At 32.0% G+C, this 53270-nt stretch overlaps 6 protein-coding genes and 1 pseudogene across 13 annotated transcripts; 2 read left to right on the forward strand and 5 right to left on the reverse strand.

Annotated features, from left to right (window-relative positions):
• Nucleotides 1–163: 163 nt before the first annotated feature.
• EXPB3 (expansin B3) lies at nucleotides 164–2783 on the forward strand. Its single transcript, XM_028073015.2, has 4 exons — nucleotides 164–493; nucleotides 638–938; nucleotides 1603–1732; nucleotides 2231–2783. The coding sequence occupies exons 1-4, from the start codon at nucleotides 343–345 to the stop codon at nucleotides 2423–2425; spliced, it is 777 nt and encodes a 258-aa protein (XP_027928816.1). The 5' UTR covers nucleotides 164–342; the 3' UTR covers nucleotides 2426–2783.
• A 6394-nt stretch (nucleotides 2784–9177) lies between these two features.
• Nucleotides 9178–10529, reverse strand: LOC114185347 (large ribosomal subunit protein P1y-like). The gene is made up of 4 exons (XM_028073016.2): nucleotides 10390–10529; nucleotides 10201–10276; nucleotides 9487–9702; nucleotides 9178–9395 (listed from the first exon to the last, which is right to left on the reverse strand). Exons 2-4 carry the CDS (start codon nucleotides 10267–10269, stop codon nucleotides 9342–9344), a joined length of 339 nt encoding a protein of 112 aa, XP_027928817.1. The 5' UTR covers nucleotides 10270–10276; nucleotides 10390–10529; the 3' UTR covers nucleotides 9178–9341.
• Nucleotides 10530–11726: 1197 nt separating this feature from the next.
• LOC114185862 (Clathrin light chain protein) lies at nucleotides 11727–13562 on the reverse strand. The gene is made up of 3 exons (XM_028073804.2): nucleotides 13087–13562; nucleotides 12602–12755; nucleotides 11727–12422 (listed from the first exon to the last, which is right to left on the reverse strand). Exons 1-3 carry the CDS (start codon nucleotides 13422–13424, stop codon nucleotides 11937–11939), a joined length of 978 nt encoding a protein of 325 aa, XP_027929605.1. The 5' UTR covers nucleotides 13425–13562; the 3' UTR covers nucleotides 11727–11936.
• An 11031-nt stretch (nucleotides 13563–24593) lies between these two features.
• On the forward strand, nucleotides 24594–31368 carry EMB2770 (pre-mRNA splicing factor-like protein). 8 transcript variants are annotated; one of them, XR_003604685.2, is made up of 4 exons: nucleotides 24594–27889; nucleotides 28150–28264; nucleotides 28348–28393; nucleotides 30858–31368. XR_003604685.2 is itself a non-coding variant. In XM_028072313.2 (2 exons), the coding sequence occupies exon 1, from the start codon at nucleotides 24721–24723 to the stop codon at nucleotides 27844–27846; it is 3126 nt and encodes a 1041-aa protein (XP_027928114.1). In that variant the 5' UTR covers nucleotides 24594–24720; the 3' UTR covers nucleotides 27847–27889; nucleotides 30861–31368. The 8 variants fall into 8 exon arrangements, 3 of the variants coding, with proteins under 3 accessions (XP_027928114.1, XP_027928117.1, XP_027928113.1); XR_003604684.2 differs by having other exon boundaries at nucleotides 28150–28393; XR_014995431.1 differs by having other exon boundaries at nucleotides 28150–28393; nucleotides 30861–31368.
• On the reverse strand, nucleotides 29809–31102 carry LOC114184720 (epoxide hydrolase 3-like; annotated as a pseudogene).
• A 653-nt stretch (nucleotides 31369–32021) lies between the features above and the next one.
• On the reverse strand, nucleotides 32022–34320 carry LOC114184917 (putative polyol transporter 4). Its single transcript, XM_028072317.2, has 2 exons — nucleotides 33947–34320; nucleotides 32022–33662 (listed from the first exon to the last, which is right to left on the reverse strand). Exons 1-2 carry the CDS (start codon nucleotides 34149–34151, stop codon nucleotides 32278–32280), a joined length of 1590 nt encoding a protein of 529 aa, XP_027928118.1. The 5' UTR covers nucleotides 34152–34320; the 3' UTR covers nucleotides 32022–32277.
• A 12675-nt stretch (nucleotides 34321–46995) lies between these two features.
• On the reverse strand, nucleotides 46996–49041 carry LOC114183678 (ethylene-responsive transcription factor ERF053-like). The gene has a single exon (XM_028070783.2). It carries the CDS (start codon nucleotides 48665–48667, stop codon nucleotides 47417–47419), a length of 1251 nt encoding a protein of 416 aa, XP_027926584.1. The 5' UTR covers nucleotides 48668–49041; the 3' UTR covers nucleotides 46996–47416.
• Between the last annotated feature and the right edge of the window lie 4229 nt (nucleotides 49042–53270).

A 53270-nucleotide genomic window follows, 5' to 3' on the forward strand; every position in this document is an offset into this window, starting at 1 on the left:
CTATAGGGCACGCACATGCGGAGTTAACGCCTCAACCGCCGGTGGGACCCAACACAGTGGCACCTCTAGTAAATAAATACCAAACAAATGGATAATAAGGTCAGGCAATTATTCCGTTGAGTAGACCCCACTGTGTCCAACTATAAAACCCCAAAAGCCATAACGGTCTCATACAACCAAAACACACCAAAAAAAAAACTCCGCCGCCATCAATCAATAACTGTCGGCAACACAGCAATCCCACGTTTCCATTAACTGCTTTCTCGGGCTCCGAGCTCGCCGGAGCCGACATTCGCAGCGGCGCGTTACCCCATTTTTTCACCTTCATTCTCTCAAAACAAAATGCAGCGCCACCGTGTCTCCGCCGTGTTTATTCTAAGCTTGTGCTTTAACATTGCGCTAGGACAGACTCCTACTCACAGTGTCTTGGACCAACATTGGTACCCGGGAACCGCCACGTGGTACGGCGAACCCGAAGGAGACGGTAGCACCGGTAAGGACTAAAACTGACCCGCGGGTTGACTCAACAATGCAAAATGCAAATCAAGCTTATAAGTTTGATAATTAACATCGTTAACTCGCTTTCTAACACGTTTTAAGATGATTGTAACTGAATTTGATGAATGAATTGGATCAGGAGGGGCATGTGGGTATGGTACATTGGTGGACGTGAAGCCGTTGAAGGCAAGGGTGGGTGCAGTGGGGTCAATGCTGTTCAAGAAAGGAGAAGGTTGCGGGGCTTGTTATAAGGTGAAGTGTTTGGACCATAGCATATGTTCCAAGCGGGCAGTGACGGTTATAGTAACCGATGAGTGCCCGGGCTGCCCGTCTGACCGGACGCACTTCGACCTCAGTGGCTCCGCCTTCGGCCGCATGGCGTTCGCCGGTGAAAACGGTCAGCTCCGAAACCGAGGGGAAATCCCAGTCGTTTACCGAAGGTATGGATCACATGTACATTCACATTTACACACACCATTTTATGTTTTTTTTTCTTTTCTTAATCTTGTTGGACTAGAATACTATGATAGATAGAGCCGTTGATTGAACATTCTTGGGTGAAAAACTGAAGTGAAATGTGAAGTAGAATTTCATCGAGAATGTCGTCAATTTTAGTCGATCTGTGCAGTGGAAGTGTTGAACACAGTACAAAAAAGATAAAACCGTTATAATGTTGAGAAAGCTGCCTCATTTTGTCTTCTGGTTCTGTTCTTCCATGTGTTTTTTAGTTTTTGAAAGCGACGTCGGGTTCAGTAAATTGTGATTTTAGTTTATAATCGAATTGTGCTAAAGAATGGTACACAAATTGTTGTAACAATATTATGTATATAATAAAATAATATGACTTTATGATAAATTCATGTGACTCCTTCAAAAGTGGTTCATTTATAGAGAAATAAAATAGTGACATGTTAAAGAAAATCAATATAGTTGACATTTTTGAATTGAGAATTTTTGGTATTTGCTGGTGAGCATTGACTATTCTTCTCTTGCTACTTACTTTCATGTTCTATATGTGGATTCAAAAAGATGTTGAGACTAGCCTTTTGTCGTGTGGATTAAAAGGGAAAATTTATAGTGATAATGTTATTATATTTTTTACAGAACACCATGCAAGTATGCTGGGAAAAACATTGCCTTCCATGTGAACGAAGGTTCAACACCTTACTGGCTATCACTTCTTGTGGAGTTTGAAGATGGAGATGGTGACATAGGCTCCATGTATATACAAGAGGTACATTTCTATCATCTTTCTTTCCCATCAATAATTATATAATATCTAACTCATGAGCTGTTAAATTACGCATGAACTTAAAAATTTTAAAAGTTAGAGAAGAAAAATAATAAGAAAAAGCATGGACAAGGACATGATTAGATGGAGAATTCCACTTCCAAGTGTTGTGGGATCACGTGGCGATGCTATGCAGTTCCACCTTTTGTACTTTACACTGGAATCATTGTATGATCTGGTGAAGATTGCTGTAATCCATTTCTACCCAATTAAAAATAGTACTACATATCCAGAGTGTTATCTTTTGAACCAGAAGCATGTGACAGGGGACCTCTAAAAAAAATTCCTTTTTGCATTTCACCCCCCACAAAAAACAATATCTGCTGGGTAGGTCACAGGTGCATGTGTGAGATGAACCCTTAAGTTAGGAAAAAAGAATGAGTTTGGGAAATGTTTTTTGTCTTGATCTGTGTGTTAAATGTGTGTTATTGGTGATGGCAGGGAGGGTCAAGTGAGTGGGTGGAGATGAGTCATGTGTGGGGTGCAAATTGGTGCATTGTGAGAGGGCCTTTGAGAGGACCTTTCTCTGTTAAGGTAAGCACATCCACAGGGAAAACCCTCACTGCCAAAGATGTTATTCCAAGCAATTGGACTCCCAAAGCAACTTATACATCACGCTTGAATTTCCTTTCTTGAACAACCATTTTTTCAAGCCACAGGGAACAGACAGCAATTAAGGAACCATTTTCTTGACCTTAGTGTCTGTTGTGTTTTTAAATAAGAAACAAAAGTAGAAGTTGAGTGCACAAGGTTATCCGATGGTGTTTTCGTTTCTTAGTTTTACTCTTTTTTTTCATTTGTATAGCTGTAAGTTTCTGATTTCTGTGGTGTTCAACTGTTGCAACCGTAAGTTTGTACTTTGTATTCTAAGTCATCATGGGTTGCCCTCTCCGAAGTGGAGGGAGAGCGTGTAGTGTAGTGTAGTATATATTTAGTAAAATGTGTGTATTATTCCAATGTACTTTAAATGATAAATGTATGAGTTTTAGAACAAGAGATCATAGATTATTGGATGATGATATTTTGACTATTAAATTTTGATAACTTTCTTTTTCAACATGAGGTGTTAATTATCTTTTAAGTGATTTTGAAATATTGAAAATGAAAAAATATAAAGATCAAAAATCACTTAAAAAATAACACTTAAAATCATAAGAGAAAGTTATCAAAATTTAATAGAAAAAAATCGTTTCCTATTATATTTTACTTCCATCTTAATAATGATGAACCACACATTGTGGTCTTTATTATAGTTTTTTTTTTTTTTTTGACTTTTACTTCTATACTGTTTTTAATCGTCTAGATTGAAGTATCTTGAATAGTGATTAGAATGTTCACTATAGAAACTTGAAAAACCTAAGAAAAAGAAATTAAGTGTGTATGTATGTACTACAGCCTAAATCTTATATTTTCATAGAGTTTATATGTTATATTTTAACTATTAGATTTATTAATTATGTAATATATAAATATAATATTTCTAATTTTATGTATAACATGTATATTTAAATAAACTATAAAAAATAATTACAAAATTCAATATAATTCTTTTTTTATAAATATTTATAGAAATATGTAATCAAAAATTTTTAAAAAATAATAAAAAAACAAAATAATATATTGAAATCTATCTAAAGATTTATAACTTGACATCTATTTAAATTATTATTATGTTGATAACACGTCTCATTTTAAGGATAATCTAATATTTAACCAAAAATCAAATTAGAAATTTAGAACTTTTTACTATGGGTGGCAAAACGGGCCAGCCCGACCCGTTTTGGTCCGGCCCACCTGTGGCCCGTCAAAAACGGGCCGGGTCAGGCTGGCTCGTCACCCAAAAATGGGCTGGATATTGTAACCTGTCCTGTTTTTATAAATTTTTATTTATAAATCTATTATATATATATATATATATATTTATATTTATATAATATAAAAAATATTATTTCTTAACTTTTTAATTACTTTTAATTTTAAACATAAAAAAAAAACGGGTTGGCGAACTGGCGGGCTGAAAATTTCAACCTAGCCCGCCCTTTCTTTGGCGGGCTGGCAGGCCGGTCCGGCAAGCCTGACCCATTTTGACATCTCTACTTTTTATTTATTAAAATTGTTATATGTATAGAATTGAGGTTATAAATTAGAGAAAGAATAGTCTGATTTAAAGTTAATAGTTCTTTAAGTCAGAAAATTTAAGTGTCTACCTGGTCTAACTTACTATCTGTATTCTTAAAGACTTCAAATCTTATATCCATACGCGGCGGACCTTGGTATGGACTAAGCAGGCTATTGGACCCCATTTTTTCTTTATACTTATATAATTTTAAATATATTTTTTCAATATTTAATATTTTTAATATATTTAATATATTTGATATTCTAATAAATTTTATACATTTTATATCTATTTATGAGGATACAGTTCTTTTTATCACATTTATTTTTCAATTCTACCTTTTAAAATTTTTTAAATAAAATAATTATTTTATTAATATTATCTTCTAAGTGATTATTTGTTTAATTTAATTATTTAACTATTTTTTAAAATTAATCATTATAAATGAAAATTAATTATAGTAAAATAAAAGTTATTATATTTAATTTTATAACTATAATAATAACAATAATTATAATTTTTTTATTTTTTATTATCATAAAAAAATTAAAATACAATGTTTTTAATAATTTATATAAAAGTTTTGGAATTAATCTTTGGTTCCTATTTTTGTTAAAAAATATCAAGTTGGTCCTCCAGTTTTTATAGTTTTAATTTGGTCTCGATTAAAAAATTGATGCAAATTGAGATTTAAAAACATTATAAGACTAACTTAACATTTTTGGACAAAACAATGGACCAAAAAATATAATTTCCTTTATCTTTTTCTAAAATATCGTCTAGATTATGAGGAATGAATCAAAATCACTTCTTAAAAGCTTATGCCCAACTCCTGAATCCAAATTTATTCCATAACCTTTGTGGTCAGGTCGACCCAAAGTTTATGATTGGCCTTGGGTAGTTAGGCTATACAATTTTATGAGGACTTGGTCCAATTTCATAGCCTTAGTCTAATAACTTCAACATGTATGCTTGGATTGACTTTAACAAAATCATCTTTTCAAAGCCTTAAGTTGGTCCTAAAAAAACAAGGACAGTATACAGTCCTCCAACCTTGAGCAGTTCTGAGACGTAAATGTTGAATAATTCGTCAGAAACTTCTTTATCAACCCCTTAAGTATCACTTCAACACTTTATTAATCTAATTTCCATGTTTATCATTTTTAGTAGGCTACTTTCTTTGAATCCAACATATATCATTTGCACACTTGCGTTTGTTACCGACACGTGATTCTTCATACCTTTATGTTTTCATATGCATCACATGATTTTTCAAATATCTTCAAACCTCTTCAATTTTTTTTGACCTTGTAGTTTTCACATATCGCCATCTTCAACTGCCTAGGTACATTCACTTTTTCCTTTATTCTCATTCCTCTCTTGATCCTCCTTTATTCAACATTAGTTGCTCTATCTTTACATAGCTTCATTACTCTCTTCACATTGTATAACTTTACTTCCTCATTATGCTATTTCTGCTATTTTAAGACTTTCTACGTTTCACTCTTTTGGGGGTTTTCTATGTGTGTATTTTTTTAGTATTGGGTTTAAGTTTATGGGTTTGTGGTTAGGGTCTGAGTTTTTGGGTTTTCGTTTTCTAGATGTTGAGTTTATATTTTTGGGTTTGTGTCTAGGGTTTACATTTAGAGTTTGAGTTTTTCAATTTTCATTTTGTGATGTTGGGTTCAAGTTTCTAGATTTGTGGGTTTATGGGTTATTTATCGAATATAACTTCATATAATGTTTTTTACTCTTCGACTAAATAGGAACTTAGAAGATAAACTTCGAAACACATCGAATTAAAAAACAAGAGTTTTATGCTCTCAATTAAGCCATTAGTAAGAATGACGAAAAAGATGTTTTAATTTGCGCATGTGAGTTAGATGAACCCGTTTGTAGGGATGACTTTGTAAATTTCGTAGAGAAGTTCTACTCTTTTTATGAGACCATGTTCACTAGGCTTGGAGTTTGACTTCCTCTAGGCTTTTTGAAAACGAAATTCTCACCATCCTAAAGTTTCTCACTCATCTTTAATGTTGAATTATTTCATACCAACTTCTAATCTCAAATCTTCTTACAGATAATCAAATGATTGTATCTAAGGCAATGGCGAGTCATTTTAAGCAAATGAAAGCTACTAAAGAAGTTAAGGTCGCAAGTACTACTCTAGAGTAAAACCTTAAAACATGATTGTACACTATGATAAGGAGACCATGCCTTCTAACAACCGCTTAAAGAAGAGAAAGTTTTCAAAAAAAAAAAACGTTGCAACTACTCCTTCTATATCTAATGGTCGGGAAAACAAGCTTTTGGGATTATGACTTTTTCCACTCAGCTCATGGTTGTGCCCATTTTTTATATTGATGTTGAAATATTAAGGACTCACGACTTAATTTCCTTCCATGAGAACCTCTAAAGATCTGATTTTGGTAGAAGAACAAGAGATCGATCGCTTGCAATCCAAAGCAACTCATTACAACTCAATAAGAGATCAATTCCGTACGATCCAAATTAGCTGGAATGGCTTGTCTTCAGCAACAACTTAAAGAAAGGGACAACAAGAACCTTTAAGTTGAAAAAGAAAGAACTTAAAGATATTCACTCTTCCTAAGATATGAAGATGAAGACTTGGAAATAGATGGAAGAAAACTTGAAGATCAAAATTTCCTCATCCTTCGGGCTTGGGTTTGAAACAACAATAGAATAAGTGTAAATGTGTATTCTTTTCTGAAGATGGATTTGAAGGAAAGTGAATGGATGTATTTGATGATAATGTTTTTGTGTTTCTTTTAAAGGATTTGGAGGCAAAGTCAATGAATTTGAAAGTGAAGTGTGAAAATTTTCTGAGTAATTTAAGTGATGAGATAGATAAAAAAAATTAATAAATAGTAAATAAATATTACCAAATTGCTCTGAATTTTAAAATAATATAAAATTATTTTTTGATGAGTTATTTTTTCTAAAACTATAATTCAATAATTTCAAAAAAAAAAATAGTTATTTGTAAAAAATACATCTCATTTTTTGTATACAAAAATGAAAAAAAAAACAAAGAATTCCAGATTTACATAGTGTAAAAAAACAAAAAGTTCCATTCATCATATTCATAATCTCTATTGGGGCCAAATTCAGACCATTATCACGTCTTCGGAGAATTCCAGAGCCACGATGCTTGCCGCCAAAAAGACTGAGAAGACCCATGACAATATCATTACCAACAATTGTGCACCATTGAGGAAGTCTTCAATTGAGTACTATGCTATGTTGGTGAAGGTTGGAGTTCACCATTACAACGAGAACAATATTGATTTGGCAAATATTACAAAGATTGTTGGTGATTCAAATATCATCAAGACAATGCTCACCAAACAGTAGAGTTGTATTAACTCCTTTTTTTTTGTCTTTAAAATTGTTGATTATTTGATATTTGTTCTTGTTTATCCATACTTATATGTTTAGAACTCACACACATGCACGTTGATGGAATCAATTCCACAAGCTCCAAAACTGATTCTCTTGTGTTTTATCCCTCATGGAATCGGTTCCACTATACCCTAATTGATTCCACTATTACATAGCTGACCATGAAATGTGTTCCATGACCACCTTCTCATTGCTACTGTGTTACAATAATCACATCACGTGGCTTCCTATTAAACTCACCTCAAACGTTTTGAAGCCGAATACCACACTATCTACATCAACACACAAAAAATCTACAAAACAAAGTTTCCCACCATTCACATTATTGTGAAACAACTATTATCACTCTCAAATCTGTTCAACTCACGCAAGGACGACATGATCCCGCTAACTCACGCTCTATATCGCTAGAGACAAACACAATTAATCACAAATCTGCGCCTCTACTTGAATACTAAATGAGTGCATACCGACATTCTGCTACCGATCCCATCAAATCAGTGGTTGATGGAGCACTGGTGGAAGATTAGAAATTTACCTCACTTCTGATGCAGCCCTTTTCTTATGAACATTATGATCTTGACTACTTGTATAACAATTTTTGCCTTTATGGGTTATCCTATATCCTTATGTACGGGTTCGTTTTCTTTTCCTGTCAATTCTACCAATATTGCTACGATTCAGTTACTCAAAGTAGGTATGATAAACTTGTTAAGTACTTGAAAATAATTCTATGTTTAAATGAAACTCTACTCGGGACTTGTCCGAATGTAACGCTCATTCTTTAAAACCTGCTAGAATCTGGTTCTTTGAGCTAGGATGTCAAAAATATGAACTGGCTGCTAAGTCAATTCCCAGCCAATGTTAGGGTGTCGAAAATATAAACTAGTTGCTAGGCCAAACGAGCTAGGGTGTCAAAAATTTAAACTAACTGATAGACCAACACCAACAGAGACGTTTCTGTCAATTTTGATCACAATCTAAAATACTAAATTTTGCCATCCTTTAAAACTAAATCATCATTTAAATCCAATTACATGGTTTGTAATAAAGAAACATTGGCCAAACGGGCCACACTTCAGCCATAGGAAATAAGGATTGTTCTTGGAAAAGGCTCAAGCTTTTCATATTTCAAAACCATGAATATAATTTTTCCTTTTGCTTATTTTCAGGATTTAATTACTGTTGAAAACTCCGAAATAACCACAAGATAAATGTTCAGTATTCTGCAGCAACTTGGATCCCAAGCTGTTTGGACAATTAAGATAACTAGCAATTCTACATGGTAGGTAACCTGTGAACTATCACCAGATTTCTAAAGGAGGTAGTGGAACAGAGAACCTGATCTGTGTATGGAACCCACAATACAATCTGAATCTAAATTGTGCATAGGTTGCCAATTCTCCCTCAGAACCATAGTGGTAGGGAAGTAGATTGGTTATACAAGTCCATGATATCTTGAAAAGATTCAATACTTATACCCCCCTCAATAGGAATATAACTCCCTCAATAGTGTATAACTAGATCAAAAGTATTGAAAAGATTCAATACTAAGACCCCCTCAATAGGTATATAACTCCCTCAATAGTGTAAAACTAGATCAAAAGTATGGACCAAATTTAGATTTACCAAGCATATTAAATTTGTAAATGAAGTCATCTCAACGATTCACAGGTGTTGTTTGAAAAATCAGAACTAAGTTTTAATACCTCTAACGTGAACCAAAACAACGTACAAACAAATCCAATGTGGAAATTTTGGGGTCAGGCACAAAAAAAAATTAAGGGACAATGAGAGGTAAAACAAGAAAACAATGGAGGCAAAAATAATAGGCAAGAAAAAAATGTAACGTAAACACTTCTACCATCAGATTTCTCTAATGAACATAAACCCACATTCGAAAGTTCATAGTACTACAAAATCAAGTCGTACAAAGATAAATAACCAGCACAAAAAACAAAACCTAAAATATCCGTAAGGTAACCACAAAATTGACATTTGAAAAAGTCGCTAATCGAACAAGCCGAATCCCATATCATCATCACTCTCTTCTTCAGGTTCTTCCTATAAAATTTTAACAGATACAAATTAGTTGACCACAAGCTGACAAAAGGATGAACAAAAGTTGCAGGAACAAGAATTTCAAAAGGGTTACCTTCTTTTTCTCCTCAGCAGCAGGGGCGGCTGCGGCAGCACCTCCCCCAGCAGCAGCAACTGGGGCAGCTGCAACGGCAACCGGTGCCCCACCGCCTGCGGCATTTGCTATCAAATCGCCAAGATTTTTCTTCTCGGCAAGTTTAGCAAACAATGCGGGCCAAAAAGAATCGACTTGAACCTTCGCAGTTTTCAACAAGGTGGCGATACTGTCCGCCTATTCATTACTTAAGGAAAAAACAACATAGCCAAACAAATTCATTTGTGATTAAACGCTAAAACCCAGTATTTATGTCCCAACACATACGTAATTGATTAGACTCACTTAGCCAGACAACAATTATTAAATTAAAATGAAATAACGTCATAGGAACCACTCTCTACCGTCAAAAATCTTCTGTTCACACCATAACTGCAACATGGCCTAATCCAACGCCACTTCCATCAGTGTATAAATTGTTTCTAAAGGATTCTAAACTATAAAACACCGGTCAAATCAGACCTACATTACTCAACATAAAAACAATAACAGAATCAAAAGATTTGAACTTTCTTATTCCGAAAGATCAACCTCTGCTTTGCTTTAATCCCAATTTTATGTACTTCAATTATCAAAAAATCCAATACAACAATAAAAAAATGAAACAATATACATTGTTTCAAACATCCACTTACAATTCATCAACTGTGAACCTATGGAAACACAAAAGGATACAGTGACGGCGATTCCTTCATCATGAAGGATGAGTGATGCGTATGAACAAGCAGTCTCGCCGATCGACATTTTCACACTGCAGGACACCATACAAACCAGAATGACACAGTCAATAACGATATTCATTTGAAAAAGCGAAACATTGAAACGAAATCAAATCGTTGAAGATGAAACATCGAAAGGGTTTACCTTCAGCAATAACAGATCGGAGATGCGCAGCGAACGACGAACGGAGACGCGCAACCAACCGGAATGGAAAGCCTCCCTAGGGTTTGAGATTTAAGAACTGATAAACCGGTTAATGGGCCTGGTGGTCTCGAGCCCATTTTATTAACCCTTGGCCACTCTGAGTCTAAACTAATAACGCCTAATCATTAAATTTTAAAATAACATATTATTAATTTATACTTTTATACTATTATATAAATTATATATATATATGATAAGTATTTTTTAAATTAAAATAATTAATTTATAAATTTTATCTTTTAAATAACTGTTTTTTAAATTAAATATTTTTTATTTGTCATTTTTTTAATAATTGTTTAATAATATAATTTTAAGTCCACTTTGATCCTAATTCTAAGTTCTAACCCATTTTAAGGAGATTATACGAATTAATAAAAAGGGAGGTACATTAAAATGTGTTCGGAATGATCGGTGTGACTTGACAAATTAACATATAGCCTTTGCATTATTTTTAACAGAAAAAACTCAAAATTATAAACATTATAAGCTTAGGCTACTTAAATTGTAAAGTATATGATGACGACTTCACTTGATATTCAATGAACATAATGACATCATTCAATTTCAACTAGTTGATCTTGCTCAGTAAAACAACTTGTTATTATTGTTGTAAATGTGATTTTTGTTGTAAACACTATTTTATATTTGCTTTATGAATCATGAGTTTATGATCAAACCTGACTTAGTTGTATACATAACAAACTTAGTAAATTCCATAAATGAATTCATAAAATTTCAAAATGGGACTAACTTAAAGATAATGTTATCATTACGGAAATAACTCATTTACTATTATTAATTATGTAAGTGAGGCTATTGTATCTCGTGTTCCCTTCTAACTAATCTTAATTAGCTTACCAAATGTTACCAGATTGCTCATAAAGTAGAGTTAAATAAGAAGATTAAAATATATTATAATTTCTAATCCCACTAAATATATATGTTGAGTGATATTATTTGGTAATTTGATAAAAATAGATTATAATGGGAAGTGAAAAACAATTATGAACCTACATAAACACCTTCCAATAATTATTGAATCTCTATCTTGCAACAATGTTTTATATAGTTTGAGCTATAGCGGAGCTATTATATATAACGAGTCAAGCAACTTCTACACTTGGGAAGTTCAATTATATAATGCAAGGTTGATATGAACGAAGCAAAACCCTTAGAATTAACAAAAACAAAGTTAAGCTCTTGTTGTTCAGAAGATAATCATAAGAAATGAAAAGAAAATTCTTGAAAAAAATGTACTGTAATAAGAAGTTCCAGAGTGAGATGGCACCAAAAGATTTTCTTTGAAAACCTATAAATGTAGGATAATAATTTAGATTAATGCTCTCTGTTGGCTTATTGCAAAGCCTAAAGTATCTTCAACTAGCCAACATTTATTCTCCATTAATATAGCAACAAAATTTAGCAAGATAAGAAAAATGCAGAGTATATTAAAAAAGAATTGCTATAAAAAAAAATAGTCTTCGTCATTAAGCAGTCGTTGATTCAGATCTAGCTACTTGCTCACCTTCAACTATACCAGAATCTTGTGGTTCACCATTAGCAGCAACACCTTTTGCAGGAGAAGTAGGTTTATTTCCAGCAACACTTGTTGAGTTTTTCCCACCTTTATTTTCCTTCCCCTCCTTTCCATCTTTCTTATCTTTGTCATCTTTTGCATCTTTCTTATCTTTGTCCTCTTTTCCATCCTTTTCTTCTTTGGGTGGAGGAGGCATCATATGAGAAGGAGGGTTTTGTTTAAGCTTCAAAATCATTTGGCGCATTCTTGCTAGATCAGTAGGTTTCCCTGGCTTTGGACCTTGAATAACATGAACTGAAGGCTTATTATTCTCAGGTTCCTTCTTTCCCCTTCTCTTCTCAATATTAGGAACCTCTCGAGGAATTATCTCAGCTATTGCTTTCCAGTAATGTTGGTGAGCTTCTTTGTGAAATTTTTCTTGATTGGACAAGTATATCTGCACACACTCATTCTCTTCATTTGCATACAAACAACCAAGTATCACAATGCTACATGAATGCATATGGTTTCCCAAAAGAACAGAGAAAGAAAAAGGAAGTATCATCATGAACAATGAATGCATGATTCACACAAAATTACAAGAACTAAACTATAGCATTGGAATGTTATTTCTACCTTTTCTCTTTCCCTATTGGTTTTTTTGTTGGACTCACAGTTGAGTTTTCTTTTCTCGTAAAAAGCTTCTTTAAACTCTTCAGCTTCCTTTATAATCTGATTTCGCATCTCCTTCTCTTTTGTCTCTTTTTCCTCCAGATGGATCGCATTCAAACTGCATTACAAAATGTCAAGAAGAAAAACAAAACACACCATCAGGAAAACAAATTCTAATTCATGAATAACTAATACAAAAACACATTCATAAGCCGAATAATAACCACCACAAAGAGTGATTTCTGTTTATAAAATTGAGATACATAATGACAACATTCATCACTACAAAACATTACCAAATCTAAACAAAATTAAACGTTACCAAATCTAAACTCGTTCAACTAGTTTATCCCAATCCAATTCACACAAATTCTCTTGCATAGCAAAACGAAATCATGGAGATGTTGTTGCAGAATAATAAAAAGGTTTGAAATGAAAATAAATGTCACCGTCGCCATTCACGTCTTGCATGTCCTTCCTCTTGCATTTGAGATGGTTCTGGGAGGATTGGTCCGTCGGAGGTGAAGGTGGTGTCATCGGCGGGAGCGGATTCGAAGGGGGAAACAAAGTCGGGGTTGGGGGTGGAAGCTCCAAAACCAAAACCAGGAGGAGATTGTGGGTTATTGTTGAAATCATTGTTATTTGGATCTGCATTAGGCTGAGGTTGTTGATCATCGTAATCGTAATGCTGAGACTCGTATTCCATGCCCATGCCTGAGTAATTGTTGTCATCTTCGTAGCGTTCCCTTGTTGGTGATTGATCTTCAAAAGAGTCGAACGATGCCATCTCCGATGCTTGATGCTTGATGCTGATACCTCTCCAACGTTGCGTTCGGATCACAAATCACTATCAATCTTCGATGATCTTCAAATTCCACTTCTGTTTATGTTTCATCACAGGCACAAAAATACCTATTACCATTCACACTCATCACAATTACTTTATTTTATTATATTATGATATTATTATTATTATTATTATCATTGTTTTCAAATATTATATATTTACACTTTTTTACTCGATCTTTTTTTTCGGTGAAAGTTTTTTCTTCTACCACTATTTTTTAAATTTTATTTTAGTTATACATAATTATTTATTCAATCTAGCACTTCCTCTTTTATTTCACATGTCATTCTATCTCACCTTATGTTGTCACACGACCAGAAACTACATTAAACTATATATATAAAATGAACAATGTAAAATATGTTCTAAAGTATATTAAAACACATCATTTTGTCACTAAACATGACAGTTTTGCATGTGGTATTTTTAATATAATGTAAACTTATTATAACAAATTTCCTTTTTTTCATGTTGATACATTATCTATGATACTAATTTAATATCATGATTCAAGACTATATCTTCTTTATTACTAAATTATGGAACACTTTGTTTGTGCTTGTTTTCAAAGAAAAAATTATTTGATAAAAATAAGTAGATTTTTTCATGTATTTGTCCAATTTATGTATTTTAAAAATAATCAAATTTCATTGCTTGTTTTAATAAGTAAATCACGTATTTTTCTTAATAAGTGATTATTTTAAAATGTCTATTTTATATTTAAATGAACCCGACCTATTTCTTATAAAAGATTTATTCATTAGAAGATTTAATAAATGAACGAACAATTGTTTTCATATATGAGTTGACATATTTTAAAGTCTTCCACAACATGAGTTTTTTAGTATCTATAATTTTAATCTGTATTATTACTGTTGAAATTTTGCTTGAATTTTATTTGGATTGGTGTAACTGATTTGTCTTAAATTTTTGCCAACAAACAAATATTAGAAAAATTGTGAGACATAAAATCACAGTTTCAAAAAATATATAGTCATGCAAGAATAACAATTTATAAATGTTAGACCAAAGATAATTTGTATGCTTACAAAATAAAGACTATCTTTGGGGAAGAATATATGTGATTTGTTTCAAACATATATAACTAATACTTGAACGCGAAATAAATTTTTCTTTTAAAATTTTTGATACGTTATGATATTTGTGAATGTATATAATTTTTTTAACATAATATTTTAATTTATGTTGTTACATGTCATAGAGTTTTAATTTGACATTTGAATTATTTATATTATTTGAAACATTTTATCTTAAATGTTCAAGATAGTTTAACAATATTTACAATTTTAATTTATTTTTAGAGCTTAAAAACTAAATTATATTAAAATTTTAAAAATGAATTAATCTCAATTTTATCTTAAAGTTGATGGACTAAAAATTTATTTAACTCATAATATAATATCAAAACAGTTGTTTGAAATATTTTAATTAATTAATCTTTGTACAAGTAAATGATAATTATACAATTTAACTGATTCACATCATAGTATCATAAATTATCACACCATTATTAACTCAAAATTTAAAAAAAATTAGAAATATTTTTTTAATATATTACTCAACTTCTATTACTTATTACAAATATTTTATATATATATATATATATATATATATATATATATATTACGTAGGTTTTTAATGTTAGATATATTTTAAACCTGTGCATAATGAAATTTGTGTAGTTAATTAAGGATGCGAACGACACAAGTGAACTATATTTGTAAGGCCCTTTATATTTTTTCTGCCCTAAAGTTTAGTGGGTTACCCTTGTAAGTGGGCCTAAGGCCGGCCCAACGTATAAAGTCCCTAGGTCTGCCCTAATTCCACACTCACTCTCACTATTGCAGAAACTCCACAGTCGTCACCTTCTCCTTCCGCACTAGAGCTCTGCTAGGGTTCCTCCCCAAGTCTCTCGAGCTAGCTCCGAATCAGTTTCTACTCCACGTAAGTACCCCTCCAAACCACCGGAGTTTCCTTTTTGCTTTCCCTTGTATTTTCGCAGTTAGGGTTTAGTACTAATCTGCCTTGTTCCGTGCATTTTTCTGTTTTCAGCTCCGTAGTGAGTTCTAGAGCTGCTGTGCTTCTTGATTTCTCGTCGAACGTCCTGTACGAACCTATTTCCAGGTACGGGAAGTTAGGGTTTCATTCTTTTGGTGTTGTCTTGGCTGTTCTTGAGTGAGTTACTGATTGCATGGATAAATCCTTCGTTTTGGTGTGATTAAATGCTTTGTATGCTTGGTTGGTTCGATATACATGGTTGTTGCAGTGAAGAACAGTGGCGAGACCTGTTAATCTCGCCCAAGCGAGTCAATCTCGCCTAGGCGAGATGAAACAGGGAGCTCGCCTAGGGCTATTGCACGAAAGGTCACCCAGGCGACCTGCTCGAACTTTTGAGCGAGGGAACACCTCGCCCAGGCGAGAGGGGTCTCGCCTAAGCGAGATCCCGTGATGTTCCCTGAGTGCTCATCGAACCCTCGCCTAGGCGAAGGGGGGGGCTCGCCTGAGTGAGCACGTCTCGCTTGAGCGAGACCCCTCAGCCTAAGCGAGGGATTGGGCGAGGCAGTGCGTTGTTTGAGTGTTTGTTTATTCTTGGATGATTAATGTTGGTTTGGGTGTGAATTGTATGATGAGGAACATGTATATAATGGAGTATTATGCGTGCTTGGCATGAATCGCGAATTGTGTATGACGGGTTGGGTATGTTATTGGCATGTGAAATGTATGAAAGGTTTGGAACTAAAGGAACACGTTAATGATACGAGATGAGGCCCTAGATTCATGGGGTGGTGATGATCAAATGCATGGATCCAAAATGTGAGGTGTATGAGGAACAAATCTCAAGGAAGGGTATGGAATTGCAAACATGATCTTTGATGTTCTCCTACTGCTGTTTTTGTAAATGTTGGTCCGTGTCAGCGTGTAATTCCTTGGGGTCTCTAGGTGAGACCTTCGGGGCTACGCTTCAGTGGTCGGGACGTAATCCCATGGCCCCTGTTAGTGGGTGTCCATGGTGGTGCCCCATCTGTATAACTAGGTAAGGATCCTAACACTCTGAGGAGCCAGTTAGTCTCACCTAGAGCGGACTGACTCCTGTGGTGAGAGTAGCAGGAGGCCTGAAATCCAGTAAGGGCTAACCTTGTGGTGAGGGAGATTTGATTTATCGTCACACTTGTAACACATAGCTCAGGATCGAGCAGCTCAGGGTCGAGCAGAGGTATCCACCACAAGTGCAAGCATCCGCTGAATCCGACCAAGTTATACGTATCCAGATGAGTCGAGTCGAGTCGTAGTGTATTGAATGAAGAGTCATAACATGTTTGGTTGCTATGTGGATATGAGATGGTGAAAATATATTTGACTGTATGATGAATATGTTGTTGGCTCTAGCTTACCCGTTCTGTTGCATGGTTGTGATGTATGTGGCTGTTCTTCTTGCGATGATCATCGACTTGGTTGATGGGAGCAGATGGGCGAGATTCTCGTGGTCGGCAAGGTAATGGCGATTTAGCAGCTTAGCCATCTGGGCTGGAGTCATTTTATTCATGATTTCTTTAGGGCTACGACCCCTGTATCATCTTATGATTTCTTACTCTACACTCTTTGTTAGATTGGCATCTGTTTTATGTCGGCATCGTGGTGTGCCAGGTTGTAGGGATTGCGTTAAGGACCCCAAGACTACGCTGTTATACTTTATCGCGTGACGTTTCCTTTAATTTAGTTTAATAATTAAATGGGACGTTACAATATTAAATTGTGATATTTATATGTCATCTAAGTATACATTCACACAAATTCACAACAATATAAACTTTTATTCACTAAAGGTTGAATTCATATTCCCAAATAATATAAGTTTTAGTTTAATTTTAATGTCAATATACTCTTTATAAAAAACAAGTATTGTTGTTAGTTTTATATATCTACTGTACTTTTGATAATTTTTTATAATTTACACTATTGCAAAAGAGGGTGTTGATTCCGATTATTTTTTAATTTCTACTCTCGATTCTCAAACCGAAACACACTCAAATAGGATAAAAAATAAACTTTAGATTTCAGTTATGAATTAAAGCATATTCTTCACAGATAAAATTTAATTCTTCCAACCAAAGTCTATATGTTAAATAAAACAAAAATAATTTGAAATTATTTAAATGCAGGAAAGACAACGAATTATTTAATAATTTGAAATAGTATGTGAAATTATTTAAGTGTAGTGGCGAGGAGATGAGAACGACATTTTCGTGGCAAGGAAAGGGAAAAGATTGCAGAACGAATTCATGTTTCACATTTTTAAAGGAATGACTAAGAAAAGACGTCAGTGGTGACCAAGTTATGCAACGACGAAGTGGAGTGATGCGTCTCGCATGAAGAATTTGGATATGAAATGTTTACATTAGAAATCAAGGCTTACGAAACAAAAGAAACAAAGAGGAAAGTATTAAAAATATTTAATATAATTTAATAAATAAATAAAATACTCTGTTGTTATTCATATTTTTATGAATTATTATTTTACGGATAAATATTATTTATGGATTATAGTGATTTGAACTTTATTACCAATTACTATTTTATTTAATTAAATTTATTACAATTTACTTATATTATACTCTCTTTTACCTGAGTTATTTGCATGAGATGAAGACTATACAAACACAACAAAATAATAACTTATATATATATATATAACTATTTTCAGTATTTTATTTTATATTGTCTTTTAAAACATCAGTGTTCATATGGTTTAGAGATTTTTCGTTGCACTTGGTCAATCTGACAGATTATTATATTTTGAAAATGAAATACATATAAATATTTTATTTTGCCTTGTGTAGTATGGGTGTTTTATCTCTAGTAACAATGTTGTGTATGCTTCAAACCAAATTCTTTCTAACATTTTCTTCATTTATATTTTTGTCTCATATTGTTATTATTTGTTTAACTTGATGAATTTTCTATTATTTATATCCTTGTCGTGCTTAAATAATAATAATAATTTATTTATTTTGATTAATATTTTCTTAACAAAAAGAACGAGTCTCTCGCGAGGAAAAGTCTCATACAATAGTGTTTGCATCGTAATAATAAGAGAAGGGAAGAGAATGCAAGGGAAGAGAATGGAGCAACGTTCGCGTTCACAATGGTAATGGATAGGGATGGCAACGGGGCGGGGCGGGTACAGGTATCATGATCCCATCCCCATCCCTATAATAAAAATTCATCCCCATCCCCATCCCCAAACCCAACGGGTATACAACTTTTGACCCATCCCCATCCCCACCGGGTAACGGGTATTTTCTTATACCCATACCCATACCCATTTTTTTATTGTTCCATATATCAATTAAATATTTTTTATAAAAAAAAATTAAAAATCACACCAACGGAATCATGATACTATCAAAATATTCAATATTAAAATAACATACTCTTTTTGATTTTCATGATGTCAAATATTAAGAAAAATATTATAATAGTATAAATCTCAAATTAAAGTATCAAATAACAACTAAATAAAATTCAAATAATTATATAAAAGCTAAAAAATTACACATTACTAAAATTTTATAATAACCAAAATATTTATTAATTTTACAAATGATCAGTGGTTTCATTTGCATTCGATCCACCTACACATAGAAAAAAAATGAAAAATTAGATACGATATAATAATTGAAATTGAAAATTTTAATTACTAGAATATAATGTACCTTCTTCATCAGATTCATTTTCACTCATGAGAACATCTTTTCCTTTTAATTTTTTAACACCTACAAACACCAAATGTAGAATATTAGATGAGAATTCACAAAAAATACTAACAAAAAATATTAATAAATTTGAGTAACTTACCTAGATGGTTTGAGTTCCATATCCAACTTCTTGTACACATCAAAGCCTCTATAGTAATATGATGAAGTCGACTACGGTGAGAAGTTAATATCTGACCACCAGTACTAAAAGCAGATTCAGAAGCTACAGTTGTTATTGGAATAGCTAAAACATCCCTTGCAATTGCTTGAAGGGTTGGAAACTTTAACCCATTTGTTTTCCACCATGATAGGATATCAAATTCTTGTGTAACCGGCAAATTATCTTCTTCCAAGTAATAATCCAACTCTGTTTTCATAACTGTAGTTCTAGATTTTTTCTTTTTTGCCATAAACTCTAAAAATTCATTCGCATCATTATCAACATCCTTTCCCAACTCCAATGATGTAGCTCTATAAGAAGAAGTTTCATTCTTTTTTGATTGATATTCCAAAACCAAATCATAGCACATTTGACGAATCCTACTAAGTTTCAGATCAAAATCATTACCATACAATTTATAAAAATAATATTCTAACATGTCCATCTTGTACCTTAGATCTAAAACTGAAGCAATTGCCAATATGTTATATAACAAAAAACAAAGAGAATGAGAAATATGTTATATATATATATATATATATATATATATATATATATATATATATATATATATATATATATATATTATATTATATTATATTATATTATATATTATATTACTATGTATATATATTATATGTGTGGATATCTTATGTTTATATATATATATATATATATATATATATATATATATATATATATATATTTATATATATTATATTATATTATATATTATTATTATTACTATGTATATATATTATATGTGTGGATATCTTATGTTTATATATATATATATATATATATTTATAGATATATATTTATTTTAAGTATATATTATCTTATATTATATAATAATATAAATATAATAATATATATTATATTATTATGTATATATATTATATGTATATGCGTAGATATTTTATGCTTTTATATATATATATATATATATATATATATATATATATATATATATATTTCTTTTAAATTTTTATAAATTTGTAATGTTATAAATTTGTTTATAAAAGATCTCACTAGTTAAATGATTAATTTGTTTTATACGTATATATTATATATATTATATTATATTATTATGTATATATATTATATGTATATTATATTATATTATATTATATTATATTACATGTATATGTGTAAATATATATATATATATATATATATATATATAAAAGTATATTTTATTTATATGTATATATACTATATTATATTATATTATATTTTATGTGTAAATATATTATTTATTTATATATATTTTTTAGATTATTTAATAAATTATAAATAGTTTAGTAATTTAAGCGGGGACGGGTATTTGGGCGGGTATATATATATCCCCATCCCCATCCCTATCCCCAGTTGAAAATTTCGGGTATTACCCATACCCATACCCATACCCAGTCAAAGCGGGGATTCCCCGTCAAAACGGGGACGGGTTCGGGTGATACCCACGGGCACGAGTTTATTTGCCATCTCTAGTAATGGAGAAAGGTTGGGAATGACACTGGCGTTCCTTTTTTTCCTATTGCAGAGGAAAACGAAGGAGTTCATGGCGGCATAATGAGACAGATACTTTTGGTGGGGATCTAAAATTTATGAAAAATTAATCCTAGTAAAGAATAAAATTCAATTCTTTGTAAAATAAAAACTTATTTTTTGACATAGAGATTAAAAAATTCAAAAATATTATGGCATTTTCAAAATTTTGGAAGTGTTAGAAAATGATTAAATAAATAATATTATTGATAATAAAATAATAATAATAATTAGAGCAATAATAATATTAACACGTAAATGAATAAAAGAATATTAATCACATACCCAATAAGTCTTGTAACAATAATAAATAATAGATAAAAAATAAAGAAGGTAAGAAATAGAAATAGCATGAGTGAGACACGCATAACGCTATCCTTAAAGAGAAAACGTTTCTACTGCACATGGCAAAACCAAATCATATGTGTTTTTCTCCCAAGGTACAACAACCTTTCTCTCCCAAGGTACAACAACCTCTTAGATCGGTCGAGTGCAGCGAAGGATCTCCGAACCTTATGGACATTATTGTTTTAAGAGATAGTATAAAGGAGAAAATAAGAACACTTCTGGAAAAACTCTAGTGATTCTTGTGTTTGTTGTGTGTTTCTCCCATGCATTTATAGATAGAAAAGTAAGACAAGAGATTAAATTGTAATAAGAAATATAACATTAATCCATCAAATTGAAAGTTCATGAAAACTTGAGTAACAATAAATTTTTTATTTTACTTATTTATGTTTTAAATTATATTAAAATATTTTCAACAGATTACTTTAAGTTTCGATTTTAAAGCAATCAAAACATAATCATGTGATTTGAGTAAATAACTTTAGTTTTCTCAAGGAACTAAAATCATATACTCAAATACCATGATCATGACTTCGATTATTTAGAAACCAAAACTTGAGTCATGTCAAAGTTTAAAAATATAAAACGATTTTGTGTTAGTTCATCAAAATTTTGTTTATAAAAGTAATTAGGACCAACTTACTAATAAAGGTTTGATAATTTACACAATTTTAATTTCTTTTGTTATCATTACTTAAAAAAATTAAAAAGAAATTCATCCGTACAAGTGTTAATGGAAATATTATCTTTTTACTTGTTCATGCGAAGACGGTAGTTTTAAATAAATAAACCGAAATGTAATATAAATAAAAAAAATTGTGGATAGTAATTGAAAATGATGAGCTAAATGATTAATATAATTAGTATTGTTAATATGTATCTTCCCAATAAATCTGATCACTTAATATATATATATATATATATATATATATATATATATATATATATTTATTTATTTATTTGATGGTTAATATATATCATTACGTTAATAGGTATAAATCTTGAAATTTAAAATTATCATTAAAGAGTTCATAACTTGTATGAGAAAAAAAAGTATATATTATATATATATATATATATATATATATATATATGACTATAATTTGGAAAATATTATGTAAAATATTTCTCAAACTCAAGAAATTACGTAGAAAAATCATATTAATAAAACAAATAATTTTTAACATAAAAGTTTTATTTAAAATTTTATTTTTTAGAAATTACTAAATTGTTTTTAAAAATATTTTTTTTATAAATGTTTATGTTTATTGAATTTAATTTTGGACTTAGTTTATTTTCATTTTCTTGGCTATATTTGTAATGATAAGTTCATAAGATTGGTCAATAAAAGTAGTCAGGATTAGGAAAAAATTATAATTTAAAGAATATAATTTTATATAATTGAAGAATTTTATATTATAAAATGGGGTTAAATATGATTTTAGGTTTGAACTATGATGTGAAATTGTTTGTTTGAAAATGTGATATATGTTAGTTTTCAAATTTTAAAAATATTTGATGTAGTCCTTTTCATCATTACTTATCTAAAACTTTGATGCATTTTAGTCTCTAAAATTTAAAACTTAAAAGTTAATGAATATAGTCATTTCAACCCAATTATGTTAATATTTTAGTAGTGTCAAACACATTTCATTTTTCATGTTAATATTTAAGTTGCTTACTATGCATCATTACTTTTGTATCAGCCGAAAAATGCATTGACACTACAAAACAATTAAGATGAGTTGAAATGGTTATATTCCTTTAAGCTTAAATACCTATTTGATCCTCATTTTTGCAGTGTTTGTTGTTGATGATCCTAATTTTTTTCAAATGTTTAAAATGATCATCATTTTTGTAATTTGTGTTTAATTTAGTATTTTGTGTCACGCCGTTTAAATAAGTAACAGAGTGTTGTACAAGTGACACTATTTGTATTACATCTTCCATTTTATTTATTACGTGGACTGTTTGTGTACAGTGGGGGTGGAAAAACTAGGTTTAAAATAGGGATTTAGGGAAAACCTAATTAGGAATTTGGGGATTGGTGCTATTGTAGAAAAAGTGAGATTCATGGTGTCATGCTGATTACCTATTATGTTCATAATAGATTTCGAGAGGAGGCTCTTGAACTTTTTTACACTCTAAACCAATTTGAAATTCATCTCGATTATGTAGCTCTCATAGTGCACTATCTGCGACTACTACTTTATCTTTGTTGAAGAGAGGGAATGATATTCATGGGTTTCTGATTAGGAAAGTTTTTTCTTGGAGGGACCAATTGCTAGCTCCCTACTGGATACATATGCTTACTGTGGGAATATGGAGAGCTTAAGAAAGACATTTAATTATGTAAAAAAGAGAGATCTAATTTTATGGACTTCCATAATTAATGTAAATGGATTCACACTAGAGAATTCAGGAAAATATGTATTGATATCAAACATCTTCGCAACAGATGGAAGATGGAAGATGGAATGATGTTGAAGTGAGGTTGAGAATGAAGGGAAACGACATGAAGAAGACACCAAGATGCAATTGGTTTGAGGTTGAGAATAAGATTCACACCTTCATTGCAAGGGATAAGTCTCATCCAAAGTCTAATGATATATGTCTATCCAAATATAATTAGGTTTTCCCTAAATCACGTTTTTCCACCCAGGAGCACTTTTCTACTAATAACACCAATCTCCAAATCCCTAATTAGGTTTTCCTTAAATCTGTAATTTAAACCTAGTTTCTCAACCTCACTGTAAACAAAATGGAAGATATAATATAAACAATGTCACATGTATAGTGCTTCATTAATCATTTAAATGAAGTGACACAAAAGGATCAAATTAAATACAAATTTAAAAAATGAAGATCATTTTAAACATTTGAAAAAGATTAGGACCATTGACAACAAATTACGAAAATGAGAAATACATAAGTATTTAAGACAATTCCTTTATTTTTAAAATTTAAGATCAAAATATATAAAATTTTGATATGAACGAATTTCAATTTTAAGAGAAAAAAATATTAACCCTATAAAATATTGTATTAAAATTTATACTCATTAAAAAATTATTTTGACTATTCTTAGTTTTAATATATATATATATATATATATATATATAATTATATTTCATATTTAATAACTTTTTTATCGAGCTTTAACATTTATTTTAAAAATATTAAGTTTATTAAAATATATTTATATATAATTATTTAATACAAATGAAAGTAGAAATAAGCATGACCCAAATCAATAAGTTAAGGACAAGTTCCGTTAAAGGACTTTGAGTCGGTGTAAGTCTAACATATATGTATCTTTCTGCAGTCTTGTTCTTCGTTTGTTTCGTGTTGTACTAGAACGATAGTTACGAATTTCTCCTTGAGCCACACCATAGCCATAACCATGGTGTTTATCGCATCACCCAACCACAAAACCCTAGCCATAGACGTAAACCCTAACACCACCACTCTCCATCACCTCAAACTAGCAATCCAACAAACCCTAACCCTTCCAATTTCTCAACAGCGCCTCTTCCTCTCTCAGAGTCACCGATTGGCAGTCGCTAATGACGACGGCGATGATTCGGTTCTCATCTCCGATCTCGGCGTCGGACCCTACTCAACCGTAACCCTTCACATTCCCCTCCTCGGTGGCACCAATCCTCCGGCGGTCCCCAAACCCCGCTTCGATTTCCTCAACTCCAAGCCTCCTCCCAACTATGTCGCCGGACTTGGGCGTGGTGCCACTGGCTTCACCACTCGTTCCGATATTGGTCCCGCAAGGGCCGCCCCTGACCTCCCCGATCGCTCCGCCACTACTATTGGCGGAACCGCCGGCGCCGGACGGGGGCGAGGGAAGCCCGGAGAGGAGGAGGATGACGACGAGGGCGAGGATAAAGGCTATGACGAGAATCAGAAGTTCGACGAGTTTGAAGGGAACGATGTCGGATTGTTCGCCTCTGCGGAATACGATGAGGATGACAAAGAAGCAGATGCGGTTTGGGAAGCCATTGACAAGAGGATGGATTCACGAAGGAAGGATAGGAGGGAGGCCAGGTTGAAGCAGGAGATTGAGAAATATCGGGCCTCAAACCCTAAGATCACCGAGCAGTTTGCTGATTTGAAGAGGAAATTGTACACTCTTTCTTCGGATGATTGGCAGAGTCTTGAGAAGTTCGAGAGTGGGGGTTATTCGTCCAGGAACAAGAAGAAGAGGTTTGAGAGTTTTGTGCCTGTGCCTGATACTCTTCTCGAGAAGGCAAGGCAGGAACAGGAGCATGTCACAGCGTTGGATCCTAAGAGTAGGGCTGCTAATGGAACGGAGACTCCATGGGCACAAACCCCAGTTACTGATTTGACTGCCGTGGGTGAGGGTAGAGGTACTGTGTTATCTTTGAAGTTGGATAGGCTATCAGATTCGGTTTCTGGGATGACGAATGTTGACCCCAAGGGGTATTTGACCGTGCTTAATAGTATGAAGATTACTAGTGATGCTGAAATTTCGGATTTCAAGAAGGCTAGGTTGCTGCTCAAAAGTGTAACTCAGACAAATCCGAAGCATCCTCCAGGCTGGATTGCTGCTGCAAGGCTGGAGGAGTTGGCAGGAAAGCTTCAGGCAGCTAGGCAGTTGATACAGAAAGGGTGTGAGGAGTGTCCCAAGAACGAGGATGTGTGGCTGGAGGCTTGTAGACTGGCTAATCCGGATGAGGCAAAGGCGGTGATTGCAAGGGGTGTTAAGTCGATTCCCAATTCAGTGAAGTTGTGGATGCAGGCTGCAAAATTGGAGCATGATGATGCGAACAGGAGTAGGGTTTTGAGGAAGGGGTTGGAGCACATTCCTGATTCGGTTAGGCTGTGGAAGGCCGTTGTGGAGCTTGCTAATGAGGAGGATGCTAGGCTTTTGCTTCACAGGGCCGTGGAGTGTTGTCCTTTGCATGTTGAACTGTGGCTTGCGCTTGCGAGGTTGGAGACTTATGACAATGCTAAGAAGGTTCTGAATAGGGCAAGGGAGAGGCTATCCAAGGAACCAGCTATTTGGATAACAGCTGCGAAGTTGGAAGAAGCTAATGGCAATACTTCCATGGTTGGGAAGATCATTGAAAGGGGTATAAGGGCTTTGCAGAGGGAAGGTTTGGTGATTGATAGAGAAGCTTGGATGAAGGAAGCAGAGGCGGCGGAGCGAGCTGGGTCGGTTGCAACTTGCCAAGCAATAGTACATAATACTATTGGGATTGGAGTTGAAGAAGAAGATAGGAAGAGGACATGGGTTGCTGATGCAGAGGAATGCAAGAAAAGGGGTTCTATTGAGACTGCTAGAGCTATATATGCTCATGCTTTGACAGTCTTCTTAACTAAAAAGAGCATATGGCTCAAAGCAGCGCAGCTGGAAAAGAGTCACGGTACCAGGGAATCTCTGGATGCATTACTTCGCAAAGCAGTTACTTACAGACCACAGGCTGAGGTTCTTTGGCTTATGGGTGCCAAAGAGAAGTGGCTTGCTGGAGATGTGCCTGCAGCTCGTGCTATCCTCCAAGAAGCTTATGCTGCCATTCCCAATTCTGAGGAAATATGGCTTGCTGCTTTCAAGTTAGAATTTGAAAACCACGAACCTGAGAGAGCTAGGATGTTGTTGGCTAAAGCTAGAGAAAGAGGAGGTACAGAAAGAGTCTGGATGAAATCAGCTATTGTGGAGAGAGAGCTGGGGAACATTGAAGAGGAAAGGAGATTGTTAGACGAAGGTCTGAAGCAATTCCCTTCATTCTTTAAATTGTGGCTCATGCTTGGCCAACTAGAGGAACAGCTTGCAGAGAATGCAAAGCGACTTGATCAGACTGGAAAACGGCTTGATCACATGAGGGAAGCAAAGAAGGTCTACGAATCTGGACTGAAAAACTGTCCAAATTCTGTACCTCTTTGGCTTTCTCTTGCTAATCTTGAAGAGGAGATGAATGGGCTGAGTAAAGCTCGTGCAGTTCTCACAATGGCTAGAAAGAAGAATCCTCAAAACCCTGAACTCTGGCTAGCTGCTGTTAGAGCGGAATTGAAGCATGGATATAAGAAAGAAGCTGATATTTTGATGGCAAAAGCGTTGCAGGAGTGTCCTAACAGTGGTATTCTGTGGGCAGCATCAATTGAGATGGTTCCACGTCCACAGCGTAAAACAAAGAGTGTGGATGCCATCAAAAAATGTGACCATGATCCCCATGTTATTGCTGCTGTGGCCAAATTATTTTGGCATGATAGGAAGGTGGACAAAGCTAGGACTTGGTTGAACCGGGCTGTGACGCTAGCTCCTGACATCGGGGATTTCTGGGCATTGTGCTACAAATTTGAACTGCAGCATGGTACTGAGGAGAACCAGAAGGATGTATTGAAGAGATGTATTGCTGCTGAACCAAAACATGGAGAGAAATGGCAAGCAATCTCAAAGGCAGTTGAGAACTCTCATCAACCAACAGAATCCATTTTGAAGAAAGTAGTTGTTGCACTTGGGAAGGAAGAGAGTGCAGCCGAGAATAATAAACATTGATTTGCCGAGGTTGTAACATCACACTTGAGCTGTGCCATAAATGGTTAGTTTCGAAGAGAATTTTGAATATTCATCAATAATTTATACTTGAATATGTCTCATGTAGAATATGAAGGAATTTTTATATTAGTTTGATCCATCTTCATTTTTCCTGACTTTTTTTTTTCTTTTGTCCGTAACTCTGTATTTTTGTTGTGTATTACTCTTTTGTCATCTACCTGATTTTGTAGTTTATTTCTTTTGTATCATACAATCTTCAACTTGTCCTCTCCTATCAATCTTGAAAATCCGTATTTTGTCCAGTTTGTGTTTTGAGTGTTCTGTTGGCAAGCTTATAACAAGCGAACTAATTTAGCGGTACTTGGATACGCAAAGGAAACATCTGGGTATTTGGGTGCACAAACGAACCTCAAAGCAAGTTATGTGAAGTTATTTTTCGTTTTAGTTTTCTGATACTAATTTCATGACATTCATTATTTGTTTGTCACAATTGAACTGTAGTGAAACTGGTGCAGCTCTTCTGACAAAAAAGATAACCCGAGTTCCTGTATGCACTTAATTTCCCTCTTGTATTTTGCTTTATATTTATCTCTCTCAAATATAACGTTGATGATTCAGTGCGCTATAGTGGTATAGTGGCACTCCAGACATTGAGTAACCTTTGGCTGCTATATTGTCTTCTCATGAGATGACTTTTTATTTGAACATTACTATTTTCTCACCATCTCCATTTGGTTTCCTAGCTAAACATGATTTTGAGCACATTTTAGTGTATTTGCCATACATTTTGCCCTCTAGCTTTTCCGTTGAGGCAATCTGTTATTTTCTGAGCTGCCACATCTGTTGCCGAAACTTTGTGGCAACACAGAACCAAGTTGCATAGTAACCATGCCCCTCTATAACAAGTTTCATGATCCGAACTTGCGGTTTAAGTTTTTGTTCATTGAAAATGAAAAGGCTGCCTACTTTGAGGGTGAGTTGTACTATTATAGATCTATAGCTTCATCAGGATTGTTTACAGTAGCAAAGAATGGTCAGTACATAGTGACCAACTGACTTAGGTTATCAGATTAGGGTTGATAAACAATTTCTGCGGATTAGGTAGAAGTTCAATGCGATGTAGGATGATGCAGGGTAAGAACAACTTTAGCAATCATGTACGATTGGGCACTAAGGCAAAGGGATTCGCTCGAAATCTAGCTTTTGGACTTGTTTAGACTTGTTTAGTCACTGTAGCAGATCATCATTGAGATTTGTTAATGTTGAGGATAGAACATATACATTTGTAAACAAAATTACTGGTTAATCACTGGTTAGTGTCTAGGATTGGTAGAATTGGTCCTGTCAACCATTATAGTTTAAAATAGTGAAATTAGGATGACTTGAACATCTGAAACTAAATATGATCACAATTCATAAGGTAGTAATGCCTAATTATTGTGGCAAGTAGCAATTATGATCAAAGGTCATTCAGGGCCGTTTCTATCAATTCTAATCGCATAATCTAAAATACCAAGATTAGAATTGGCGCCATCCTTGAAACTAAGTCATGATATTTAAGTCCGATCATGTTTAAGTGGGGCATAGTTGATAATAATGAAACATTTGGGCGAATAGGCCAAACTTGAGCAAAAGGAAATAAGGACTATTCTTGGAAAAGTCTAATAAAACTTCCTGGTGCTGTTTTCAGATTTTAATTACTGCTGAACACTTAATAACAAGCAAAATATAAGATATTCAGCATTCTGGAGCAACTTAGATTCCGAAGTGTTTGGATTACTAAGGTAACAAGAAATTCTACAAGAATTACATAGTATTTATCAAAAAGCAATCTAGCTTATTTGTGACTATAGATTAAAGCTCTGATAAAATAAGTACTTGTTCAAGTTACTTAGAAATAGGAGGTTTAGAAATGATCCCAGCACAAGAGAATCCCTTGTTGTGCAGTAGTGCGTCAGACCATCATATGCTTTGTTTGTTAAAGAATTCAATGAAAGGTTCACCTGTGGAAATTGTTCATTCACAAAATGGCTTCCTTATGGAATATAAATCCAAGTCTGGCACAAAATGTTTCACTGTCCCACTTCGGAAGTAGTCCTTCATGCCAGAAGACTTTTAAGACATAGTCTTTCTCTTCCAAGGAAAATATATCCAGTTTTACCAAATTTCTAAAAGAGGTAGTGGGACTATGAGAAGCTGATTACCTGTATGGAACCTTCAATGCAAATGTGAAGCCAGATTGTTCATATAGTGATGCATAGGTTGCCAATTCTTCCTCAGAGAACCATGGTGGTACGGGCGTAGATGGGTTATACAAGTCCATGATTTTCTGATTATTACCCGCAAATGGTATCTCACTTCCAGAAAAGATTGTGTAGATGTTCCTTGTAACTGACCTAAACATCAAAGCGGCCAAGATCTGCTGCTGCCCTGCCAGGCTTCTTAATTTAGTTAATCATTAGTTCATTATTGACAGGGAGGGAGATGAAAACGATGGTGGAGAGTTAACACCCGCCACTTAATAACATAGGAGCCTTTTGGGAGGTCCTGAATATATCAGTGGAACGCCTAAGGTTGTACAGAAGCAACTTTGTCTGAATGGAGAGGAGCTACAACGTACGCGGTAATGGCACGGAAGTCCTAACCAACAAGCAGAGGTTTTCACTTGAGTAAAAGAGCAGATATAGCATACAGACAATTTTTTAATCACATGCAAATTAGTCTAGGTTTTCAATTGAATAAAGAGCATCGTCATTCCCATTTTGCATTTGATATATAATGACAAAAATATAGGAGATAAAGCAACCCTTGGTTTCAGTTTTCTACCTTGTTCTCTATACTGCGCGGGTGCTTATATTTGTGCGAAGTTCATATTGGAAATTTTGGTGATAAAATTTAGTTTCAGAATTGTATATTGTGTATCATTAAACTATGCAGTTTGAGAGATATTGTTTATGTATTGTGTAGCAGATTTTGTATACCTTGCTAACTATTGCTTAATGCATCTATAGAAGAACCACGGCATCATCAAGGTCAAGTAAGTTGGCCTTTTCTGCCTCCGCTGCTCAGAAAGTCCATAGACTCTGAAATCAAAGGCAATAGCCCGGTAGCCTGCATTTGCAGCATTTGTTGTATGTATACTTTTGAACTGCACCAATAGGATTGTCACTAAAAGTGAAGTTTGATGAAAAATCATTCAACAATATTCTGATATGGGTGTTCAAGGAATTACTACCACTTTCAATCCCAAGAACATGGAGCTTTAGTCCCTTCACTTCTACGAGACTCTGTTGTTTGGTCTCCGAATTTATATGGGAGAAAATGGTGTCCGACAAAAGAAGAACCTTACATATGTATGCGCAGAAACCAACAAATGAAAATGAATATTCAGGCACTATGTTTTTTCAAATAGATACTTTTATGGCATTTGATAAATCATACAAAAAACTGATGTTCATGTAATGAATGTTTATTATAAGCTTGCAGAGCAATTGATTAAACTATGTAATTACTATGGTATTATACCAATCATTCTGGTTTAATATTTTTTTTATATAAATAGAAAAATATAACTAAGTATTTAAAGTATTCTTGTGATGTCCATCACTCATACATATTCAACTTTTTTTATGACACATTACTCTCATGTAGAAGTGTCCCTTTCGTGAGATTGAATACACAATATATCCTCAAAACACACAATATATCCTCAAAACAATTAATTCCGGGAGATGCTGAGGAGGGGTGACTTGACAGTATATTGGACCAAAAGTATTTTATATTATGAACTCGAGTATCTCAAATCTCATCACGAATCAAGAAGAAACAATTGATGTAAGCTGATAACTTAACATCCCAATCAATAACTAGCACCCACCAGTGTCCGAATTACAAGACCCCTTTCAAGGTACAATAACACCCTCTCTTAACAAGACAACACAAGCACCATGATAACTTTACAATTAAAACTGCATTTTCTGCTTAAAAGAAAAATAATTGAGGCTTACTTTAAAGCTTTACCTAAACTTCTTTTGTAGACCAACAAAGAATTCTAACCATTAAATTGAGAGATTTATAAAAAGTCCATCAGAAATTCACACATCAAGCAAGACATATGGTTTTCCAAGCAAAAAACAACAAAAGTGTTTGAAATACCAGATTTTCCACCAGCAATATGTTAAAAGAATTTCCGTCTCAATCACATTCATTCAAATAATAAACAATGATGGTTTGGAACTGCGTTGGTCAAAATTCTCTTTCCATGTTAACAAGAAAAAAGATTAACGATCGTACAACTGATAAAGCTTAGTAGTAAGAATGGAATTTCCTTTCATATTATCTTCTGTCCCTTACTGATATATCCCAAATCTGTGATTGTGGAAAGATCATTCCCAGAATTTAACACATGCATATGAAACATGAGCTAATAAATTAATCTGTCAAAATTGTTTTGTCCTGCACAAGTTGTTGAACTTCAACATCTCCCAACTCCATTTCACTTCCTTGCCTCTCATGTTCATTCTTAAACATGTGCTCTATCTGCTCCAATGACTTCCCTTTGGTCTCAGGAACCAGCACGTACACAAACACAATGGCAAGAGAAGAAATAGCAGCAAACACAAAGAATGCTCCACCCACTGTAATTGCACGTGAAACAGAAAGAAAAGACATAGCCACAAGGCCACTACACACCCTATTTCCCACAGCCCCAAGTGAAGATGCTTGAGCACGTACCCTTAAAGGGAAAATTTCAGATGTCAAAACCCAACACACAGGGCCTAATCCAACAGAAAAGAAAGCCACATTCCCACAAACAAGTACAATTGCCAATGCAATCACAAATGATCCTTGTGAAAACAAAGAAAGACTAACCCCTATGCCAAACAAACAAATTGTCATCCCAATTGTGCTTACAAATAGTAGTGGCCTTCTACCTTTTTTGTCAATAAGAACAATTGCTACCAATATAAAAACTGTCTTTGTCACACCTACAGCAACAGTAGCAGCTAGGAGTTTTGAATTGTCTTCAATCCCAGCTGCTTTGAAAATCTCAGGACTGTAATACACAGTTGCATCAATTCCAGAAATCTGTTGAAAACATTGAATCCCAATTCCTGTGATCATCATTCTGCGAAGGGAAGGAGAAGGAAACATGAGTTCATACCACACAGGTTTCTCTTCATAGTTTTCACCATTGGCCAAACCAGCTGCTTGCTGTATTTCTGCTAGCCTCTCTTCCACTTCGCTGTCACTTTCATTTGTTTTCAGAAGCACTGATCTTGCTTCTTCAATCCTGTTCTGCATCACCAACCACCTTGGTGACTCGGGAATGATGAAGAGTGCAAAGCCAATGAAAACTGAGGGCAAAATCCCCACAGCAAGCATTATCCTCCAGTTTATGTGTGCTGAGAAGCCTGAAAAAGCATAATTTGATACATAACCAAGCAAAATTCCTAGATTGATGAAAATCTCCGGGAAGGTAGTGAGAAAGCCCCTGCTGGTGTTTGGTGATATCTCTGCAATGTATATAGGGGCAATCAAGCCTCCGAATCCTATTCCAACTCCAGCTAAAAATCTTCCAACCATTAGCATTGAAAATGAAGGAGCAAGAGTCATTATCAGTGAACCCATTTGAAAAATCACTGCAGCTATAGCCATTGTCCATTTCCTACCAATAATATCTGAAGTTCTTCCACCACCTAAACTTCCAAGCAGAGAAATAACACTCAATATACCTACTAAAAACTCCTCCTTCACCTCTGATATCTTCAGATCTTCTTTAATAAATATAACTGCTCCACTCATCACACCAACATCTGACAGTTGACAAGAGTAATTCATATAAACGTTTCTGTACTGCAAATTTACTGTTATTTAATATAAAGTTGCTATGTACGATAAATTTGTTAATGTTTACAATACATATCTTAAGAAAACAATAGTATTGATTTTCTGATCGGTGGATAGTGTGAACAAGCTAACATTTTTCATTTGGGTATGGTTTTAAAACAGCATAAAAAATCAGTACTCTCAAGTCCAAAGGTGAAAATGTTGGAAGTTCTTTCATGAATCACAGAAAAAGTAAGCGAATCAAGCATACCATAGCCGAGAAGGACATTGTTGAGAGAAGCAAAGGTGGCACATGCTATAACATATTTCCTGGTACTGTTCCTCCTTGCTTCCTGTTGCAAAACATCATCGTCTCCCTCTGGAAGCTCGGAGTGCATCCTCTTGTATTCATTCTTTGATCCCAAAGCAATTGCAGACAACCCCAGTTCCCTATTCCCATGTTGTTGGAACCCCATAGTGTCTCTTGCTTCTTTGCAACTTGCAGAAATCTGAAATTGCTGTTGGATCTGACTTATGAGATCACCAAAACCATGGCATGGAAATGAAGATTGACCTTAAGGTATGCAAGGACAAGAGAGAGAACCAAGTGGGGGCACTTTTTATGTCATGGAAGAAAAAAAAACCCCTCTGCCTAATTCCATATTTTATTTGCTTCCACGTGAGACCTTCTTATCAAAGTTTAAATGGTGCTTTCAATGCAACTTCTTAAAATCATTAATAACGATGACCAATTACTGAATTTTGGCCATAAACTACATCAACATGCTATATTCAATTACTGTAAATAAAATATAATATTCATAATTGAATTATTAGAAAAACAACAGCAACAGCAACAGAAGTTGTAGTGAATTTAGACAAAGAGCATGATGTAAAAAGGAAGAGAATTGTCATCTCATTTTGCAAGATTCCTTTAGATCTACTTTAAAATTGAAATATAGTATCAAAAACCATCCTAAATCTATTAAAATACTTACATAGTCAGTCACACATTAGTATCAATGTTCATCACTCTGTTTTCTTTATTAAATATCCAAATTGCTCCATGGAAGGTTAAATTGTTAGCTGATAGGTTTTCTAATATATATATATATATATTTCTCATGTAGATGGCTTTTTGAAAAATTTATCGTCTTGCATGTAATGAAATTGTGAAACTCTGTTGACTGAAGTTTACTTCAGCGGTTAATTGTCACGTAATTATATTTTTCACTTTTATATGATTCATATACATGTTATATTAGGGGTTAAATACATTCATTTATTGAAGATTCTAAAAATTGAATGTTACTTTCTCAATAGTTGTTTTTCTTTCGGTTTTAGACTTTTATCTTCTTTTCCACCATAGAAGTTGTTCAAAGTAATGAAACTCTTTATGGTTCAAAATTAGCGCTTGTTGTAGTTGTTCTAAAAACTACTTCAATATTTATCATTTCTGGTTTTATGTTACCTTTATTCTAATAGTTGCTCTTTTTTAGCGGCGAGGAACAAGACAATAAAGAAAATAATAAAAGAGAAAAAAATAAATGACACAAAGAATTTAATCTGATTCGGTGTACAATGTATATATCTATGTCCACGACTACACTAGGATGTATTTTTATTTTTTTGTGTATCTCAAGTTTTACAAAAGGTCTCTTATATACATAAATAGAGAACCACATTTCACAATAAGCGATGTGAGACTAAATCACGTACCACAATACTAACAACTCTCTCACTTGAGGTTTGATTTACATTACCACCAGTCTAGTGCCTTCATCATCAATTTTCTTAAAGGTCAGTTGAGGCATTGCAAAGCCTCAACTTAGTTGTTGTGATAGTCTTGGTCAACATATTAGCTGAACTCTTTGCACCTGAAATCTTCAACAAAAACAAGTCTCCATCATTTATTAAGTTTCTAATAAAATGATACTTCAATTCAATGTGCTTGCATTTGGAATAAAGAATTGGATTTTTAGCAAGAAAAATAACACTTTGATTATTACTGAACAACGAAGAGTCATCTTGTTGTTTTCCAAATTCTGTTAGATTATTCTTCAACCATATAATCTCCTTTGCTGCTTTTGAGATAGTTACATACTCAGCTTCAGTGGTTGAGAGGGAGACTCTTCCTTGAAGTTTGGACTTCCAACTGATAGTTGTACCATCCAATGTAAAAATGTAACATGTTGTGCTCTTTCTACCATCCAAATCACCTCTCAAATCTCATAAGGAAACCCATGTAAAGTGAGGTTACTCCTTCTAAAAGACAAATGCATCTTTGAAGTTCCCTTCAAATATCTCAATATCTATTTCACGCCTTTCCAATGCTCCTCTCTGGGATTTGATAGAAATCTACTCACAACTCCCACTGCATGTGCTATGTCAGGTCTGGTGCAAACCATAACATACATCCAGCTCCCTACTACAGATGCATATGACACTTTAGACATGTGACTTTCTTCTTCCTTTGTCTGAGAAGATTGTCGTTTTAAAAACTTTAAGTGAGTTCCCAAATGTGTACTTCTGGTTTTAGCATTTCCAATATTAAATCTGCTAAGCAATTCTTCTATATATTTTTTCTGAGATAAGTTCAAAATACCTTCATATCTATCCATGAATATTCTTATACCAAGAATTTGTTTGGCTGGACCAAAATCTTTTATTTCAAATTTTTTGACAATTATTTCTTCAATATATCAATTTTTGTCATATTAACACTAGCAATCAACATGTCAATTTTTTGACATTTTTTATTGTATATTTAAAATAATGTTTTCACCACAATAAAATTATGTTTAACATTAAAGGTACTACAAATAACAAGTTGAGTTTAGTGAAGATTTTGTTAGCTAAAAGATCACCAACTCTAATATGCTATAATAGATAAACAAGTCTCACCACTGGTTTACTCAAGAGACCTATAAATAGAAGACTAGTAATAAACACCATTTCCATTTTGAGTTTCAGGCCACCTTATTTTCTTCATAATTAGTTGAATTGAATGAAACATTAAAGACAAACTATATGATCCCATAGTATGCAAAAACATCACAAAAGTCCTCTACTTTCTCATTTTTATGGGAAAGAGTAATACATACGCGTTCATTAGGAAGATAAGTCAATAATGAAAAAAAAAATTGATATTTGAAATAAAACTATAAAATTGATAATTTTGTTATACTTGTTACCTTTCAAAACCCACATTTAAAAATGTGAAATATACTTGTTACCTAATTTTTATTGAAATTTTGAACTTTATATATTTGTTCATTTGAATTCCCTAACCAAACAAATGTTTGATTTCTTTTTTCTTTCTCCAACCTACTTTGTTGGATTGGAGACAATTGAGCAATTTTGGTAATTAATTTCATTTTTTTCTTTGAAAATTTTCTTATTATATAACATTTGACTTCTTCCAAACAAGTCAAATTAGCTTACCCTTATACCTCATAATCATTGCTTTGGAAAATTTACTAGTGTTTTCTATGTTGTCAACCTTACACTCATCTTAGAAGTAGGACCTTAATTAGGACTCAAATATCCACTTCCTTTCATAACAAAATACAATTTCATTCTTTTATGTAAGATTCAATTTTCTAAAGATTCTAAAGGTTTCAAAATCTTTCTCCAAGTTCAACATCAATAGTTCATTATAAAATGTTGACATTGGATAAAATTTATGGTCGAATTAAATATTGATTGTTCTTCTTAGATTTGTTAGATAATTATTCAAGAACACAATTATGTCAATAACGTCTATAAAGGGTGTAACCCATTAGCCATATTCTTTTTGTCATGACAAAACACATGTCTTTAACATTAATTAACAAAGTTTTCACTAGTGAAATATTGATGTATGTAGTCCTCATCTAAGTTTTTCTACACTCAAAACTCAATTATTATTCAATAGAGAAATATCATTCCTAACAAACCTTCCTTTATGGTAAAACACAAAATTTAGTTCAAAAATCATGAAATCAACATACAATTAAACTACACATCAAATTAAGTTAATATACTCCCTAATGAAATTCTAAAGTCTTACAACTTTTGAAGTTTCGATTTTTCATTATGAATATACACAAATAAATGAATAATTTATAAATAATATCACTCACAAACAACTATCTACAACAATATTAAACAAACCAACTCACTGTTAAACATATATCTAAAACAAAGCCAAATGTGTGTTTCACCAAAAAACAGAGACACAATTAGTACAACAAAACAAAGAAACAAGCATACTTATACTTAACTTCACAATGAAATTACGATTCTGCCTTCATTTTTCCATATAGAACAAATTTCCTCTATCATAATCCTTTCCTCTTTCCCACAAAGTTTTTACCTCGTAATTGTCCAATAAAAAACAATCAATCCCTTTGTAATTTAAAATATCTTAAAAACCTCATTTTATAACTAAACCAAATTAGAAACCCATGTATTCATACTTAGGTAAGATGAAACTATCAATGATGTATCATCCATATAATTCAAAGACTTACTACATGAAAATTTTATTGAAAAATATATTTCAAAAATTAATTTAAATATTTACTCATTTATTTATTTTTAACTAGCCACATGACTGATTAACAATTGTTTTTTAAAATATTTTGGTTTATATTATACTAAATTTTTAAAATTGGCTGTTAGTGGTAATCACCTAATCAAATCAAATGCATTTATTTGAAAAATAAAATCTAAAAATCTTTCAATTAATAAAGGTGTGTCTTAAATCGGTTAACAACTAGCAAAACGAAGGTCTTTTACGTAAAATTATTTTGGGTTTTTTTAATTTAGTTTTAAGTCCAATGTTGATGTAAATTTACGGTGGATTGTACAATATTTGACGTAAAAGCATACATTTATGTTAGGCAATACCAGGTGCAATGTAAAAAGAATCTGCACTAATAAAAAAAAACTAAAATGAAATAAGCATTTATGAGCTTATTTCATATTAGTGTGTTGCATATCAAATGCATGATTTTTTAGGACAAAAATTGAAATATATATGAAGAAGATTAAGTTGTATATGTTCAAGGGTATTAATAATTTTGAACTTGAATACCCTAAACTATGTATAACTCAATTTTCTCGTTAAGTGGTCCGACCTCTGTCCTAAATCTGACTTCTTTGTTAACTAACTTAAACAAGTTTAGAAATACCTATTTCACTGTACCATTTTATATTGGTGGTAGAAATGAACCAAGCTAAAAACTGAGGTTTGATTTTCATTTTAAATGTTATAAAAGTAAAACAGAAATCGTAAACTTTTTTTACAACTACAACATATTCTTACAATGACAAACATGACACACAAACAATGGGACATTTATGCAAAGTTATGACCGAGTTTTCCAATACATAATCACGGTCACAAATGAAATTGCAAAGTTTAGCAAACAAACATCAATGAGGAAGCAAAGTCATGACTAGTTGCCTCATGAGAAGGCCACTACAAAAGAAATGCTTGGTGAGAATGAATTTTCAAATCATCACTACTTTGTCATCGAAAAACGAACTCTAACTTGTAAGAGCATTTTCGACCTGTTTTCACATAATGAGAAATGAGGAGGAGAACCTGGATTTGATATTTAATAAAAACTTGAGGTTGGAGTTCTTATTGATCGACGTAAAACAAATCATTTATGTCGACCATTTAGTATCCGACGTAAATTATCAATTTTATGTCATCCTTTGAAGGTCTAATGTAAATCGCTTCAACTTATTTCCGAAAATGTCATCATATTTTGTTAATATGGATTTTTTCACTGTTAAACATAATTAGGTGACATAAAACACTGTCTTTATGTTAATGAGCATAAGATTTTTTTCACGCAAAGATCTTAAAATCTCCTAAATCTTTTTTATCGGCTTCATAGCGATTCAAATTTCTTTAATGCCTAAAAATTGAGTTGCTAAGTACAGATCTGTGGATTTTTCATGTTGCATAAGTACAAAAAATAATTTCACTGAGCCTCCCTTTCAATATTTTGTCAAATGACTAACCCAACTACTTATTAGAAAATAAATAAATACAATTTTTAATTTTTAATTACATAAATAGTTTTTATTTAAATTTAAAAATGTAGTTACTAAAAGATAAAATTAGAAAACATTGTTTTATTATAGATAATTATTGGAATTTAAAAAAAATTATTTAAAAAGTAAAATTGAAAAAAAAATTATATATACTAAAAAGGTGAATGTCATGTATTAATAGTATAGATTATTACACGTTTAACATAAAAAAATATATAAGTATATATATGAAAATGAGAAAGTTGGTGCACTTGATCCAATTTTTTTTTTCTTTTAAATTCATTTTGATCCAACACTAGTTTTATCCACTCTCTTTGACGATGGTAACAAGAAAATAGATGAGAAACGATGTAGGGGGTAAAATTTGCGAGTTTAATTCCTAAATACTATGCCATGGGAAGGGGGTATATATGGGTAGTTAACATTTTCATCAAAGCCTATTTAAACTTTTTATTCTTCTAAATTTTTAGTTTTTTAATTAACTTGGAATTTTTATTTGATATTATAAACAAATATTTAGTAAATAAATACTTTTAGCAGTTTATAACGTATTTTGAAATATTACTTTTACTAATATTTTAAAGCTTCAAATTATAACTATTTATATAAATTAATTTTTAATAATACTTTTTAAATTAATGTTTCACCTTCTTTCTTAAATAAGATATATATATATATATATATATATATATATATATATATATATATATATATATATAAAGCTATACAAACAGCATGATAAAAATATATGACATATACTTAATTATATTATTTTATTTTAAATTTGACTTAAAATATTGTAAGATATTGTATAAGATTAGTAATAAAATATGAAATGGAAAAAAAATCTAAAGCAAAACTAAAAATTACTATAATTTAAAATTAATAGAGACTAAATTATAACTATCCTAAAATGTATTTTTAACAATAAAGTTGACGTTGATATACAAATTTCCTTTAAATGCTTCTATTTATATCATTTTACATTCATCACATTAGTGCTAAAGGCTATTTTATATTGATGAATAAAATCACTTTAAGTGTAGTGTAGTATTTTTGTAATTAGTAATGAATATTATAAAAATTGCGACAATGCCATACTTTTGCTGCCAACATGTTGGTGCTATCAACTGTGAAGTGGTTGCTTCAAGAAATTAGTAACATTTTATTTGTTTATATATTTTTTGAGTTGTTTATGTATAAGGTAGGAATAATTTTCATTAAAACTAGAATGAAATTATATTTATTAAGATTATAATATCATTAGAATAATATTAAAAGTAAGATTTATATTAATTTAAGTTAAAGAATAAGAATTAATATTAGCAAATTTATATTTCATATATGCTATTATAAAACAAATTCTTACCATGACGAATCATTAAACAGAATTGCACTTCAAAGAAATTTCTCACAAATAAACAAAATATTTATCAATGTACATATTACATCAATTACTCTAAAGAGCCAATATAATTATGTACTCCAACAATAATTTAGTTGCTTTGCAGGGACACATAATCATTCACAGTAGCATCACTAACATTGTAAGTTTGGAACTCCAAAGTGCAAAATTATATTGCATGGTAATACGACGACGTATGCAACTATATTTCTCCAATCGATTGCATTTTCAAAATTTCATGTTGCTTTATAAAAGTATGAATTATCACCCCTTTTGAAATAAAAATTCTATTGTATATGAGTAACATATTATGTGGACTCTTTAGGGAGAGGAGATCTTATCTTATATTATGTCCTTTATAAATAGTACTTGAGTAATTACGTCTTTTAAGTTTAATTTTAAAATTATTAATTAAGTAATCACTGTTAAAAAAAACTTATATTTCCTGTCAAATTTTGTTTTGAAAATTTTTTTGTAGAAAATATTTACAACTTTTTTTGTGAAAAAAAAATTACATGAAATTGTTACCAATTTTCTTGCAAAATATTTTGTATAAAACACTTTTCGCAACAAATTTTGTAGAAAATACGTGCTAATTTTATAATTTTGTAGAAAATGATTACCCACGAAGAAATTACTTGCCAATTAAAATTCTTATATAAAATGACAGAGAAAAGTCTTTTCTTACAAATATTTTTAACAAATTTGCAAGAAAATTTCATATAATATTAGGAGAGGAAGGAAAAATTAGGAGAGGAAAAAAAGTTAGAACAAATATATCTTGAAAAATGCTAACTTATTTTTGAAACTAATAAAAAAGAACTCAAGAATCTTAAAAACGTCATAATCACCATTTACAAAAAATTTGAAGGTAATTGGATAAACTAACCAAAAGTTATATAATGCACATTTGACGAAAACACCCAACTTTAAATGTTCCATTTAAAAAACTAATCATCATATTAAAATACTCTTGCCTGGAACAATTATTTCTAAAAACTTGGAAATATGCTTCTCTTTATCCTTACTTTCACGTTTAATTAATCTTCTTCCAAAATATCTATAATAGCGTATCCGATATTTTAAGTGTTTATGAATCACTATGACCAGAACTTAGAAAACAAATTTCAGGAAGCCATATTACTTTTTTTAATATAAATTATTATTTTTTAATTAAAAAAGTTTTTATTTTATCCAAACTAACAAATCTTAAAAAAATATGAGAATAATATATATAAAAGTAAAATATAAAGTAATCAACAATGATATATTAAACAAAAATTACCTTTAGTCAATTTGTTACTTTACTCTCTTTAGATAACTTAAAATCTTCAATAATTGAATTAGAATGAATAATAATTTTCTAGATATATTTGATATGAGCATTCTTTTAGATAAATGTTTTGTACCTCATCATTTTGATTTGGTGCTCATCAATTTTATTTGGTGAGTATTGTCAAATTTGAACCGAATCACGTTCTAACATTCTAAAGAATTTTCAAATTCATTATATGTAACTCTAAGGACTTTAGAGAGTTATTTTTTATTTTCTTCAAATCTTGGATTTTCATGAAGTCTCTCAAGTTTAGTTGACACAAATGTATTTTTTTCATCTTCATCACAAACTTTTCTCTTGAAAAAAAGAATTAATTTGTTTACTTTTTATCATAATTTTTCTAATATAAATTTGTCATTTCTCACCTGTTTAGAAAAAGATAAAATTATGAATATTCCAAATTATATCTCAAAACCAAGACTCAATATTTTAAAAAAATTAACAACTTCTAAATGATTAGTTTCCTCTACCTTAAAGTAATAACGTTCTTCCCTTACATAGCTTCAAAGCCTAAAATAACTCTCTCTACTCAAAGAAGAGTTCGATCATGATTTTATGATTTATAACGGATATAGATATGCCTATAATGTAGAAAAATCACATATAAGAGGAAAACAAATTGCTTCGAAAAAAAGGGGTAGAAAAAGAAATTGTTCGTCCAAAATATTCCTTAACTATTCAATCTTGCCTTAGTGCAATTTAATTTTAAAAATGATGAGAGATTGTGGGTGAAAATTGAAATAGAAAGAAGAGGTAAGAAAAAGATAAGGTAGGGGGTAGGGATGTCATGACAGGTAAGGTACAAGTTATGCATGTAGCTTCCCCATACCCTACCTGTTGGATAAATATCCGCCTTGTACCCATATCCGTGCAGGTATCCACATACTTTTTTTAATATCCACATATATCCACAGGTATATGCATACTTCTTTAATATCCACAGATATCCACGGGTACCCGCGGGTATTGACAAAAGAAATATTTAATATTTAATAAAAAAATTTAACAATAAATTCAAATAAAATATAATGCATAACCTTTATAAATTTCAAACAAAGTTGAAATAGCTCATTTAAATAGTGTTGAATGACAGTTTACAAATAAATAAAGATATTTTAAAACCAATTGATAAAAAATAACCAATACAAAATCAATGTGTTAATATTTTAATAATTTTTTTAATTTAAATTAAAGTATAGCTGGTACGGGTATCAATGGGTACAGATACTATGATACCCATACCTGCCCCGTTAACATGCAGGTGTAAAAAATACTCGTACTCATTATCCACGGGTATCCATTTTCTATCCGTTGCGAGTTTTATCTACGAATACTCACGGGTACGGATTTTTTTTATATCCCTAGTAGGGGAGAGAGAAACCAAATAAAAGAAAACAAAAAATTACAAAAGAGGGTGAAAATGTAATTTTTTCAAATTTTATTTTATTTTTAAACTAAATTAATATAAATAATAAAATAATATATAAATATATTTTGAAATATATATAAAAAATAAAAAAGGAAAAAAACGTAGGGGAGTCCCCTATGTCCTTTAAAAGGACCTTCCCTGACTATGGCAATAGTTTAATGAAATCTTTAACGTTTTCTTCATATAAATAAGCAATTCAACCTAAATACGCTTGAAAAAACTCGCAAGGTTATTTTGTGTGGTTCTAAGTCATGTAAGCTTCATTGTTGGTAGATATGGATGTAATTAGCTTTTAACATTGAAGATGACATTGCTTGTTACTTGAAGTTTGGGTTATGATGAGGATAAAGTATTATTAATGTAGAATCCAAACAAATTGGTGATGGATACAGTTCAAATAGTAGGAAAGCAATAATGATTTTTGTTATATGCTTGTTGGCAAGGCAACTTGGAACCCCACTTACTTCTATCAACTTCCTCAACTTGTTTTCTCTACTTTTACCTCTTAACTTTTGCGTTGCATTTCATCAAACAGTTGGTGTTTGATTCATTTGAATTCCTTGTGTGATCAAAATATTTAGACAACTAATGTATGCAACTATGCTTTAATTGGCTAGTGGGAACCCTACAAATAACTAACCTCATCTTAGTTAATAAGTTAATTTGAGCATTGATGAGATTTTGTAGATTTCATACACTTTTGATATCTTTGCAAACTATGCACAAGAAATACATGATGTAACATCTCAATTTGCTATAGAAGATACGTAACTAGATACATACAAAACATATTTTAATCATACATGAGGAAAAGTTTATCTAATATAATGGTAACATCATTTTCAAAGTACCTTTCTAAGAACTCTAGCTAATATGTTTTTGGTAAACTCATTTCAAATCCTTTTGTTCCTTACCTTCTTATCCATTTTCATTTCAAACTCTTCCTCCACGAACTTACCTTCTCTGTGATTCGACTCTCAATCGGAATCAAGAATTCTAGAATTTTGTGTTCTTGATCTTCTTCTCTTTTTCTTTTCCTTTCTTCTGTTTTCTCTTTTCGCTTCTTCTTCTTCCGGTTAGGGTTCTTTCTATTGTATTCTTTCTTCTTAAGTTTTTTTTTTAATAAAACTCATTTTAGGTATACTATAACATTTTAGATAGATCAATTTCTCAAAATACACTGATAGCTTATCATTATATAAAAATACTATTATAAAGAAAAATAATAACAAAAGACATGGAACCAAAAAAATATATAAAAAACTTTCTTCGATGAAGCTAAATAACTCTAAATAGATGAAATTTATATCTATTATAAAAATAATCAAGACCAATATTATAAGGCATACTATCATACCAAATTTTATTTTCCAATCATAAAAAAACTAACTTATCTATACAATAATTTTTCTCCCAAAAAATATGAGAATATTTAAACTTCATTCTTTTTCACATTTCAAAAAAAATTATCTATTTTTTTTAAAAGATTATGAAATAATTTAAGAAGAAAAAAAAAGATATTACAAAACAATATAAAATCACTTTCCAATAAAACTTAACAAAAATAACTCCTATTATTTCGGCATATAAATAATTTTTCATCACATAATATACTCATATTCAATTTTAGGCACATATTTCAATTATATTCTTAAATTAAAAAAATTATTTTTATAAAAGGATTAAATTAAAGGCTAGTAACAGGTGTACATACAAAAAAAAAAATTGTCATACTTAGAGAGGTAAAAAATCATTCTTCTTATTTTTTTTTTCCGAAAGTTCATCAATTATATAATTTATTTATAATGAGGAAATGTTGATGAAAGGTCCCTTAATGAGAAGAGCATTAAAAGATTAGGTTTGGTTTAGATGGGATGAACAGTGACCTTAATTAAATATAGCTACGTCACTACCATAGCTAGCTTCCTGCTCCAAGATATTTTTTTTATCGTTTAGTATCATTACCTTGTACATGAATATGATCGTGATCATGGTGTGTAATTAACCACATGATTTGGATTAAAATCATTATTAATCATGTTAAAGCTCATCGTTATCGTGCCGTCGCAAGTAAGAAATGTGATGATCTCATGGGCCGGTGATTGGGCCCACTTCTGCTAACCATACTTAATTATCCTTTGAAAATAAAATATTAGTTGCAATAATTAACGTCGAAAGTCTGCGTTTACTTTTGTCCTCATTTGCATCATCTTTGCTCCAAACCTACAACAGACAATTTTTGAATCCATATTTGGTGGGATTCACAGGCCAGAGTTAAACTCCATTTTTCCTTTTACTAAAGACTTTTCATAATATCAAGAAAACGAAAAATAATTAAAATAAAATATTATCAGTCACAATTTATTTCTTTTAAAATATTGCAGTTCTAATGTCTAGTTCTCGTTGTATAAGAGGCGCATGCTAAATGATGAACGAGTTTGATATTTTCAGACTTTGTACTTAATCATTCGTATTATTATATTCACCCAAAAATGTTATTTTAATGTTCTAAGAAACTTCTTAAGTGTTTTTGGAGAAGATGAGAGTGTTCTGGTCTTTCCTTTTGGTTATACACAAGTTGAGAACAGTGAGAAGAAAGAAAACGATGGAACTTAAAATATTTGTATAATTTCAAAGAGACTAGAACGATACCGATTCATTTTAGTTTAGCTATATACTGTTCGACAATATTTTAATATATACTTAAAAATAATTGTGATATATTATTTTTTTTCCTTTCTCTAAATATCAATCTACTTTAGTTAATACCTAAAAAATATTAATATCAGATAAATTTCAATTTTTTACATAAATTTAAAAATTAAAAACGGTATTAATGCTATTATAAGAAAAATCATTACATGGTCAAATTTATAGGAACTAGATATGCTTGCTTCATAGATTGATTGGTGTTAGTCAACATTATCTGCTTTCAATATTAGGGTAGGCTAGGACCCAGGTCTCTTCAACTTATACCACAAGGCAACAATAGCATCTTTTTATTTCCCTTCTTACTTTCTCTGTTTTAGTTCTTCCAAAATTAACCAAATCCAAACAATAACATGCTAATTGGATATATACACACACACACTGCAATAATGCAAAATGCTGCTGGAGATTTAATATACCAAGAAAAAAACATGATGGATACAAACTAGAAATGAAGTAATAATAGTAAAAATCCATCCTTGGAGCAGAAAAACATAGCTCATAACGGATGGAACAACAGAGAAGGAAATCACAAAACCGTCTCCTTCTTCTCTCATCATACCAACTACCTTTGCTACATTCAATACTAAATAATTATAGTGCAGAAGAGTCAAGTAAAAACCTTGAAACAAGGTTGAAAAACAGAACACGGTGAATGGGTGCTGAAAGGCCCTGAAATACAATGAGCCTTAGTACAGCACAGATATTCTAAGAATGAATATTAGAGACAGGGTTGGTTCACAGGTTGTGGTAAAAATATCAGCAACCAGTGAGAAAGAAGCAACTAGGAGAAGAAAATTAACTTGAATCAATCCTGATCCTTCCATAAGTAACCTGATTCCGTGTTGTGTTCTTGTCTCTGAGCATCATCAGAGGCATCATTGATCTGTTGCTGATTGGAATTTGAAAAAGGAACGTGTGATTGGTAAAGAAGATTATTGGTGGGATCCAAATCATCCCACACAGGGCTACCGGGTCCCCAAGCTGCAGGAATAGCATTGAACCATGCAGACATTTCTCCCCAAACAAGTTCCTGAGAAACCCCTTCACCTCCTTCTGCAGAAGGAGCAGCAGCATGAACCTCATCGCTCACAGTGGCGTCGCTCGATCCAATTCCCGAGTCATTCTCATTAGACTCTTCTCTTGGCATGTCACGGCCTAGAGGAACAGGTTTTTGTTCATGCTGGTCTTGAACAGGTGAAGAAGCTTCTTCTTGAACTTGTTCGTTTTTGTCCTTGTTGAGGAACAGTTCGGGGAAATTGAGTCTGGCATTTTCTCCTCGGAGTTTGAAGGCTTCGCGGTCGTAGGCCATGGCGGCGTCCTCCGCCGTGTCAAATGTGCCTAGCCAGAGACGCGTTCTGTTTCGAGGAAGACGAATTTCAGCGACCCATTTTCCCCAATGGCGTTGCCTCACTCCTCTGTAGAGCTTGGTGGTGTTTATGGGCTGCGTTGGAGGCCTGAACAATGGCCTTCCATCTGGCCCCAAGTGGGTAAACATTCCTCTGGGACTTAGACTCAGAGCGTCTCTCCAATGCTGAAGAAGTTGCTGCGGATGCTGTTGATGATGGTGGTGGTGGTGTGGAAGAGAAGAATCTCGGGCCATGATTGGTGGAAAGGGAAGGTTTTGTTGTTGGGACCCGAATGATATCATCTGCTGTTGGTGGTTTTGGAAAGAGGGGTGAGGGAAAGGTGAATTTGCGGCTCCGAATTGGTGCGGGAATTGCATTGGGTGTTGGGAACCGTTGAAGGCGAAAGGGAACACGATTCTGGAAGAGGATGAGGGAGGGGCAGAGAGAGGAGAAGGTTGAAAAGGAACAGAAGAAGAAGAAGAGGAGGAAGATTGGTTTGTTTCATGCCGATCGGGGCTCCGGATTTTCTTCAGAGGTCTATTATGTGAAATGGAAGTATCATCAAAAACTGGCTTCCATTGACGCCTCTGAGAGCTTGAACCCACGCCGTTTCTCTTTTCAATCTCCCAATCAACGCTTTCACTTCCCTTTTCGGAACAATTGTGAGTTTCATCTCCCACATCGAATTTCCCACTGTTCGCTGCAGCCATGAGTGTTTATAAATACACAACACTGCTCGCTCTCCCAAAACTAAAGCTTGTTTCGAGGAATTTAACTTAATATAAGATGAATGGTTTCAGGAAATAAAAGTGATCGAAGCTCAGGTGTAAGAAAACAAAGATCGAGTTTCAGAATCTGGGCTTGTTCTGTTCTAACACTGATAAAACAAAAAACAGAATCGGATGCGAAAGTTATTTCCTTTAGAGCTACCCATCTTGAATCTGTGTGTGGAAAGAGAAAAAATCAAAGAAGAGAGAGCGAGCAGAGATGATTTCGATGAGAGATTTTGATGCGATGAGAAAGAGAAGCCGAGATTGTGTTGTGAGGGAAAAAATAGGGTTGGGAGAGAGGTTTATATGAGAGGCAGAAAGAGGTTTAAATTGAACTTTTATTTTAAGAAAAAATGATAGTTCATGTGGTTGGCTAGAGTGGAGCCCACAAGGTTGTGTCTTTGCTTCAGCACCAATCTCTTTCGATAATTTCATTCTCTACCACCTTCGGTCACCTTTCAGTCACGCACTCTGAGATTAATGTATCAGCTTTCCACATATTGCAACAAAAGCAAGTTGGAACCAAACAGTTACATAACTGTGCTATTCATGTGTTAAGAGGGGATTGGTGTTATCATCATTGCTCAGATATTTCTTCTACACAAATTCCATTCTGTTTTACTACAAAGATTAAAAATAAAATAATTTTTTGGGACAAGATTCATGACTTAAGAAAAAAGCTCTTGCAGCAGACATTGTTCTGTTGTGAAGGTGGATGATTCATGCACCAAGGACAAAGGATAAAAAAAAAGCTAGTAGATATTTTGGGTCGAAGATATTTATGCTTTCAAATAAAGTATAGTATCTCCTGAAGAATTCTTCAATTTCACCTCAAGCCGATTCTAGCAGCACAAAACAAAAATTTCTTCTCAAATCATGGTTTGTTCCAGTGGCAAGCATAGAATAATTAACTGCTCTTACCAAATTCTATTAAACTAATTGATGCCTTATTTTAAAATATAGTAATATACAAGTTTGTTCTTTTTAAATTTTCCATCATCGTCAAAGCATTAAACAAGAATAGAAAAGATGATAACTAGTGATTTTTATACATATAGTTTCTGGTGATAAAGATTCATGAACTTTTGTTACGTTCATTGAGGTTGCTCTAACCTTGAACAACTTGGTCGATTAGACAGCATAGTTTTTGTTTTCTAACGTAAAACAAAACAAAAATATTGTTTACTTACTCCATTTATCTTTTACAAAGAAGTATAGAAGAATATAGATGAGAATGAAAGAGAAGAAATACTATAAATATACGAAAAGCTGACTAGTGTTTGAGAGTAGTTCCTTTTGAAAGTTTAATTCAGTGACTGAAGCAGCTTGCTTGAAGTATGTTTATTATCATTATCTCCATCCAATTAGTCCCTTTTCTAGTTATTGATGTTTTTACAAATTTACCTCCACTCATGTTTAACAATTATTACAGCAGTAACTTATCACAAGCATTAAAATAAATATTGTAATCCAAATACAATAATTATTTTTTCTTTTTGTATTTATTAAATACTCTTTAATGTGTATATAAGCTTAAATATTAGTAGATATAAAAAGCAAAAATTTACTATTGGAATTTGTAGGATGATTGAAATTATTATACTGGTTCTTTTCACCACCGATGAATTTATTAATTTGTATTTATATATGTTTTTAAACGAATTTATGTTTAATTTGTGCATAAATTCATTTTAGTTTATGTAAAAAACAATTACACTTTAGAATAATTTATATTAACATCTTAATAATTATGCTAACCAAATTGTTAATATTAAGAATGCATAAAATGGATTGCACAATCATACAATTTGAATTTGGGATAAGGTGGACTTGACATTCAAGCTTTCTTTCATCAAACTTAATTGAATAAATACAAACCTCCAATGAGAGTAAGAACATGGTGAGTAATGCACATTTGTTATTTAGTTAGGCACAAATGAAGTTTTTTTTTCCTCTTTTCAAAAACAACAAAGTTATAGGCCTTTTTTTTTTTAAAATGAGATTTCTTTTAAAGATTTCAGTTACATTTAACAAATATAATCATGTTTACACTATCCAACGATTTAAACTATCTAATGACTCTTTAAAAGTTTGAAAATATGGAACAGTAATCTAGGTCTACAATTACTATGAACACAGTAAAAAAACTAAACCGTTGTACATAATATATATATATTGAGAAGCTGTGAGTTCAATTTTTCCACTAATAAATAAAAGATTGAACGGTAAAAAAAATGTGAGAAATTATGAGTTCAATTATTTTACTAATACTTAAGAAATATAAGGTTGATTTGATGGATTTGAAAAAAAAGAATGAATCATATTGTTATTGATGACACTCAAACCACGTTTACATTGCAAATACATTGTGTGGTTACCATTCAATCCAATGACACCGGTTCTCATGTTACATGACATGTTTTTATTATGCATCAATTTTTCTTTATGAACTCCTTTTAATTTCACTACATTTCTTATATTGTAAAATATAGATTTTTTTTAATCCTATTCAAACGAAAATTAAGATTGTGTATATTCCCAACAAAGTGGTATCTAATTATAAGCAAAAAGTATATTAAACTTTTTTATTGTTATTTATCATAACAAAATTTCATATTTTTATACAACTTTTAATGTGAATATTTTACAAAATTATGAGAAATGAATTCTTTTACAAATATGCATACTAATTGGATGTGAAATATGGATATTAATTGTAATTTAAAATCTTGAAAGAATACATTTATAACTGTAGTGAATTTTGTGAGACTTGGGTGAATTTGGCAAGGTTGGTTAAAATGAATTTTGTGAAGAGGGTGGTAACGTTGCGTTGCATGTGGGTAAAGAAAAGCAGAGGAAATTTGTTGAGGTACAGCATCCACGTATTCTACCCTCACTTTCACTTTCGGTGGAACAATTCAAACATTTGAAACCACTCTTGGATATGCTTGTCGTTACAAAGTCAATACCATAACATTTTTTTTTTCATAGGTCGGTGAGATCGGCACGTGTCGGTGCTCCATTATAAACTTTCATCATTTTGTTCTTCTATAATCCTATTATTATTTTCACTATTATATTCATTTTCTTTCGGTCAAACTCATATCACACCAAAATATCAAGGAAAACATCTTTTCGTAACATACATAAGAAACGATGAGATCAATATTTTTTTTATAAGCTATAAAAAAAAACACAATTAGTTTTTTATTTTATTTCTGTTAGAAGACGACAATTTATGAGAGTTTATTGATTTATCGTAGTTAGCCAACCGAACTCGATTTAAAACACAAACTTCAAAGCTTACATTTCTTCTAATAAATTTCATTAACAGTTACAGTAATTTAGGTATCCAACTTTGGAAGCAAATGCATTGTATTAGCTTCATGATTACATTATTTTCAACTGCAGTGTTGAAATAGATTTGACTTTATATTTTGCTACGCACACACATTCATAATTTCATAGTCACAACAGCTGGTTTTTCCAGATTCAGTGAAAGCTAAGGGAAATTTTGAAAAGGCAACATCGTAACAGAGGTTCCGATATATGAAACAAATGTTGTTGGAAACATCGACGTCATGCAGCAATGTGAGAAAATTTCTCTGGATTAATAACACGTGGCTCCATTTCCTGTGAGATGAATTGAAGAAAATATCTATGTGGAAACATGGAAGATGCGTTTTCCATCTTTTTTGTGTTGGTACCACTGAAGGAATCATAAGAACATTTTTTGGGGTCTTCTTCTTTGACCGTGTAACACAACTCAATTCACCTACTTCTCTGTTTCTCACTAATTTAGGACACGTATACATGTATGTACGATGAATGTGTTCGGAATTAGGCACTTACTTTCATATGTTTTAACACTTTTTCTGAAAGGGAAATTATTCTTTAAATTTTATTTTTTATTGTGTAATATGATTTAATATAGATCATTGATTTTTCAAAAATAAAATTAATGATATATTAATCAATAATTTACATTAAATCAAATCATGTTAAAAAATAAAGAACGAAAATAAAAAAAATTATAATATCATTATCATTTTAAAAATGAAAAAAAATGTGAGTATAGTCGCATAAAATATCAGTTACTCAAAAGTTTGAATTTGTAATTTAGCACTCAAAAGTTTGAATTTGTAATTTAGTAATATATTGTAAAAAAGATAACTTAATAGTTTGATTTTATTTTGTAATGTTTGAAGTATTTCTTTTTGTAATTTTAATTATATGGATTCCCACCTGACAAAAAATCAACTCTAACATATTGTTTACATTTATTAAAATAAAATATAGCGATTAAAGGATTAAAACTGTTTATTGATATACTAGAAATTTTAATTTAAATATATAAAGGGGAGACTGGTTTATTAGTTTTCAACAATAATTTTTTTTTCGTTGTTTGAAACTTCTAAATATGAACTAGTTATGTGGCAAAAGCAAGACTACAACTTATTCATTTTGGATGTATAATGTACCTAGGGTTTGTTTCAACAAACTATCATAAATAGATAACACAACATGAAAAATAATGAAACAA

Source organism: Vigna unguiculata, chromosome 5 (assembly GCF_037176805.1).
Source record: "Vigna unguiculata cultivar grain cowpea cultivar isolate G323 ecotype 2 chromosome 5, ASM3717680v1, whole genome shotgun sequence".
Taxonomy (NCBI): domain Eukaryota; kingdom Viridiplantae; phylum Streptophyta; class Magnoliopsida; order Fabales; family Fabaceae; genus Vigna; species Vigna unguiculata.

Excerpts from the sequence above, each read along its gene's own strand:
- EXPB3 (XM_028073015.2), top strand. The coding sequence starts at position 343 with ATGCAGCGCCACCGTGTCTCCGCCGTGTTTATTCTAAGCTTGTGCTTT. Across the intron at positions 494-637 it reads CGAAGGAGACGGTAGCACCG|GAGGGGCATGTGGGTATGGT; the intron begins GTAAGGACTAAA and ends GAATTGGATCAG. Across the intron at positions 1,733-2,230 it reads GCTCCATGTATATACAAGAG|GGAGGGTCAAGTGAGTGGGT; the intron begins GTACATTTCTAT and ends TGGTGATGGCAG.
- LOC114185347 (XM_028073016.2), bottom strand. The coding sequence starts at position 10,269 with ATGTCGATCGGCGAGACTGCTTGTTCATACGCATCACTCATCCTTCAT. Across the intron at positions 9,703-10,200 it reads ATGAAGGAATCGCCGTCACT|GCGGACAGTATCGCCACCTT; the intron begins GTATCCTTTTGT and ends AGTAATGAATAG. Across the intron at positions 9,396-9,486 it reads CTGCTGAGGAGAAAAAGAAG|GAAGAACCTGAAGAAGAGAG; the intron begins GTAACCCTTTTG and ends AAAATTTTATAG.
- LOC114185862 (XM_028073804.2), bottom strand. The coding sequence starts at position 13,424 with ATGGCATCGTTCGACTCTTTTGAAGATCAATCACCAACAAGGGAACGC. Across the intron at positions 12,756-13,086 it reads GCAAGACGTGAATGGCGACG|TTTGAATGCGATCCATCTGG; the intron begins GTGACATTTATT and ends TTTGTAATGCAG. Across the intron at positions 12,423-12,601 it reads CCAATAGGGAAAGAGAAAAG|ATATACTTGTCCAATCAAGA; the intron begins GTAGAAATAACA and ends GAGTGTGTGCAG.
- EMB2770 (XM_028072313.2), top strand. The coding sequence starts at position 24,721 with ATGGTGTTTATCGCATCACCCAACCACAAAACCCTAGCCATAGACGTA.
- LOC114184917 (XM_028072317.2), bottom strand. The coding sequence starts at position 34,151 with ATGGGGTTCCAACAACATGGGAATAGGGAACTGGGGTTGTCTGCAATT. Across the intron at positions 33,663-33,946 it reads CAATGTCCTTCTCGGCTATG|ATGTTGGTGTGATGAGTGGA; the intron begins GTATGCTTGATT and ends GTCAACTGTCAG.
- LOC114183678 (XM_028070783.2), bottom strand. The coding sequence starts at position 48,667 with ATGGCTGCAGCGAACAGTGGGAAATTCGATGTGGGAGATGAAACTCAC.